The 61,958-nt window shown below is 41.1% G+C and overlaps 7 protein-coding genes and 1 non-coding gene across 10 annotated transcripts in view; 5 read left to right on the top strand and 3 right to left on the bottom strand.

The window, feature by feature from the left end:
- Positions 1-8,184: 8,184 nt before the first annotated feature.
- rpn1 (ribophorin I) lies at positions 8,185-13,568 on the bottom strand. The gene is made up of 10 exons (XM_008409603.2): positions 13,209-13,568; positions 12,132-12,196; positions 11,152-11,458; positions 10,850-11,059; positions 10,442-10,634; positions 10,256-10,355; positions 10,010-10,148; positions 9,594-9,713; positions 9,182-9,427; positions 8,185-9,083 (listed from the first exon to the last, which is right to left on the bottom strand). The coding sequence occupies exons 1-10, from the start codon at positions 13,446-13,448 to the stop codon at positions 8,901-8,903; spliced, it is 1,803 nt and encodes a 600-aa protein (XP_008407825.1). The 5' UTR covers positions 13,449-13,568; the 3' UTR covers positions 8,185-8,900.
- Positions 13,569-13,774: 206 nt separating this feature from the next.
- trnaf-gaa (transfer RNA phenylalanine (anticodon GAA)) lies at positions 13,775-13,847 on the top strand. Its single transcript has one exon. It is a non-coding gene; the product is annotated as a tRNA-Phe (tRNA).
- Positions 13,848-15,561: 1,714 nt separating this feature from the next.
- On the top strand, positions 15,562-23,799 carry rab7a (RAB7a, member RAS oncogene family). The gene is made up of 6 exons (XM_008409604.2): positions 15,562-15,666; positions 18,996-19,058; positions 19,212-19,338; positions 19,418-19,636; positions 21,978-22,106; positions 22,205-23,799. Exons 2-6 carry the CDS (start codon positions 19,006-19,008, stop codon positions 22,298-22,300), a joined length of 624 nt encoding a protein of 207 aa, XP_008407826.1. The 5' UTR covers positions 15,562-15,666; positions 18,996-19,005; the 3' UTR covers positions 22,301-23,799.
- Positions 22,772-27,673, bottom strand: hmces (5-hydroxymethylcytosine binding, ES cell specific). Its single transcript, XM_008409606.2, has 7 exons — positions 27,498-27,673; positions 27,193-27,413; positions 26,327-26,470; positions 26,024-26,239; positions 25,741-25,895; positions 24,798-24,990; positions 22,772-24,128 (listed from the first exon to the last, which is right to left on the bottom strand). Exons 2-7 carry the CDS (start codon positions 27,379-27,381, stop codon positions 23,937-23,939), a joined length of 1,089 nt encoding a protein of 362 aa, XP_008407828.1. The 5' UTR covers positions 27,382-27,413; positions 27,498-27,673; the 3' UTR covers positions 22,772-23,936.
- A 1,193-nt stretch (positions 27,674-28,866) lies between these two features.
- On the top strand, positions 28,867-36,060 carry ttll3 (tubulin tyrosine ligase-like family, member 3). Of its 2 annotated transcripts, none has more exons than XM_008409607.1 (14): positions 28,867-28,974; positions 29,448-29,611; positions 30,442-30,527; positions 30,606-30,747; positions 30,822-30,877; positions 30,982-31,110; positions 31,227-31,341; positions 31,444-31,548; positions 31,956-32,142; positions 32,245-32,393; positions 32,472-32,715; positions 34,078-34,337; positions 35,299-35,474; positions 35,556-36,060. In XM_008409607.1, exons 2-14 carry the CDS (start codon positions 29,524-29,526, stop codon positions 35,976-35,978), a joined length of 2,160 nt encoding a protein of 719 aa, XP_008407829.1. In that variant the 5' UTR covers positions 28,867-28,974; positions 29,448-29,523; the 3' UTR covers positions 35,979-36,060. The 2 variants fall into 2 exon arrangements, with proteins under 2 accessions (XP_008407829.1, XP_008407830.1); XM_008409608.2 differs by having other exon boundaries at positions 28,886-28,974; positions 29,417-29,611.
- A 501-nt stretch (positions 36,061-36,561) lies between these two features.
- Positions 36,562-45,333, top strand: uqcrc1 (ubiquinol-cytochrome c reductase core protein 1). The gene is made up of 13 exons (XM_008409609.1): positions 36,562-36,670; positions 38,180-38,320; positions 38,430-38,516; positions 40,913-41,042; positions 41,150-41,348; positions 42,333-42,412; positions 42,494-42,609; positions 42,975-43,118; positions 43,431-43,591; positions 43,707-43,792; positions 44,548-44,636; positions 44,740-44,815; positions 44,904-45,333. The coding sequence occupies exons 1-13, from the start codon at positions 36,608-36,610 to the stop codon at positions 44,966-44,968; spliced, it is 1,437 nt and encodes a 478-aa protein (XP_008407831.1). The 5' UTR covers positions 36,562-36,607; the 3' UTR covers positions 44,969-45,333.
- A 5,730-nt stretch (positions 45,334-51,063) lies between these two features.
- On the bottom strand, positions 51,064-55,445 carry LOC103465067 (tubulin beta-4B chain-like). The gene is made up of 7 exons (XM_008409611.2): positions 55,257-55,445; positions 54,818-54,926; positions 54,195-54,305; positions 53,739-53,983; positions 52,724-53,046; positions 52,291-52,635; positions 51,064-51,697 (listed from the first exon to the last, which is right to left on the bottom strand). The coding sequence occupies exons 1-7, from the start codon at positions 55,311-55,313 to the stop codon at positions 51,553-51,555; spliced, it is 1,335 nt and encodes a 444-aa protein (XP_008407833.1). The 5' UTR covers positions 55,314-55,445; the 3' UTR covers positions 51,064-51,552.
- Positions 55,446-58,516: 3,071 nt separating this feature from the next.
- cidec (cell death inducing DFFA like effector c) overlaps positions 58,517-61,958 on the top strand; it is a 6,179-nt gene continuing 2,737 nt past the window's right edge. The window contains exons 1-5 of one of the 2 annotated variants that reach the window (XM_008409613.1): positions 58,517-58,621; positions 60,049-60,117; positions 60,209-60,362; positions 60,864-61,013; positions 61,356-61,546. In XM_008409613.1, the coding sequence (XP_008407835.1) occupies positions 60,065-60,117; positions 60,209-60,362; positions 60,864-61,013; positions 61,356-61,546 (548 nt within the window). In that variant the 5' untranslated portion in view covers positions 58,517-58,621; positions 60,049-60,064. Of the gene's footprint in view, positions 58,622-59,708; positions 59,882-60,048; positions 60,118-60,208; positions 60,363-60,863; positions 61,014-61,355; positions 61,547-61,958 lie in introns of those variants that run through there. The other variant, XM_008409612.2, reaches the window with a different exon arrangement.

The following is a 61,958-nucleotide window of genomic DNA, read 5'->3' as shown; positions in this document are numbered from 1 at the left end:
TTTTATGCACACAGCATTATGGATGCCGGGGCCCTTCTCCTTCTGATTATTACCAGGGGTAATATTTCATCGGCACCACGCAATCTTTGTTCTCCGTGAAGATAATAAATGGCCTAATCGTTATCAGCAAACTGCTGGGGGTGTCAGCGCCGACCGAGGCTGGAAGCAGGGTCCAAAGTGCTGCTGAATAAATTGGTGTTCCTTATCTCTCCCTCCCAGATTATCGCCGCCTTTTCAAACTCGCACAACAAATACATTCAATGCATCTAATGCATCATTTGGTGGAGGGGGCTGGCGGGGTTGGGGGGGAAGGAGAGATGCCGCAGGTTGATACAGACAGATAGGCGTGTAAGGAAAGAGACATATTTGCACGTTTTGTTTTTTTCCCCCTTTTTTTTTTTTTTACACCAATAGACTCTACTTGGCGTCACACGGGGAGCTTATTGGCCAGACGCACTTTGCACATCAATACAATATTAACCGCGCGTCACTATAATGCGAAGCCTATCTGCCTGATTGATCTTATTTAGGTTAGATGAAGTTCTTTGATTTCTTCAGGTCACCTTTTGGGATGCTTATTGTGTTGCTAGGCAATATATGACGACGCCTTGTTAATTTGGCCTGTAATGATTTATAAACTTTTCATTTATCCAACACCGAGGTGTGGCGGCGGGGGGGACAGATAACATGATAAGACCTAATTTCCTAGTTGATTCCTTACTAATAAACACATCTAATTATGATAGCACCACCTTCACCTCCACAACAGGACGGAGGCGTTATTAACAAGCACCATTGGTTTTTACCAGCCCTGTTATCTGCAGGCCAAATGAACCTGACTTTTTTTTTTTCTTTTTCTCTCTATTTCTTTCTCTCTATTTCTTTCTTTCTTTCTTTCTTTCTTTCTTTCTTTCTTTCTTTCTTTCTTTCTTTCTTTCTTTCTTTCTTTCTTGGTGTCTTTCTAGCAAACTGCAGTGGCATTTTGTGCCAATTTCAGCTCCCATTTCAATCATATCAGACCTTTTAAAAAATTATAATTGATGTCAGGTGAGTGAGTTTTCATTTTTTAAAGGAATAATGACAAAACCCCATTGACCTATGGGCGCTGCGAACCTTTTTCTTTGCTATTCTGAATTTAAAACTAAAGAAACAAAAATGAGGGGATAAAATAAGCATTTCCGGGTTTATAAGATGTGATTCAGCACATTTGAGCGAGACTTTTAGAAGGAAAAAAAGAAGGGGGGAAATAAAACACGAAAATATTTTTCCAAGAGAGACACACGCACACACACACACACACACACACACACACANCACACACACACACACACACACACACACACACACACACACACACACACACACACACACACACACACACACACACACACACACACACACACACGCTTCTCTTTTAATACCGCCGCATCTCCACCGGCTCCGGTGCTCTGATGGTCTCCTAGACAACCGAGATAACGGGCCTGCAGTTTTCCATATCGGTCCCGGAGTCTATTATAGCTCGGGATTAGCTCTCTTTCCGAAAAGGTCATACGCAAAGTCACCAAACCTGCTCTTTCCCTCCGCCATATGGGGCCCCCGGTGTCAGGGCGCATTCATAAGCATGCCTGTGCCATTTTCATTTCATGCCATTAGACTAATAGCCCCGAAAACATTTCCCCGCTTTCACACAAAGTCGTGCACGTAGAAATGAGGAGGCTGCAAAGCTCGGAAAGGTAGGAACCTTTGGGATTGAAGCTGCGAGACTCGAGTTTCAGGGGGAAGGGAATGCGCTGTTATGTAGCGACCCCTGGCGAGAAAGACATGAACTTCAGCAGCGGGGCTCGGTCAGGAGAGGTTACTACGTGAATGAACTGACTGACTCGTTTTTCGAGATATGGTACGTAGAAAAATATTTGTACACAAACCTTTTGTTGGGACTCGATATGGTGGACCAACACAAGTAGTAATCCTGCAGTGAAAGGAAAGGGATTCATAATTTTCGAAGTATTTTATGAATACATTTCTGAAAAGTTTGCTGAGTTGACTATACATTGTAGATTACAGCTGCCACCAACTTTGCACATCAGAATTCTGAAATGCTTGTTCAGTCTTCATTTCACATCAGCTCCAGCTGGACCGTTTGGATGGAAATTATCTGTGATATTTGAATTCAAAGTCTTGTCAGATTTTGAATTGTATTTAAGTCTGGACTTTGACTAGGTCATTCTAAGATGTTGACGTGCTTCGATCTAAACTGGAGAATTGTAGCTTTGGCGTTATGTTTGGATTTGTTGTCTTGCTGAAAGGTGAACCTCCACTCTGTTTTCAAGCCGTTTGCATCTCCATCCGCCCTGCTGAACAGAAAACCTGCTGCATCTGCCGCCATCATGTGTGAGATGGTGTTTTCAGGGTGTGGTGCTGCTTTAACCTTTATTCACGTTTAAATGAAGACCAACAACATTTGTCTCATCTGACAGGACGGCCGTCTGCCAGATGTTTTCTGTGGCCCACTGCAAACAGGACTTCTGACTTCTTTGAACAGCAGCGTTCTCTTCCCTCCACTTTCCCATAAAGGCCAGATTTCTGGAGTGCACAACCTTTAAAGATAGTTCAGGAACATTTTACTAAAGTGTGACTTCTGTGAATTCTTAAGGATTTTTTTCCTTTACACCGTTTGAACTCTGTGCTTTAAGGACAGTCATACTCTGATTATTCTCAGAGATTATTAATAAAGCTGTCTCCACATGTCCCCATACAACTGCCATTGGTACTTCCTCAATTTCACTGTTCTTCATCTTTTTTAAAGTTTTTTTTTTTGGCTATAGTGGCCTTTATTGGAAAGTGCTAAGACAGGAAAGTGGTAAAAAAGAGAGAGAGTGTAGACATGCGGCAAAGGTCACCAGGCCAGGAGTCGAACCTTCAACGACCGTGGAGAGGAATAAAGCCTCCTTATGTGGGTTGTGCTTAACCACCACAGCACCCCCCAATGTTTGCCATATTTTTTGCTGATCAACCAGGTTCCATAACTGTTTCATCCATCGTGCCATGAGACTGCTAAACTCCCACTAATCTTTTTTTATTGTATATAGTTATATTTACTTTTATCATTTGCATGTGAAATGTCGTATGTATTGTTCATATTATGGAATAAATAAGAGATCATCATTTTGGCACAGATGGTAGTAGCACTGCTGCCTTGCAGCAAAAAGGTCCAGGGTTTGAATCCCAATCTTTCTGCAGAGTTTGCATTGTCACCAGGTACTCCCACTTTCTCCCACAGTCCAAAAACATAACTGTTAGATTATATGGCCTCTCTAAATTGTCCTTGTGGGTGTAGTTTGCCTCTCATCAAATTACCCTGAAGATAGGCAACACCTGCGAGGATTAGCGGGTATTGACAACGGATGGATAGAATAAGACTAGCTATAAAGGCTACTGTTTTTCCTCAGCTAGAAAAGGCAGTTTTGTAAAAAAAAACACTTTTGTGTTGATAGCTGATTTCACTTTTCTGATTCTGTCTTACCACTCGGATTCACATTACCTGGTTCTATTCACAGATTCAGGTCTTTCTATTGCTGACTTGCTCTGCTTCTATTCCTACCCAAACTTTCTCTGTTTGTTTTATTCTCCCTTGGAATGTAATTTTTTTCTTGTCTTCTTTTGCTTGTTTAACCCTCCAGACTGCAGATGTAAAAATTGCCAATGGGAGATTTGAGTTTTTCACCTTGATTTCTTCCTGCTTAATAATAAATGTGAGTGGATATCTCCAATGAACTCTGTAACAAAGAAACTGGATGAAGAGGGAGGGGGAGAGGGGGTCAGGAGCGGCGCACAGCTGGAATGTTCCAGCTGGGATTCCCGGTGGCTGGACAGGAAGTTTGAGGAGTCCTGACAGGAAGTGTGTTCTCATGGAGCGCCAGCTTCGGGTGGAGGGAGAAAGGGAGAGATGTTTCCTGTTCACCCCCACCTACCCACCCAGATATGTTCAGAAGCCTCTCTAAGCGTGACCCAATCTTTAATCCATGCTTGTTTTACTTCACATCCAACAAGACCATGGCACTGTTCTGCATGCGGCAGGATTGCAAATGTATCTCATCAAGGAATGCTATCAGTGGACGGTGGTTAGCCAACAGAGTAAATCATGCACAGGGGGTAGGATTTTGTCACAGGATGCAGATGTCACCACATGAAGTGAAACTTCCTGCCCATCAAAGTAGTCAGTGCCTGTTTAATGGACTCACCATCTGCAGCCCGCAACAGAAAGTGGCTACAGCTTCATAGAAATACGCCCAGAAAGTCTAAGAAGGAGAGATGGTGGAGGGAAAGAGGAAAAGGCAAGTGAAGAGGGGAGTGGGGGGTATTGTAGGCAGAGATGTGATGGAGCGATATGTGGATTGCAGGAGGAAAAATCTCTTTGTCTCTCCTGAGCTGAGTGGACAATCAAAGTTTCCTATCAGCTCTGGAGTAGGGGAAATTGGCTGCCCTGGAAAGGAGAGGGCCACTCTCACAGCCAATGGGAAGTGGCCCTGTCACTCTAATCAGGTCCGATAGAGAAAGTAGGAAGCGAGCATGGGCGTGTGTCTGTTTTAACACAGAGCAGCCTTGTTTCACTCCGTCTTCACATGATCCAGGATGATACAAAGTCTGGCGTGGCGTTAGAGACCTTCATCTGTGGTTTATCCTCCGCGCCGAGGGACCGTGTGCGAGCCACTCGGCGCATGTTTGGCAAAACGCGCTCTGAGAGGCATGACCATCAATGCTTTGATGGGGCTCCATGTGGCAGAGATCAGTGGGCCTTAGTGGGAGCTGTGGACAGTTTCACACAAGGGCAGCTAGGGGAGAGGATTACTGTCTCATCAATACAAATCCATACAGAGAGAGTGGTTGACATCAGTATGCACACTGACAGAGACAAGAGGCTTTGAGGGGAAAGTGCATGGCGCAGTAACATCCGCACAGGAGGAATACGTCCGTAGACTTGGGCTTGGTTCACCCAAGCCTTACTTTTGACCCCCCACCCATTCATGTCCCTACCTACTCCGTGCCAGACAAGAATGTGTCTCTCTACACCCACAAACCCAATCCTCCGTTTGAAGTTCCATCTCCATCTCCGCGCTCACCGGGGCCATCCTCTCCCCTTCCTCTCTCCTGTCAGACCGTCTCGTCTGTCAGCCCCTGCTCCTCCCCTCCTCCTGCAGCTGCGCCGAGGGTCACAGACGCCTTCATTGTCCTCCTCTTCCTCGCCCTCGCGCTTCTGCACCCGGCCGCATCACACCTGCCACCTGCACAAGCCTGCCGAGCCGCGGAGGCTTTCATCCACTCCTCACCCTCGCCCTTCAGAGCCTCTCATCCCCCTCGTCCCGGCACCCTGTCACTGAGGAATGGCCGGTTGCAGAAGGCCGCGGTGGGTTCGGGGCACACAGGGCCGCCGTTGTGATGGTGTGCACTTTGAGCGTAGCCAGAGGGAATCAGTGCAGGTGAGGAAGGTTTTTGTGTGTGTGTGTGTGTGTGTGTTCAGATTGAACTCGTATTTCTTCTTTTTTTTCATGACATGCGTTCATGGCAGAGGAGTAGGATTGGGGGAATTGAATGAATTTATATAGTGAAGAATGCAGACCTGAGAGTGGGCGCATAATAACATGCTGACAGTCAGGGTGGTGGCTCTGTCTCAGTGATTTATGAGAGTGTGCTGTGAAGGGTCTTCTAAGCAGGATATTGTTCCCTGACTGGTGACTTCTGCCTCTCTCTTTGTGTGTGTCGGTGTGTGATTGTGTGTGTCTACCATAGAGCAAGAAAGATTAAGAGGAAGAGCATCGCAGGTGAGCCCCGAATGTAATCAATCACCACCGCGTCACTGGGCCCAGAAGTTGTACGGCACACACTCACCTGATGTCTAGTTTAAACCCTGTCCATATTTCCTTTTTCATTTTGCATATTCATGATTTTTGGAAGATAAAAGCCAAAACACAGGCTGCATCAACACCATGTTTCAGGAAAGGAAGATAATAATCAAGCCCGTGCCTGAGGGGGATCATGAGCAGCTCAACCACATGGCCCAAACCAGTCCCAAACACGCCCTGCACAAACCCCAGCATCCACCTCAGACTCGCACACACGCTCGGTTGGCCACATCAGGATACAGTGCTGCACACGAATTCCGGTTTAAACTGTATTCTGCTCAGTTTACAGCAACAGATAAACCGCAGTGCTTGTGCGACCGGTAATCATATCCTGGGCTAAGAACTGAAAGGACTGCAAGGCCTCCAGTCAGCCACAACATGCCAGTGGCCTGTCAGGGATGCAGGGAGCCATCTGAGGTGGCTTCAGCAAAGTAGCACAACCCCGAAATACCCCCCGACATTCAGCTGGGTCTCTTTATGGTGCAGGTGCTTTTCATTTTCCATTTTTATTAACCCCCATTAACTCTGATGTCCTTAAATATGACCTAGTGAGTATTTGCCTTCATATGTTACCTGATTGTTCACTCCCTTTACTCTCAGTATAAATGTAGAGATTTATCAGTGAACATTAGCGAACAAACAGCATCATGAACACCAAGGAACACAGGAGACATGTCAGGGAGAAGGTTGAGGGAATGTATCAAGCAGAATTATGTTACAAAACAATATCCCAAGATTTAAACAGCTTTTCTATCCGTCAGTTGTCTAGGGTCACAAAGAAGCTGGTACCCATCTCCAGTGGTCACTGGGTAGGAGGTTGGGTACACCCTAGACCAGTCGCCAGTCCATCACAGACTACACAGGACAAACAACATGGGACAGTCATGTTCCGGGCAAAAAGAGCCCAGGCTGGTATCAAAGCCAGGACCTTAAGGAAACAGTGCTACCCACTGAGCCACCATGCAGCTACTTTCTGTTGGTTTGTCTTATAGAATTGCATTAGAATGAATTAGTTTGTGGTTGTAATATGACAATAGAGCTTTTAAGGCTATGCATACTTATAAGATTGCTTCCATCTTCCCCACAGTCCATTCTTCAAAAAACAGGCCTAACAAAAGCAGCTGGTTTAGAATAAAAATGTTGAAGTCCAGGATTCTGGCACATTTACGTGTACGCAATCATTTCTTTTAGCATTATGTTAAAAAAAAATCCCATTCACCAAAAGGAAAAACACACAACCCAACAAACATATAACACTGGAGTTACCTGGTTAGTGGTTGGCTTGTTTCTAGCCATGTACTATTCTGCTCTATTACAGATTCTTTGAAGTTGTTTTATGTTCATTTTAGATGTTTTGACTTTGGTCGATCTCAGTCCATTTTCATTTTGCATCTCATTTAACTTGTTTTTTTTGTGTGTGTGTATTTTCTTTTGGTTGTTTCACATTTGTCTTGGTTAAATTACTTCAGACGGGTCCGTTTCTATTGTTTTTTTGCAGGGCTTTTTAGTACCGTTATGCATCATGGTGGTCTTGTTACAGTATAAATGGTCCGCCTACTCATGGGGCACCATTTCCATGTCTGCAACCTTTAAGGAAGTTGGAGACATGGAATGTAAATGTGGCGAGTTGTCATTCTCTCTCTGACCTGAACTTTCTTAATAAATTGACCGATCCATTTGACATTTGATTATGTCATGCTAGAGTAGAGCAGATGTGATCCAAACAGCTTGTGAAAGTAGAAGTCATCTCTGACTCAGAGAAAGCTCCACTCAAGTCCAAAGACACAAACAAAAATGCCATTGTGTGACCTTTTACCACCACTAAGCGTCTGTGTTGACGGACATTGTCTGTGGTTTCTCACCGCCGTGTTTTGAGAATGATTATTGTACGGCACACACAATGCGTGAGCGCCATCATTGTGAGAGAAGCCGGGCTGTTATTATGGAGCAGGAAATGACCTGTCGGGACCCCGGTGACCTTGGAGGGAAAGCTTTGACCTTCAGCTGACCCTCTTTGCACTTGTTCTCACCCCAGACTTTTTTACCAAAGTATTTGGTGGGGTTGGAGTTAGAAAGTTGCAGGGACTTCACCATGAGAGCCAGAAGTCGCCACGAAAATGTGGATTCATCTTTTCTGAAGCTGTTAAAGAAAAAAAAAATGAAACTGACATTTTTAAAGACGGTTTTTAGCTTTTCAAAAAGGTGGTTCTTTGCACCAGTATGCCCTCTTGTGGTGAATGAAGGGTACTGCGTTTCTAGAAAGAATAAAAAAAGCAGACAAAGATGAGTTTCTCCAAACTTTATTTCCAAATTTAACCGAGATCCATATCAATGCCCCCTTCCCAAAACAAAAGCTTCCATGTCTCGTCTTCCACACAATCTAATCTCCTTTAGTCTTTAATCTCAGAGTCAAAAAAAAAAAAAAAAAAGTAAATCATACAAAATGTAGAAAATATGAGTCGGGAACATCAAAAACAAGCGCTGGCCTTGATGCAGATTCAGAGCTTCAAATTTTAAAACATCAGTCCGGGGGCAAAAAACTGCAGCTGAGGTCAGCATAGAACAAAAAGCATCCTCTTCAACAACGCTTACAATCTTTAGTTTCAGAATACAGTATGAGTGAGTAAAGATGTGAGGCCATTTCAAAAACCTTAAACCATGCAATGCTTCAGAGGGAATGACCAGAACAGGAAATCTGAGGCAAGTGAAACAGAGATTAAGGGCTAGCTCAAAAAAAAAAAAAAAAAAAAAAAAAAAAGGATCAGAAACAAACATTGTTATGTAGCTGCTCCGAACCCAAGCAAACAGTGAACCACAAGTTTATCACCAGGCACAGAGGTACATGTCCAGATAAACTCATCACTTGCATAAAATGAGATGTTGATAGTCCATGTCTGGATGCAATGACGGTAAAAAAAAAAAAACGTGTAAAACGTGTCACATTTCATGTCATTTTCATACCAATACTTGATGAAAGCAGCATGTTGGTGGGTGTGAAGCTTAGAGGGCGTCGAGCAGGCTGTCGACGCGGCTGATGAGCTCTTGTCTCCTGCCGGTCAGACTCTTCTCGCTCTCAATGTAAGTCTCCTTCTTGACCTTACCACCCACCAGCCGCTCCGCCTCCGAGCAGGAGCGGCACACCAGCTCCTTCACCTGGCCGTCCAGCTTCTGAATCTCTCCGACCTGATAAAAAAAAGAAAAAGAAAAAAAAAAGAACACAGTCTGGTGAGCGACGCGGTGGTTTGACGGTCTTCCCAATTGTCAACAGCCGGCCCGCGCACCTTCTCGGCCAGGTCGGAGCCCTCCGTCTTGAGGCGGGCCTGCAGCGAGCTGATTTCGCTGGTCAGGGTGCGGTGGTTGGCCTCCAGGGTCTTGCGGCCGCTGTTGAGCGCGCCCGTGTCGCGGGACTGTTTGTAGCGGTTCACCACCTCGTCCATGTGGCGGTACAGACCCAGACGCCTGTTGACCAGAGTGAGCACCTGCTCCGTGATGGAGGCCACCTTCATCCGCACCTCGGCTGCTGGATCCTGAACAAAGGACAGACACCGCTGGAATGATGGGGCTTTTTATTCAGCTGGTAGGAACGCCAAGGCACCATATGGCGATGCCTCGAGTCTTCAGAAGAGTAAAATGAACGAAGCGAACGAAGAAATTACACAAACATAACTCGTAATGGCATTCGGTCTTTTATACCTTTGTGATGGCGAAGTCCAGCCGAACGTAGATGATCACAGTGAAGAAGAGTATGTAGAAGGCCCCGACCACCAACAGAGGCTCCTGCAGCATCAGGATTTTGTTGAAGGTATAATGAACCTGCAGATGATAAGAGGGAACGGCGAGTTAATCAGACTGGTGGATAACCATGTTTTTGAAAGTGAATAATTACACGTTCAAAAGGGTAAGGTTAGGATTAGGGTACAACCACTCACATCTTAGTCTAGTTTTGTTAAACACTACAGCTACTTTAACATTCCTTTATCTCAGGGTTGTTACATGCATCAAGTCAAGGTGCAGCTAAAGATGGTAGGTTTTCGTCTACAACAGAAAAAAATGAAAACAACTAATGCTTCATAACTAGATCACTAAATCAGTTGTGTCCATCATCTTACCACAAAGTCCTGAATATGCTGCTCCACCAGGTTGTTCTTAGTTGCTACCAACACCGGTCTGCCGAACGTGTCCAGGTACGTGTAGTGCAGCTGGTTTGGCATGCGGTCGATTTTGTAAGGTGTGTCCACGTGGATGTTTCTGATTGGTACAAAAGAGAAAAAAAAACCATATTAACGTCGGCCAAAGTTTCATTTTCATATCATCGACCTACCGGACAGATTTGACTGGGGGTGGGGGGGACCTACTTTGCGCCTTCTGGCAGTATGATCTTCACAGTCATGTAGTCGATGACCTGGTCATCATAGACATGGTCAACTAGTCTCATTTTCAGTGCATACTGGTCGCCTAGAATGGAAAATAATGCAAATAAATAAATAAAGTTAGCATCTCAGTTTTATGCAGTACAGCGACCAAGTATTTCCAGAACTCACCGAGGGTGTAGAGATATTCGTAGCTGGGCAGATTGTAGCCTATGATGTAGTGAGTCTTCCAGCCTCCAAACAGGGGGAACCGCGGTCTGACCTCCACTTCCACAGAGTCATCCAGTACCTGCAGGTGGGAGGTGGAGATGTTGCCAATCTCGTCCCGGTAGTAGACGTCTTGAGCCGAGGCAGGAAGGATGGTCTGTGTGGGAGAAAAGACGGGAGTCACCGTATGTCATCAGCAAACCAGAGAAAACAAGAGAAACAGAGAATTGGATCAGATGGTTTTCAATCTAAGAAATAATAATCACCAGACCAGAACTACATTGTTTTGACTTTATGTCTAGTAGAAAGGCCTGAGCTTTTCACATGTTGATGTTTGAAGGATTTTCTTTGCTTGCATGTTGGCATTTATACCTTGAAGGACTTGACGGAGGAGATGCCGCTGTCCGATTGACGCTGGTAGTCGTAACGCGAGAAAGGGCCCTTCAAAATGGCCCCTGTGTGCCTCAGATCGATGGTTTCCTCAACGGCGATGTTCCCCCAGTGAGACACCTCAATGGTGCGAGTGATGCTGGTGATGGTGAGGAAGGGTGTGTTGTTTTCATAATGGATCTTCAACGCATCCTGACGGGTTGAGAAAACAAAAACCAAACCTAAGTCGCCGGCATTGCTGGCACCTTTTTAGGCGAGCTGACCAAACGTGGGCGGAGCCATACCTCGCTGAATGGAGCGACGTCGCGGAACGGTCCGTACTCGATGATCTCGTCGGTCTTGCTGGGGTTGCCCAGCTTGGTGTAGCTCTCCACCGTCTTCGAGGCCAGACGGACGCGGGTGCTCTGGCTGCGGGTGGGATACGGGGAGTACAGATAGTGGTTGCCCTGGAAAACCACCAGCTGACGCTCGGCCTGCGTGATCTGTGTAGGGAACGGCTTCAGGACGTGGCTAAACATCATCTCGGTCTTCACTTTCAGCTGAGCACCGGCAGCCAGAGTGGAGGGCAGCAGCACTTTGTAGAACTCCCCTCTGACACGGGACAGAAGAAGAAAAATTTGGATTAGTTACCAGACAGAAGCTTGCTTTCAGTCATCATGAATTTCAATCTTTTTTTTCTTTTTTTTTTTTACTGATGTGGAAGTTTGAATTTACTGTGAATTTTCTCCAATCTGCAGATAGGTAAAGTTACACACACAGGCTCAAATATATTGATGCAACCCCCACTAAAAAAATTCTTTAAAATATCTATAACCAAGCTGCACCTCAAAAACGTGCATTTTGCACCCATCAAACATTTGGAACCATTTTAACAGCATCTTACGGACCAATTTGACCTTTTTCTAAAACAAAAAGCTCATTGAAATTTGTTGTTTCCTTCCATAATCCACATATTTTCATTAAGCTTGAGGTTGGGGCCAGTGAACAACCGAAATGCCTTCTGGAGAAGAGCTTTATACTCAACCTAAAAAGAAAAAAAAACTGTTGTTTGGTCAAAATGACAGGAGCGATGTTTAGAGGAGTCAAGGTAAGGTTTTCATATTTAAAAACACTGTCAAGCATAGTGATAGGAACATCTGATTCTGTTTTTATTCAAAATATTTGAAATTAATAATCCATTCTTTTTGATTAGGAGTGTGTGTAAACAGTTGACATGGTATTTTAATTACAACGGAAAACAATGGATTTCAGGAGATCAAATTACCTTTGTCCCTGGATTGATGTCTGTTGAAGTTCGAGTGTGCCATCCTCCTCTTCATCGCCCTTCACCTGTAATAAAATTTAAGATACAAAACGTGAGAGAACGTCCAGCTTGATGTCACGGTGTCCAGTCAGAAAACAGCCTTGCAACTAAGCCTGTCAAAATAAACAATCAATTAATCGCATGATTAACTAAATCAAGATCAATAAATTCCATATTCATGATTTATTGTTTTTCCTCTTTCTGCCAAAAACTGGATGACAAAGATCTTCAGTCTGCTTCAGTGCTTTGGTCTCAACTGTTTGCAGAGACTTTATAATTCATTTCTGTTTCTGTTGTTTTGCTTATATATTTTGGATAGTAAAATGTCTTAGAGCTCCGGTGTTAAATGTTTATTTAAAATTCATTGATTTTTGATAATTTGGTCTTGCATTATTATACCATTACCATTAAATTACTTGAAAATGGTCTCAAAATAACAGTATTATCGTTCACCGCAATAACTTCTGGCGCAATATATCGTCCATCAAAATTAGTTATTGTGACAGTCATCCACAGGAAAAGGCATGGGAAAAGGGCAGTGCGGAGTCACACACGGAAGTGACCTGCCCAGCGTATACGTGTCATTCAGCCACTGACAGAGCGCGGAGCCCTGCGGAAGTTAGAGGGTATCTGCTAGCATTGTTAGCCTCTTCAGCTTCCATTGATTCTCTTGGGGTTTAGTTATCACACCACAGCGTGTGAACTGATGTAAATGTCATGCATTTATTAATACACAACTGTTAACATTTGCAACCACTCGCCATTTATGGTGAACTGACTTCCTAGCTTGCAGAATAATAACCAAACAGGGTCGTCTTTTTTGCTTTGCTTTCATGCCTACTATAAAAAAACACACTTCCATGATATGAGCGCATACTTGTGTAGTTGAAACCTAAATAATAAAACGGTTGCGACCTGCTTTTTGTGGCGTTTTTTGATGCCAGTGATCTGCGCTTACAAAAGATCACAAGCTAACGCTAGCTAGCAGGTGACATGATGCGGTGTCGGTACTGTTTCTTTAACAAACGCTGGACTCACCGAAGCTCCAATATATGCCATGTGAGGTGCCAGGTCTGCATCTACGGCCAATATAAAGCTCTGGACGGAGGACTGCCCATGGTTGGACAGCACAATCTCCGCGGTGATCTTAGCCAGATGAGTGCTCAGGTCCACCGTCCTCTTCACATCCTCATTCACCAAACCGTCCGCTGAAACCTCCGAGCTCAAAGCGGCCACAAACAGCAAGCACACAGCGACGAACGCCAACCTTCGTGTCATTGTTAATGGGGAAATAAGAACTAAAATGCTGAAGCTGGAGTAGAGGGTTTGCAGTGGAAAACGGAGCGCAGCTGAAAAAAGGCCGCCGCGCCGTTCTCTACATCAGAAAGGATGACGCTTCATTCAGTCGAACGTGATGGCGTCACTGCGCACTCAACGGCGTGCTGGGAGTTAAGAGTAAATAAACCAGATAACAAACCAGATAAGCCAACTATATCGCCAGAGAGTCATATCAGGCGTATTTTATAATATGAAAAAACATTTGCGCCACATAGACGTCTTTTTGTTTTATGAAAAGTGCTGTGTGTGAGCATAATATTATTCGCGCCGAAATAGCTCAGTTGGGAGAGCGTTAGACTGAAGATCTAAAGGTCCCTGGTTCGATCCCGGGTTTCGGCAGTGAATGGTGAATGAAATTTTTCCCGATGAAAGTTCAGTTAAATCCAATAACATATGGCGTATTCATATAGAATGCGCCCTATGGTCTAAATTAGCGGTTCTCAACGTTGCGCTCAGAAGACTGCAGGGGGCGCTGGCGGAAATTTTTACAAAAACTATTAATCTATAAATCTATAGACAGGTCTATATAAAGATAAAATCCATGATTTTGTCTCATATTTGTATGGCATTAAAAGAACCTGGAACTTTTGTTTTTCCACTGAAAGCTCTGGTTTGCACAATAAATGCCATGTGGGTGAAATTTTATGTATGATACTCTGATGTCCCATTCTCCTGAAGGCAGCACAGAGCTGCACCACCAGAAACTCACAGAAACACTGAAGAGAAGAAGAGTTATGATTAATGTAGTAGTTACAGTTCTATCCATGTTTTAATGCTGCAGAGCTCAGTCGTTTGCAAATAGATCAAAGTTTAAACTGGCATGTTGAACATCTTTTATCTGGTTCTTTTGTGTAATATTTAACAACTAGAAAATGGCAAAGAACAAGACATTTTTTTCCACTCTGATTGGCTGCTGTTAGGTCTACCAATTTTAACTTGAATGTTCATTGCATTTTTTGTAGACACCTGTGAAAGTAATTTCTATTCCCATGGCTTTTTTGTTCTCTGAGAAATTATTTTTGATGATAAACACAGAAACAAGCATAAAAATCAAAACATCGTGATAGTAATATTAATAATAAAATAATAATCAGTGCAAAGTAGCCTACAAATTATTTGGTGGGGGGCAGTGAGGGACCTGGATAAAGGCTAGGGGGGCGCTGGCCCAAAAAAGGTTGAAAAACACTGGTCTAAATAATACAACACTGCTTTTGCTTTCAACTTATTACTATGTTTATATACCACAAGTTGCAATCTACAGTTGGAACTGTCACAGTTGGAAGTGACAGTTATTAACGAAGTAACAGTTCTTAACGTCAGAGTTAATAACAGTCAAGTTATTAACTTGACACCAAGTTAATAACTGTGTTATTAACATAACTGTGTTATTCACTGCCCGGACTGAGGAGCAGTGAAGGTTATTTCTATTCTATTCTATTCTTGACACTAAACGTACCACTATTGTTTCTTTAAATTTGTTTTTCTTGTCATTATATTGGAAAGTATGGGTTTAAAAAAACCACAACCAGTCCCATAGATTGGTAGTGATAGACATAAAAACTTTTGCAAAAGATGTATGTGTCTCTTAGAAACATGAATAAAATAGTAGGTCTTCAAAAATGTCACCAAGTTTTCTACATGAGATATGTTTTTCAAAATTATGAGTGATCTTTTCTCTAAAATGTTATGTAACATTTCCGGCTCTGAGCAAGTTTTATTTAGGCTGTAAAGGTTTTAGACGGTACCTTGGACTATACAGTTTACACCAACGTTCTAGATACATTAAAACATTTTTATATTATGTTCTAGTTTTTCTTCAAATGTTTAGAGATTTGTTTAACTTGCTGATAATTAATAGGTTTACATGCCCACGCTTTTTTTTATTTTATTTCTTTCTTGTTTTATTTTTAGGAAAATATGGACCTTTTTGTATCTGGAATAAATATATGATTGATTGATTGATTGATTGTTTGACTGACTTATTGAGTCTGGGTTGCTCGCTATGTGATTTGCTCGCAACATGTGTGTATTCTATTGGCTCTTGTGCAACAAGGCGTGACCAGCGCGCGACGTCAGACCTCACGAGCGCAGCTTGTTTTGGAGGAAGTGAAGAGAGCTACGTTCAGCTAGCAGCTAGCCGCTTAGCCTGACAGAAAAAGTGAGTACCTAAATCGCCCGTCATATTTAGTCTTTTTACTCCGACATTGACAGTACTGGTTTTCACATATGGGCTTAGTGGAGAGCCTAACTTTCGGACAGCTGTCGTCGCTCTAAACGTGTTGTTTTGTGTCATATTTGTCGGAGCTGTTAGCCGTCCTGCGCGTTAAGCTAGGTCTTCCATCACAGGCGAAACAAAAAGTCTACCTTTGATTTTTGTAAAAAAAAAAAAAAAAAAATGTAATCTTTTAATCTGACGTCTCGTCGCCTAGGTTGGTTTGTAGTGACTCAGTCTGTTTATTACTGACAATATATCATTGCTGTCGTTTTGTAATTATCATAAATATTAACATTCCCCTGCTTTAGCCAGCGGTATGTTACCTAATTGTTTACTAGATGGTTATGTCGTGTTGTAAAATCGACCATGAAACACTTTCAAGCAGATTTCTTTACGTATATGTAATAGAGCCGATTAGAAGTTGTCTCTGGTGTTTCTCTTTCTGGTCATCTGCTTACCATAGTCATTTGCAGTGTAGCTTTGTCAGTTGTTTACAATGCTAACTATCTGAAAGTGTGTTGCAAGTCTTACGTTCCCGTGTTTATAGCCCTTAGATACATTATACAGTGGATCATCATATGAAAAACATATAGAACCAAATAGGTCAGTTGTGAATGAAGCCGGTTGTAACCCATTATGTTCCAGTTAACAGCAACACTTGTGCTAACGCAGCCTGCCAAGTCATGGTTCCGTTAGTCGTTGTGTTTAAAGCCATGTGATCAGTTCCTGACACTGTGTCATGGGGTTCAGATTATGCGAGCTGCAAAGATAGCTCTCTCTTTTGCCTTTCGGCTGTACTCGGACAACCGTTAGTATGTCAAAGTTTAGGACACGGGTTGTTGGGAATCCATGATTCCTCTCAGTTTGGGCTTGTTAAATGCGTCACCTGATAGCAGTGATAGCTTTAACCCCACTATAATAATAGAGTAATGGAGTTTGGACTTTGAGAATTACAGCTTTATGAGGAGGTTAGTATTGCGCAACAGGACTAGACTGAAGTCAGAAGTCTAATGCAATAATGCAATGTCTCCCTGAGACTCGTTGCTTTGCTACCAAAGCAGCTCCTCTGCCATGGTTGGAAGATTTGTTTACTATAAAATTTAGACGCATTGTAAGTTGGGGAGCTTTATGTATTTAACATTTTAAAATGAAACATTGAACGTAGCTTTGGGTTGCATTTGATTTACTGGACTTACTAAAACAAATCATCTTGCTCTAGGAGCTTTCTAATTTTAATCATACAAAATGTGTATATATTTTACTGTGTTTGGCATGAGCCACTGTGTTTGTATAAGTAGGTGTGATTACAGTTAGATCAGAATAAGACTTTTAAGACTTAAATCTTAAGTCTATAAGTTAGTTCATTTTTTTAACTTGGGATGGATAGAGAGACAGTTGTTGTCGTGAGACTCTAGCTGACTAAAAATCACATTAGCATGTAAAATGCAAGTTCATAACACTTGAAATAGATCAGCCCAGCAATTACTGCACTCCAGTTTGGTCCTTGAACAATGAAGGATCCGTCTCATTCATTTATTTATTTATTTGAAAAATAAATGAATAGAAAAAAGAGAAATATGTGCTTTGATAAGTGTGGATTATCTTGTTATTCTTACTTTTTCTGGTTGATTGAAAACTTTTTTTTATGTGTTATTGTTAGGAGAACAATCTGAATCTGCAGGTGAAATCCCAAAGAAAGCCATCTGATACATGAATCTTTGGCTGGGGAAGACATCTCAGTGCATTTATTATTACAATATATTAGTGTTATTACACTAAAATGCTGAAAAATTCGCTTAAAATCTGAGTTGCTTTGTGTTCCTGTTGTTTCCCGTTCTATTCATGTCTTTGCTATTTGTCAAAAGTGTCCAACACACAATCAGAATAACCATCAACATCATATTGTAAGGGCTGCACAGTGGCACAGTTGGTAGAGCTGTTGCCTTGCAGCAGGTTCTGGGTTTGATTCCCGGCCCCGGTCTTTCTGCATGGAGTTTGCATGTTCTCCCTGTGCATGCGTGGGTTTTCTCCGGGTACTCCGGTTTCCTCCCACAGTCCAAAAACATGACTGTCAGGTTAACTGGCGTCTCCAAATTGTCCCTAGGTGTGAGTGTGTGTGTGCATGGTTGTGTGTCCTGTGTGTCTCTGTGTTGCCCTGCGACAGACTGGCGACCTGTCCAGGGTGAACCCTGCATCTCGCCCGGAACGTTAGCCGGAGATGGGCACCAGCACCCCTCCCGACCCCACTGAGGGACAAGGGTGTAAAGAAAATGGATGGATGGATCATATTCTAATTATTTATACCTTTATTATTACTAAAGGTTATGAGTTATAACTGGAAAACAACATGACTGAAATACATGTAATCTTCACAGCAAGGATTTGTTGTGCTTTTTAGAGATGCCAGTTTCTGGTTTCTTTGAGGTCGAACCTGCTGATTCAGAGTTTTTTTTTTTTTTCTAAGGACTAAACATAGAAAGAAATCAGCTTTGATTTTTTTTGACAGAGTTCATTTTTGATTACTTCGCAAAGTGGAAGAATAGTTTACTAAATTAATCCCATTAATGCGCCTTGGTATCTGTTCTCATCTTTAACCTTAAAGTCTCTTGCGGTTGTTTTTCCTGGAGTAGAGCTGAAGAGGCCTGAGACGGATCCTTCATTGTTCAAGGACCAGAGTTTTGTAGAGTTATAAATTGTTTTAGGGGTCACTTTTAGTTTTTTTCTAAAAAAAAAACTAAAAGTCTGTATGAACCTTCATATATGATCACGTGTCGTTTCAGTGTTTCCAGTTAAAGCTTTCTTTGCATTTCCAGTCCAATCAGTTGCTCGGATATTTTTAGCATCACGTTAGTAACTCAGCTAAAGTATGTTTGTTTACTTCTGTTTGTATTTGAAGACATTTTTTTTTTAAAGAAGAGGTACAGTGTTTGGCCCAAATCCAAACACTGACTGCCTGTGTTCAAGTTTGGGCAGCATAGTATATGACGATTGCGTAACATTACTGATCAAGATCCAAACTGGAGTGCAGTAATTGCTGGGCGGATCTATTTCAAGTGTTATGAACTTGGATTTTACGTGCTAATGTGATGTTTAGTCAGCTAGAGTCTCACGACAACAACTGTCTCTCTATCCATCCCAAGTTAAAAAAATGAACTAACTTATAGACTTAAGATTTAAGACTTAAAAGTCAAAACTTTGTCAAGGAGAACATATAGGAACTGTAGTTACTTCTCTTGTTTTTAGTTTTCCTCTAATTTTTTTTGTCTTCACAGCTGTGAAATCATGACATCAAGGAAGAAAGTTCTACTCAAAGTCATCATCCTTGGAGACTCTGGGTAAGCAGTTGTTGCAGATTCACGTTGGTTCTAAAAACGACTCTTCCTAGCAGCTGAAAAGCCACTTCCTGGTTTCAGCAATCCTGGCGTTATGGTGACTTTTCTTTTCCTAATGTTTTTAATATGGGCTTCATATTTGTTTTGTTGTTGTAGAGTTGGGAAGACTTCTCTAATGAACCAGTATGTGAATAAGAAGTTCAGCAACCAGTACAAAGCCACGATTGGCGCCGATTTCCTGACGAAAGAAGTCATGGTGGATGACAGACTTGTCACAATGCAGGTACTGAAGCTACTTCTGGCTCTCTACATCTATTTGGTGCATACAAGCTTTAAGAAACCGTAACTGTTCTGCCTTTCAGATTTGGGACACAGCAGGTCAGGAGAGGTTCCAGTCTTTGGGTGTAGCTTTCTACCGTGGAGCAGACTGCTGTGTGCTGGTGTTCGATGTGACCGCACCCAACACCTTCAAGACCCTAGACAGCTGGAGAGACGAGTTCTTGATCCAGGCCAGCCCACGAGACCCAGAGAATTTCCCTTTTGTGGTGCTGGGCAACAAGATTGACCTGGAGAACAGACAGGTAAAATTATGTTTTCACTATAGAAATATTTCTAGGCTACAAAATTTGATTAAAATTAGTTCTTTAAAAGTGCAATGGGGTAAGTTGGAAAAGTCCGCCCATGACTAGAAGAGCACCTGTCAAAGATTTGTAGCCTTTAATTGGCACGGAAAAATTTCCAAATCCAGCATGTTCCATGATAGGACGGAGAAAGTTGGGTATTTGTTTGTCTAGCTGGACTTTTCTGTTAGATTCTTTATTGCTCTCTGTGACTTGAGGTGGTTGAAGCTATCGGTAACTCACGGCTAATACAGGTCCTTCTCAAAAAATTAGCATATTGTGATGAAGTTTATTATTTTCCATAATGTAATGATACAAATTAAACTGTCATATATTTTAGATTCATTGCACAACAACTGAAATATTTCAGGTCTTTTATTGTTTTAATACTGATGATTTTGGCATACAGCTCATGAAAACCCAAAATTCCTATCTAAAAAAATTATCATATCATGAAAAGGTTCTCTGAACGAGCAATTCAGAAACAAACAAAACATTTTATCTTTTTGTTTTTAAACTGTAAGAGTTTTTTTTATTTTTTTTTTAGTTCTTTTATTTATTTATTTTTTTTAATATTGTTATGTTGTGTTTTACTGTACAGCACTTTGTATCAGCTGTGGTTGTTTTAAAGTGCTTTATAAATAAAGTTGGATTGGATTGGATTGGAATTAACCTGATCATCTGAATCAACAAAGTAACTCTAAACACCTGCAAAAGATTCCTGAGGCTTTTAAAAACTCCCAGCCTGGTTCATTACTCAAAAMCGCAATCATGGGTAAGACTGCTGACCTGACTGCTGTCAGGAAGGCCATCATTGACACCCTAAAGCAAGAGGGTAAGACACAGAAAGAAATTTCTGAATGAATAGGCTGTTCGCAGAGTGTTGTATCAAGGCACCTCAGTGGACAGTCTGTGGGAAGGAAAATGTGTGGCAGAAAACGCTGCACAACGAGAAGACGTGACCTGACCCAGAGGAAGATTGTGGAGAAGGACCGATTCCAGACCTTGGGGGACCTGCAGAAGCAGTGGACTGAGTCTGGAGTAGAAACATCCAGAGCCACCGTTCACAGGCGTGTACAGGAAATGGGCTACAGGTGCCGCATTCCCCAGGTCAAGCCACTGTTGAACCAGAAACAGTGGCAGAAGCGCCTGACCTGGGCTACAGAGAAGCAGCACTGGACTGTTGCTCAGTGGTCCAAAGTACTTTTTTCAGATGAAAGCAAATTTTGCATGTCATTCGGAAATCAAGGTGCCAGAGTCTGGAGGAAGACTGGGGAGAAGGAAATGCCAAAATGCCAGAAGTCCAGTGTCAAGTACCCACAGTCAGTGATGGTCTGGGGGGCCATGTCAGCTGCTGGTGTTGGTCCACTGTGTTTTATCAAGGGCAGGGTCAATGCAGCAGCTATCAGGAGGTTTTGGAGCACTTCATGCTTYCATCTGCTGAAAAGCTTTATGGAGATGAAGATTAAATTTTTCAGCACAACCTGGCACCTGCTCACAGTGCCAAAACCGCTGGTATTACTGACCATGGTATTGCTGTGCTCAATTGGCCTGCCAACTCTCCTGGCCTGAACCCCATAGAGAATCTGTGGGATATTGTGAAGAGAAAGTTGAGAGACGCAAGACCAAAACACTCTGGATGAGCTTAAGGCTATCGAAGCATCTTGGGCCTCCATAACACCTCAGCAGTGCCACAAGCTGATTGCCTCCATGCCACGCTGCATTGAAGGCTGCAAAAGGATTCCTGACCAAGTATTGAGTGCATAACTGAACATAATTATTTTTTGGTATTAAAACACATTTCTTTTATTGGTCGGATGAAATATGCAAATTTTTTTAGATAGGAATTTTGGGTTTTCATGAGCTGTATGCCAAAATCATCAGTATTAAAACGATAAAAGACCTGAAATATTTCAGTTGGTTTGCAATGAATGTAAAATGTATGACAGTTTAATTTTTATCATTACATTATGGAAAATAATGGACTTTATCACAATATGCTTATTTTTTTGAGAAGGACCTGTATACCCTTGCTATCTAGGTAGCTTTTTTTGCGAGTATCGCCAGTTGGATGGAGAACATTTCTGTGAAGATAGTTGTCGTAAATCCCATTCATAATGGTTTAAAAGTCTTAAATTTGAGTTGATGAAACCTGCAGAAACCCTGATTGTAGCTTGTGTGGCCTGGAGTAGTGTCTTCACTGATCACATGAAGATCCGATTTTTGGCGTTCAAATAGATCGACCACCACCCTATTTTATTTATTTATTTGGCCAATAATATTAGCTGCTGTTGCGTTTCAGGTACCAACCAAGCGGGCACAGCTTTGGTGTCAGAGCAAGAACAACATCCCGTATTTCGAGACCAGCGCCAAGGAGGCAATCAACGTGGAGCAGGCCTTCCAGACTATCGCACGCAATGCTCTTAAACAGGTAACACAGGATGGTGACCGTCATTGTGAAGCATCAGCTTTTTTGTGTTGTTGAAGTTTAATTAATGTTCCCTCCACTCATTGTGGCTCTAATCTCAGGAAACCGAAGTGGAGTTGTACAATGAGTTCCCCGAGCCAATAAAGCTGGACAGGAACGAGCGAGCCAGGCCTTCAGCAGAGACCTGCAGCTGCTGAGGCCTCTGCTCTGAGGATCATCAGGGGCTCGTCATCGCCCGCATCACCCTGTCTTGCCTTGTCTATTTATCCCCTCCCCGTGGCCCCGCTGTGTTACGCCCTGACGTCCAACATACAAGCAGCGTTCCCGCTCATGAGAGTATATTACTACACACAAACATGCTGCACCCACCTCCTTATATAAATATATATATACAAAATACATTTTCTATAAAATAGTCTTTTAGTCCAAAGAACACTTTAAGGAAAGAATTAGGTGTCTATTTGTTTGAAGCTTGTTTCCTCCCCAGTCTTTGCCCCTCTTACTTGTCCTTGGTGGTTTGGGGCTGAATTTCCTTCCATTTCATGTATTTCCTGCTTTCACTCCCAGTGTGCTCCCAACTGCTTGTATTTTGATACTTAAAGTGGGAAATCAAAGCATTACTTCTGTATGTATTTTGAATTTCTGACTTGGACAAATATTGTTTTGTGTTTTTTTTTTCTTCTTTTTTTTTAATAATCAAAATGTCTGTAATTGTGGTGGTTATTTTCTCGGTCCACCACTGCTGCACGAACAGAGGAAACACTGCTGCTCCATATTTTCCCTAATACTTGTTACAGTGATATATATATATACTGCTCAAAAAAATAAAGGGAACATTTAAGTGTTCACTTAAGTGTTTAACTGTTCCCTTTATTTTTTTGAGCAGTGTATATACAGCCTGGACCGCATAAAAGAAATCCCTACTTCAGCAGGGCTTTTGTGTGAAACTAAACAAGTGAATTAGATGAAAATAATGGTGGCTGACTCTTAAAAAATTGGCATATAATTGAGAATCAAGTGGGTGGGGGGGAAAGTCAATCTGACAAATATGTAGTTATTTATCCTCACTTTGCAACCATGCTGTCATACCCAGTAGCTTAAATTTATGGAGACGACTCATTTCGAGCCACACAATAAATGTGATTGTAGCTTAGGTTGGGACTTTTGATCTAAGCGCTGCTCCTCTGTTGGGAAAATGAAGGTTCATCTTGTAATCTTTTACTGTTCTCACATCATTTCACATGGGAACCAGCTGCATCAATACAGCATGCCAGATAAACCGGGAGGAGAGCTGTTTTTTTTTTTTCTTTCTGAAATAACTCCTATTATTAAATATGTTTCTTTTACAAGACTTTGTGTATAATTGCGAATTTCTCAATCATGGTTTAGGGAAGGCAAAGAAAGCTGTTGTAAATCTCCATATCCGACTGCCAACTCGCCTGTGGCGGCAAACAGTTCAAGTACTTCTCATCTTATTTTAACTGATTGGATCTTTAACTGTTGGTTTGTATTATACTGAGAGCTAGAAATTCATCGTAGAGTCTAAAATAGCACACATACTGTAACTGACTCTTAAAAAGACACATGGAAGTCTTTGGCATTCATCATTATTAGAATATGGTAGTGCACAACATCTACATTGTTTCAAAATGTCTGCGTTTCAAGTAATATGGATAATAAAAAAATCTTGACTTAAGCGTAAAGAGTTCTTGGTATTTATTATTAAATCTTGGGCAGTCAAAACATAAATGGCATCAACATAAGAAATACACAAACATTTTCATCTACAAAAATGAAGACTGAAATTATATCCAACAGCTACATTTCTTGTGTTTATTTTGTTCTCGGTTTCTTATTGACTCCCTGAAGCCACAGCTGAAGTCCTCCGGCGGGCTTGCATCGACTCTTAGCTTTGCTGTCTTGCTCTCCTTTGGTCTCGTTCGTGTCGGGCTCCTTTCTTTTAGCCGGGCTGCCGCTCGACAGCCAGCTCATCATCATCTTACTGCTAGCTGTGGCTTTGATCTCCTGAAAAGCCAGGAGGCAAATCAGTCTGATGGGGAAGAAACTCTCGAAATTCAAATTTCTATAAATGTTTTACAAGACATAAAAAGTGATACAAACATGTCAGCCAGGAAAGATGGTCTATGTTCCTTCTTTTTTTTATTTGGTGAGACTAAAAAGAAGTGTCACACTACTCCCTGTGGTATTGTTTGAAAAACTTTCTGCAAAAGTCACAAGATTTATTCACATCCAGTGTTGCATTAATTTCACTCCATTCATGTTCTTGTTTTGCATGAATTTCTGCACCAAAGAGGCGTGGCGTGGATGGAAAAAGTGCATGACAGACGAAGTGTCAGAAGCCCAGATTGCTCCAATGACACCCTACAGTTTGTCTGCACTCTTGGGTCTGATCAGCCGTCTCCCCATGATTACGTTAGCTAAAACATCATGTTTCAATTTTAAAAATACTTTTATCTAACAGGTGTTATTTGCTAGTAAAACCGCATGCCATAATCAGCAAAAATAAGCATATATATATATATCAGATTATGTTGCTCATCCATATAATACATATGTTTCACTTTGAATTGAACAACTGAGATTAATTCACTTTTTAATAGTTTCATTTACTGAGATGCTCTTGTCTGACTGAATGGCTGTTATTCAAAGACAGTCACTTGTTGGTCTTGCTACCTTTTTGCTGCTGAGATCCACCGGTTGCAGGCACTCTGGGGAGTTGTTGCGCGAGTTGTTGACAAAAGACGAGACGGGGTGAAAAGTCAAAACGTCTTTGGACTGAAGCAGGTTGATGGCGTCCAGGGACTTCACCTCCCCAAAATCGAGCCATCTTCTCACTTCGTCTTCTCCGTCCAGGATGGCTGGCATCCTGACAAAAAAAATGTAAAAAATTAAACACGTAGTTGTTTAAATTTTATTATCCGGGTTATACAATTAAAATGTCCATTTTCCATTAACATATTTATTTTCTTGATGAATTGATTAGAATATGTAAAAAAAAAAATTACTAACATTGGCCGATACCGATGTTGACGCCGATATATCATACATCTCGAACAATAAGTGATTTTGATCAGAATTTTCAATATATTTGTAAAATCAAAAAAGAGATTGTTTTGTGTGAAAAAACTGATGTATAGCGATGGGAATAGAAAGGTCCGTGTTTTTAACCAGGTATAAAATCCAATGGGAGAGGGTGCATCTTTAAATATGATGATGAAGAAAACTTAACTCCTTATCTGTAATTTTGAATGCTTATTTTTTAATAATACCAACTTATCAAGCATTAATGAATATATGATTTGATTCTTTAGTTAAAGTGCATTTCTAACTACATTTTAAAATTTCTTAAATTGAATTTAAGTTTGTTTTAGGCGAAAACATTGATGTGTACTGAAAACAAGTATCTTATTTCTTTTATAGAAATCCAAATCTTCCATCTTTTTTAAATAAAACGGAGAAGACTTTGAAACCCGAATGATTTTCTATCCTCTATCTATTCTATCATTTTTGCTCCTCAAAACACACACACACAAAAAAACTTTTACTTTTCCAGACAGTGTAGGAACCTTCTTTTTGTTGCATACAAAAACAGAGAAAAACTGCAGCCACTACTAACCTGTCGTGAATGCTTTGGAGATTCGGGGAAGCGTTCACAGTGATGACACTGTAGGTGTAAAGAGCTTCTCCACCGCCTGGTGGTGTCCAGCAGTCAAACACTCCGGCCATCGTCAGCAACCTCCACCCAGTCCACTCAGCAGGAGCTTCACTTTCCTTTCAAATTACATTTTGTTTCCAATATGAACACCTATCTGCCTATGATTTCCAACGATTTCTGCAATTTTGTTCTAGACGAATAAATAATTTGAAGTACTTTTATTCCATCAGAAGATAATGCAAACCTCTGCCAGGTCATGCGAGATTTCCCCTTTCTCTGACACGACTGTATTGCGAGTTGAAGACGTGACGTCCTGCTGCTGGTCCTCTTTCCGCTCCTGGCTCGGGCCGTTTTTCTGAGGAAAGTAGATGAAGAAAGGCTGCTTCTCCTTTTCCACCCTCCGCCACTCATAAAATCCGTCAGCCATGATGACGCAGCGCTGTCCCTTCAACAGGGGGTCCTGTAAAAAGAGGTCAGGATGACAAGCTCAAAGAAATTAAAAGGATGACAAAGCCCAGGAAAGAAGGACTTCCACTGAAGTGCACACCTTGTAGGACTTTTTCTCGAGAATGTTTTCGCTGCGGCAGTTGCTGGTGCTGTACTGCATCTTGCTGGGGTCACTCTCCTTGAACCAGGCAGGTATAAGACCCCAACGCATTGAGGCCAAAACACATTCATCCACAGGAGCAGCCTAGGGACGACATAAATGAGCAACTTCTAGTAGGACAGCCCTCACTATAGGGATGGCTTAGCATATTCAAAGCGTAGAAAAGAAATGTTTGAATAGATACTGACAGAGCATGAGCTAATTTGTAAAGAGGAATGGTTATAAAAATACATATATCTCTAGATGTATTCAACTTAAGTGAGTTGAATGCATGTCACTTTTTTTTCTTTTAGTTTTAACATTTAAAAAATGATATATATATCCTTCATATTTTCCAATTATCCACCACTTTGTGATGGTGTACCACATAAAATCCAAATAAAACACAACAAAGTACTCAAAAATCAAATCTAAAGGACAGTGATATTTCTGGACACATTACATCTAAAACTAAAACTTTCAAGAAAAAGTTCCTTCAGATGCACTACTTATTCAAATATGCTTTGGAAAAAGCTCAGAAACTATTTATATACAACTTGATTAGAATTTGTACTGAATTTTGCAAACAATAAATTGTCACAAAACGCAGTCTATTCAACCTTTAAAGAAAAACTAAAATAAAGTGAGATACACAGCACAGGCTCGGAATCATTTAAAGGCGGGAACCAAAAGTTATCTGGCTCGGCACCGTTCAGCTGAGGGAAACAATGGACCAGCTTGTTAGAAGAAGTCCGTGTAACGTTTAGCGCAAGTGTAAACGTTACACGAATATCCACTTTCACTACTTTCACTAAAGCTGAAGTCACCTTGTCGAAATGTCTGTGCGACACCAGAACCGGACTCATGGACTGGGGACTCTTGTTGTAGGAGGGTCTGTATTTGTCCGCGTCTCCATCCCTCCAGTGGGGCTGTCTCCGCTGTCCGCCCCGGTTTCTGTACGAGCAGGCTCGGCTCACCTCGTCCGGAGCTAGAGTGCACGCAGTTCTTCCACACATCTCAGAAAGCTAAAACTGGCTTTGCTTCCAAGCTAAAAACAAACAAAAAAAAACTAGTGACTTTTTTAAACAAAAGGTCTTTCTCGCGGCCTATTAAGACCCTTAAAAAAACGTACCAGTTTTTCCAGTATTGACGTATAATGCTAAATGTCAAACTCAAGGTGCTGGGAGTTACTGTGTATTTAGAAATAGTGCGCGGATTTTGTCTGGGTAGGACACTGAAGCTGTCAGAGCAATTCTCCCCGCCCCGGATCCAATATGGCGGCTGTTTGCCACATCAGGGTTTCGTAAACCCTCCGCTGCTGGTTGCTATGGTAATTTATGAGCCTGTCTAATGTACAGCACTATAACCCGCTGTAATCTATGGCGGTCCTCCATATATATAACGACTTCGGGATAATTATCATTAAATGACGCTTAAATTATGCACTTTGAAGAAAAACTGCTACAATAAAAATACGGTGTTAAGCAGAAAATATAAATACAATATCAGAAAATATAAATATATCAGAAACAATTTATAATGTCAGATTATAATATGCGTCTTCTTCTGCTAACTTCCATAATATATTTATTTATTATAGTATAATATATTCAAAATTATAATATGATATAATATTATAATATAGAATATAATATCAGAAACAAGATACCAGTAATTAGCTGGTATTTGCTGGCTTTGCTTCTAAGATAAAAACAAATAAAAGAACGAGTGACTTTTTTAAAACAAAAGGTTAACTCACAATTGAATATATTTCTTTTATGTTTATAATAATAAAAATAAATAAATAATACATAAACCTGAAAACATTGTTTGAACCCATAAAAACAGATTTTAAAGGTATGACAAAAAAAAATTTTTTACGCCAGAAGTTTTTTTTTTGTCATACCTTTAATCAAATCCCTTCACCTGTTCTTTAGCACCACAGCAGGGGGAATTATCAGAACAGATATTAAGCATTTATAAACTGTAAACTGCAAATTAATTACACTCACGATTGTCATAAAACGGGGTAGAAAGTTGAATTGAACAATTGTTTCCAATGCGAGTACTGAATGTATAAAATGTGTTGTATTTTGTATTAAATTAATGAAAAATAAACTTTTTAGTGATATTGTAAATTATTGAACCTGAATACGAAAAATTTATTTTATATGTATAAATTGATAGGTAGAAGGAATTAATCATATAGGTGTTAATATTTCTGTGTATACATGTTGTAGGAAGAAACAGTACTAGGAATAGGCATTCGCTTCCTTCACTCTTTTTTCCAACAGGAAATGGCTGAATTTTGGTATTTTATTTTTATTTATTTATTTATTTCATTATATTCCTATGATGGTTTTTAAAAAAAAAAATATATATATATATATATATATATATATTGCTTTAAATAGCTATTTCGTCTAATCAGAAATAATTAGTTCCGTTTAATGTTTTACGGCCTTTTTTCCCTTTTTAACAATGGACAGCTCTTCGTCGTCATGTCTAGCAACTAACTGTAAGGAGGTTGCCATAGTAACAGTAAACAAGTTAACACCGGCGCATCGGGGATTCCTGTGGTGAAACTCGGTACAAGGTTAATAGAGCAGGTGAGAAGAACATCTCTGAACTAATAGTGTTTGGTAAACACCACGGAACATCCTGCTGACAGCGGCAGGTGGAGTTTGTAACAGTTTTTACAGAAAAGGTTTAGAAGCGGCTCAGCATGTGCTCTGTTTTAACAGACAATTTAGGGAAGCCCTGGCGGTTTCATAGCTTATATAAAAAACATAAATAAATACACACATAACAAAAGTCTCATAAACACACAGGTAATTAGGTTTGCTTTCCTTTTATTGCCGTAGCTTAATGAAAGTTTCACACAATTGAAATCTTCTGGGTGGAGCCAAGCTGTCAACAAAGCAGTTTGACCCACTTAATGCTGCACGAGCATATAAGGAGGGGCTTATCATCTTCACCGGCTGTGAGAGAGAGAGAGCTTAAAACGTACAAATATGTGTTATTGTATTTGCGGAAACGTTTTATCTTCAGGTGGTGTTCACCTTTATGCTGTCTGGTTCAGTCCCAAAGCTGCAAGACAGTGGGAGCTAATGAAACACATGAAATGGTTTCCCTGAGCAAGAAGAGTTGATGTCAACATGAAGGCCACCGACTCTGCCAAGGCTGTAATCCTGAGCCTAGAGAAACTGCAGGATGGCAAGGAACACAGTCTACCGTATCCATGCAGTAAGTGGACAACCGAAATGTCAAGCAAGCAAAAATGATCGACATTTAATCTTTTTGTGACTGACATTCAGAATGCAAAACTGCAAAATAAAAATATTTGTATACATTGTTCACATTCTTTAATGTATTTAAAAGGGATTTAATAAACCAATGCAAAAGTAATGCCTCAATGTGAAGTGGCAGAAAAGTGATACATGGATTTCAGCAAATTTCAAAGAGCAAAATTGCCAATAAATAAATAAATAAGTAAACAAAAGATCTAAATCCAATTGGGCATGTATGGCAAAATTAAAACTCAAGTGTTCAGTGGTTAGTATGCACCAAAAGACTTACTGTAGTAATAAGGTACACACACACTCAGAGGTCCTGAATCCAAATGTATGCTACACTTTTCAGATTTTATTCCTGGAAAAAAAAAAAACACCATTCACCTTAAAATGATAAATTACTTTGGTCTGGTTTATGGTACTACAAGGACCTTTTTCAACTTGAAACATTAGATTTTAAATTACTGGGTTTTTACACCTCCAAGCAACAGATTATGGATCAACAGTTCTGAATTAATCATATGGTCATGAGCAGTACTTGGAGTCAAATGTTTGAACGTAGAAGCTGTGAATTAATAATTCATCTTTTTTTTTTTTTTTGGTCCAGGCCTTTAGAAATATTATCCAACATGAACACATTTTCTATCGCCGAAATTACTTATGGAGATTTCTTCCATTTAACTAGCAAAACTGTCTGTATTTTCTAGCTGGCTTTGCACCATTAGATCTTTGTCCAAAATTCTACAAAAAAATAAGTGCGTACATGTGTTTGTGTGTCAACAGATCCTCCTGAGATCAAAGTGGGATTACCCGACATCAACCCAGGCAGAGTGAAGTTAGCCAAGAGTTTGGTGGAGAAGGCAGTTAAGGTCAGCCGCGACTTCTTCGAGACCAAAACTCTCATTGCTCCGAGAAGGAAACCATAACTTTTGATCCCGCTGTTTCAGATGCACAAGATATTCACCATCCAAGGCCCGTATCCTGTCATCAGGGCAGCTTTGAAGGCCAGAGGCTGGATTGAACAACGCATGCCGCAGCAGGTCCAGCAGCGTCTGAACAGTGACAGCAGATCGAATGATGCGGAAGAAGGTGAGCCGAAAGCATCTGATCGAAACATCCTTTTGTGGTGAATCGTTGTTTGAAATGTTGAGCCTTCTCCTTAGACAACTCAGAGGAAACTGAAAAAGAAAAGGAGCCAGATAGACTGCACAGTCTCATGGTAAATGCAGAATTGGTCGCTAAAAGTGTCAGAACTTACTTTAGTGGTTCAAGCCATCCCTCTTTCTTTTATTTTTTATTTTTAGTATTTTCTTTTTTTTTCAGTCTCGCCTTGTGCGGAACGAGATGGTTTATTTCTACTGGACGAACCGTAGAGACGCAATCAGCACAAACAACTTGCAGAAAGAACAGATTGTCAATCATTTTGCTAAGGCAGGCAGTTTCACCACAAAGGTAGATTTACAACACATTTTTTTTCATGTTCTTTTTACTTGAGTACATTATTTTTGTACTCTTTCCACCTCTGCCCTTCACGCTCACCTTCATCACCAACCTTTTTACTCCAACAGGCAGGGTTGTGTGTGAACTTAAGGAACCTCCACTGGTTTGACACGGCTGACCCAGACAGCTTCTTCCCCCGCTGTTACAAACTCGCAGCCCGGGATGAGAAGCAAGCTTTCATTGGTCAGATCTGGTTTTGCATTCGAGCTAACAATAATTGCAGCAATTGTTTATTTGTTTGCAATTTGTTCATGTAGTCTTGTCTTTCTGTGTTGTTCTCTGCAGAGGACTACAGGCGGACTGCGTGCACCAGTCTACTGAAATATGTCGTGGAAAAGGACCAGAACATTCAGTGGAACGAAATATATCAGAACTTTCAGGATGTTCAGTGTATGATCCGTTGATAACTGTGAACACTTTTACATTTTGTCACATTACAACTACAAGCTTCAATGTATTTTGTTGGGATTTTATGCTGTACAAGATAGCATATGATAGTGAATTAGCAGAAAACTACCTTTTTATTGCAACTATAGGTGAAATCTATCTATGAAATCTAACACGATTATGTGTTGATCTAAACCAATCTAAGGTTGTTTTGAAAACTGTGCAGCCTTGTCCTTCCACTGCAAGATAATGTACAACTTTGTGTTGATGTTCCACGTACAGTCTCAATCATACACAGGTTTGGGTGTTGTAAAGTGACATTTTGAAAAGGTTTAAGGGTTAAGCTCACATTTTGCGAGGCACTGACCTAATCTTCTTCCTGAAGATTCAGTTTCTCCCTCCACATTCAGGGCTGAAGAAACAGAACAAACTCCGCTGTAAACGACTGGTCCCTTCCGAAACGGTTACTACTGCGCTCAAAGTATGCCAGGAATACCTGGAGAGTCTGGAACACGGAGACATCGACAAAAGCCTGGAAGCACTACTGACACAGGAGCAGTGGGAAGGGTTTCTTAACAGTTATTATCTTGTTGCTCAGTGAGTGTTCATCAAGCTTGAGAGATTTATTTTGATTTTTGTCTGGAAAACGTGCTCTTCAGGATCTCTATAGTGCTTTGTTTTTCTCTGCTTCCTCCACAGTGGTGGAGCGCATATCGAGAAAAGAGAAAATTTCGTTAGCTCCTGCAAGGCCATGCTGCAGAAACTTGAGAAGGTTAGCCCACAGCTGGGCATAGATGGCACACAAAACATCTGGATCATCAAACCCGGGGCAAAGTCCAGGGGCAGAGGTAGGACACCGGAGGCCGTCAGACACACACACATCATATTTGAAACGTCCCGTCTGATCTGTTGAATTTGTCTTCAAGGTATCAAATGTGAAAAGCGTCTTGATCAGATCCTCAGGCTAGTGAACATAGACCCAACCCTTATCAAGGAGAGCAAGTGGGTGGTGCAAAAGTACATCGAGAAACCCTTTCTGATCCATGACACCAAGTTTGACGTGCGCCAGTGGTTTCTGGTCACTGACTGGAACCCTCTGACTGTGTGGTTCTACAAAAAGTGCTATTTGCGCTTTTCCACCCAGCCGTACTCATTAGACACACTGGACAGGTAAGACAGTAAATTCAATAATGGGGGAAACCATCTATGCGTCAGTGATAAATTTTGAAATAGAGAAACAGGAAGTGAAATTCAGAAAAAAGACATGTCTCCTTTGCCTATCACTGTTGGAGGGAGATTTGCGTAGCATCTGTGTGTAACCTGAAGCTATTTCACCAAATGGCATATTTAAGGGTGGGTTATTATTATCTATGACATCTGCAGCAGCAAAATTCAAATTGGACTAAAAGCAACTTCTGAAACTTTAACCTAATCATGTTTGAATTTTCATGGATTCCACAGGGAGCAGAGAAAGCTGCTCATGTGTAGAGTGTTAGAAAGCGACACATCGTCAGAAATCAGAAATAGTGGTGTTGTAGTTAGTTTGTGTTTTCTTTTTGGAATTTTCTTTTAACCTTTTTGTAATAGATCAACACAATTTATCACAAAGGAATCACATTTAAAACTATTTCTAAATAGAAGGTTTTACACCATTCAGCAGATTGACAGTCAAATCATTAATCCCTCTGATTTTCTTCAAAATAAAAATCATTGGAGTTCCATAATGTCTCACACTGTGCGTGGATGTAGTCTAAATAATTATGATTAGCAAGAATTTGTGACACATTTTTAGAATACAAAGATCAGCTTGTCTCTTGTTATCTATTCTTATGTCCTATTATATTTCTGAAATGGTATAAGTATTTTTCATTGAGTCTAAGAGTAAGGCATAGTCCACATGTAGACACATATCTAGGAAAATAGATACACTTTATACGTTTTGGCATTTCGCCCACATAAAACTGTTTAATATCGCAAATGGAAAAAAACTCTGACCTTTATAAAATTGTGAGAAAACTTCATATTTGTGTTTGCGTGTGTACGTACGTGGGAAGACGGATATTTAAGTCCCACACATTACAATCTGCGACAAGTAATGCACCAATATATTCACATACTTCATAAAAACATTGCTGTGTGTTTTATCAACTTGTAATACTAATAAGCTATTTAAACGTAGTTCAACCTATGTATCTATCCACACAAATGAGCCTCCTAACTTTTGAAGCAATCTGATTGGCTGTCATAGGTTTTAGCTTTGCCCTACACTGCCCCCTGTGGACGTGGAATGTTTAGAACAACACTGAGGAGAGATTTTTGTGCTAAAAACTTTTGTAAAACCGATCCTGTATGTACAATATTATTTTTTTTAAACAATTCGGGAAAAACATTTGTTTTTTTTAAAAACCCGGCTACATTTGTACAAGGCCTTGAGTGGTTTACAAACCCTGGCGTAGCTTTGTGTGCTTGCCACTGTTTAGATTCATTTTGTCCCCAACCCCTTTTCATCTGATTTCTCTTTTCTTTCTTCAGCTCGGTGCACTTGTGCAATAACTCCATCCAGAAGCACCTGAGGCCCTCTCATCAACGCCATCACTGCATTCCACCACACAACATGTGGTTGGATGACCAGTTCAAGGCCTTTCTGGCCAGCCAGGGCAAGGATGCTCTTTGGGAGACTGTTGTAGTCCCAGGAATGAAGACAACTGTGATCCACGCACTGCAGACAGCACAGGATCTGATAGAGTCGCGCAAGAACACATTTGAGCTTTATGGCGCTGATTTTATGTTAGGTATGATGCACTCGATTTATGTATTACAGATGACAAGACAGCAAGGCAGAATTTCTCCTGAAACACAAACTTGATTCTGCTCCTTTTGGGAGTTACAAAGTTGTTTTTGTGTAAAGAATCAAAGCAGCTTACTCAGCTTTGATGTTTTGATGGGACAATAGTGGTGACAATGGTAAGAGTTCGTCCCGCAGTTGTTGGTCTGTCCGCTTCTGTCACTGTGTCCTTGGTAAAGACACTTCAGGTGGTCACAGAGTCCAGTGGAACCTCACTCCTGTCAGACTCCTCCAGACTACAGTCCAGTAGCTTGCCACTATCAGCTTGTGAATAGGTGAATGATTGAATGTAGGAGCACTTTGGGGTCTTCTAGATTTGATAAAGTGCTGTACAAGTACAGACCATTTACCATTTCTGTTAAATGGCACAGCAGTAACAAAAAAGCTATGGATTCAACACTTTAGAATGACATACAACTTTTTATGAACTGTGCGATGTTGTGAGCTGCATATAGTCCGAAACCCCCTCAACCCCAAAAACAACCCATCATCCTCCTACTACTTCCTGTCATCTTCTTTGTCATTTTTGCCAGTAGTAACATCGGCTGTTGATCACATGACTCTTTTGATGTGACGAAAGCGCTTTGATATGGCTGACAAAAAAAACATGTGTTTGTAGCGCACAAAGTTTAGTGCAATGGTCTGATCCAACAGGTGAGCTACTGTAGCTCAAACTGCTGATGAGGTGGTGCACATGTTGACCCTTGACATCTTCGGGCTAGATATTACAGCACAACTTTGGAGATGTAGTAGAATCTCCACAATTCGAGGCTATTTTGGTAGCAGCCACAATTTATAGCATGTGGCCATAATATAATGGTTGTTTCGTGTCCAACTATGTTTGCATGCCACACAATACCTATTAAAATTTGCATCCCAAGAAACAGTTTTGCTTGTGTTTTGACCAGACCTCAGCCTGCACCCATGGTTAATAGAAATCAACGCTAGCCCCACAATGGCACCCTCAACCTGTGTGACCGCCCAGCTCTGCACTGCTGTGCAGGAGGACACATTACGAGTGGTTCTGGACCGCAGAGTGGACCGCTCCGCAAACACTGGGGACTTTCAGCTCATATATAGGCAGGTAAGGTTGAGGTCAAAGCATAATATGTGTTATCTGTTTGTGTGTGTCAGCAGTCTTTCAGATGTCATTCCTCATCCCCAGGCGGCGGTAGAAGTCCCACAGTACTTAGGGATCAACCTGGTTGTTGAGGGCGTTGCTGTTAAAAACCCATGTGTTCTTCCTCCACTGAAATCTTCCCAATTGTCATCTTCAAAACGGTGGGGTGCAGTCAAAGAAAAGGAATCTGCACCAGAGAAGGTTCAGCCTCTGCCAAAGGTTATCCAAAAGGCACAAGAGAACAAGACCAGCAGCGAAGCATCTCCTGCTCTTCCTCCTGAACCATCAATCTCCAGAGTCGCAATTCATCTGCCAGTGACAGTTCTGTCAGTTGATGGAGGCTCTAACTTTGAGCATTTCTCAAAGAAACATGCAGAGGTATTAAAAGTTCAGCCAACAACAGCAACAGAGAAAAAGCAAGCTTCTTTGCGCCTGGTGATGTTCAATCCAAACAGCCCAGTAAAATAGCCAGCAGCCCCATAAGTGCCTAAAATATCTTCCATTAAGGGATTTTATTTCCCTTAAAATAAAATCTGGTATTTGGCATTCATTATGTGTTTTATTTAAATGCTTCTAACTTGAATCTCTCCTACAGTGACTAAGCCGGTTATCCGCCTCCTGCCAGGAAAAATATTAAAGATAAATTCATAATATTTTCAGTGTTATGTAACTGAAAGGAGGCAATCACTTTAAATAATTTATTTTACTGAGAGATTTGATAAAACTGACAGTAAGTGAATTACATAAAAGTTCACAGTACAGTTCACAGTTAAGATTTCTCCCTCATCCTCATCCTCCATATTTTGTCAGTACAGATAAAGTATACTGTAAAAAGTGAAAGAGCTCAGGGGTTTAATGAAACCACGTTGATATTTTTGTGTAGGGAATTTTAATAAATTGTAACTTTTTGGAGCAGAATGATCTCAGTATCAGCGCTAAAAGAATTGCAATTTTAAGGAATATTACATTTTTTTAGGTTCAGTACACACACTGGACATGTGGTGGCAGTACCATCGAAAAGTTGAAGATCACTTTCTTTCAGCCGGAAGAAGAAGAAGAAGAGCGAAGTGGCGACAGCCTTCTCACCGAGTTTAGAAATGGCGGCGTCCGTGTGCCGAGTAGGGAGCACCGTGGGGCGAGTCCTCGCCAAAACCCGCAGTGTGAGTGTTTCGACAGACTTTTAATTAGTAGATGTTTTAGCTGAGCAGTGTTGCTATTGCTGAACTAAATAACCGGAAGTGTAACGGCCAGACCGGTGTGGTGGTCGAGCTAGCTGTGCCGAGTTGCTAACCGGTTAGCATCGTTTAGCTAACAGTGAATGCAAGGTCAATTACCAAATGGAGCTACACGACTTTTAACTTCTTATTATAACGCAATGTCCAGTTTATTTAATAGGGATACCGGTTGTTTTCGTTGTTTGTTGTCCTCCACGAAGTCAGTTATTGTAATAACTTCTGTTTGTCCTCCCCTGTCCTCAGCTTCCTGGGTGGCAGCGTTAGCATTGTGACTTGTAAAAGGCAAATTCTAACTCTTTGCTCTGTATGTTTTGTTTGGACAGTAACTTTGAAAAAAAAAAGAACAAAATGACTGAGAATGTTATTGAATCCCACTCATGTTTACGCCGAAACTAGTGGAGCAGCGTCTACTTTTGATGCACGGTTACATTTCTGTAATTAAAATAGGTGACTGTACTTGCATGGCAAAGGCAGAACATGAAATCGAGATCGAAAACCGCAGAGATTGAAAATATGTTTTCTACTTTGGACTGTTTTTTGTGAATAGTAATTGGTTAGATCGTGCCTTGTCAACACATCCATATGATCATACCTTTAGGTTAACTATTATTTCCTGGGGGGGGGGGGTTATGTCCCTCATTTACATTGAAAACCGAAAGGTTTTAACCCGTAATCATAACAATTTTCTTAAGGTAATACTATGGTATTAACTTAAGAAAATTGTTAAGGTAATTTTCGGTAATTTTCTTAAGGTAATACTAAGGTATTACCTTAAGAAAATTGTTATGATTACGGGTTAAAATCATAACAATTTTATAATTGTTAAAAATTGTGGCACTTTCTTGGTGTGGCACCACCAAGAAAGTGCCACCACTTTCTTGGCGGCAAGGATAAATGTCCCTTAATTGTTGTATAATTGTTTAGTCCGCCATAAGGAAACAGTCAGTGCTTTTAAATATGCTGTTTTAATAATTGAAAATAGCAACTAGAAATACTGATGGATATTTAGCCTGTAGACAAAAATATATCATTCCAACATTGTTAAATCTAAATTTTAGGTATTAATGTGTGTTTTTGTCATGCTTTTGATGGAATATGGATTTGAGCTGGTTAATCAGATCTATACTCGCACATCTAATCAGTTGATATTCAGTAGATAAATGGTTAAAAACAAAATTTGGTTTGTTTTAGGTTGTCTTCATCTATAAGTAAATAAAGTAAGTTAAAATAAAATTTTCAAAAAATTACTGTCATCTATTTCCCTAACTAGAATGAAAAAAATATGCTCATAATATTCTGGGTATGTTTATGTTTTCATTGGGGTATTTCTAAACTGCAACCAGTAACACCCAGAAAAGAGATGAGTCGAAAATATAATTTTGAACCTAATTCAAAAATACAATTAAAAGTTTTAAATTTTTTTGCAAACTGTAGCCCATCCTGCTGTCTTTGAGACGTGGACAGGCGTCGGTCAGCTATGCCCAGAGCCTGGCAGGAGCCCCTGAAACCCACGTCTCTGTTCTGGACAACGGTCTGAGAATTGCATCTGAGGATACAGGACATTCAACTTGCACCGTAAGAGCATATTCATTTGTCCTTTTAGTCCCCTGTCCCAGCCGAGACAGTGTTAACGTACATAATGGACATCAACAACCTAACCTCTGACCTCATCTCACCTTCACAGGTTGGAGTTTGGATCAGCGCTGGCAGCCGCTATGAGAGCGAGAAGAACAACGGAGTGGGCTTTTTCCTGGAGCACATGGCTTTCAAGGTGGAGTCATCACTCAATGTTTAAAATAAGACTTTTTGGCCAGATTAAGTAAAATATATGTTTGTTGCATGTCAATATACTGTATGTATTTATTCATTTGACTCCTTTTAATGACATTTTGTTGTCTGAAACAGCCCTGCAACAGCAGTAAAGTTGGATATGAGGTCAAAACATCACAATTTACATTTCCTTGACTGCATTTATGCTGCAGTTTAAAAAATAAATGTGTAAACTTGGATCAGAATAGGAAATAAGAGAATAAGATTTTAGTGACCTGTTAAATTTGTTCTGATTTCTGGGTAAGAAAAGTAAAATGACAAGCTATAAGAGCAGCATTCAGAATATTTTTAAGTAGTTGTTACTGTCATGAGCATGATATGAGTGTATGTGAGACCTGTTGCTGTAAAATGTCGTCTTAATATTCTAAAACAAAGAGAAAATGATCATGGAATTAACAGTTTTTGGCATCTGTTAGTGATTAGCATGGTTAGCATCATATACTCTCAAGAGCAGTGTTTCTCAACCTTATTTGGGCCAGCAACCCCCTAGCCTTTATCCAGGTCCCTCACTGCCCCCCACCAAAGAATTTGTAGGCTACTTTGCACTGATTATGTTATTATTCATATTACTATCACTATTGTAGATGTTTTGATTTGTATGCTTGTTTCTGTATTTATCATCAAAAATAATTTCTCAGAGAACAAAAAAGCCATGGGAATAGAAATTATTTTCACAGGTGTCTACAAAAAATGCAATGAACATTCAAGTTAAAATTGGTAGACCTAACAGCAGCCAATCAGAGTGGGAAAAATATTCTTATTCTTTGCCATTTTCTAGTTGTTAAATATTCCACAAAATGACCTGATAAAAGATGTACAAACAATGCCAGTTTAAACTTTGATCTATTTGCAAAACGACTGAGCTCTGCAACATTAAAACATGGATAGAACTGTAACTACAGTGACCTGTAGTTACAGTAGTGACCTGTAACTCTTCTTCTCTTCAGTGTTTCTGTCGGTTTCTGGTGGTGCAGCTCTGTGCTGCCTTCAGGAGAATGGGACATCAGTGTATCCTACATAAAATTTCACCCACATGGCATTTATTGTGCAAACCAGAGCTTTCAGTGGAAACACAAAAGTTACAAGTCCTTTTAATGTCATACAAATATGAGACAGAAACATTGATTAAAAATGAACGCTCTCTATCGTGGTATCACCCATGGAGGGATTTCTTTATTTAAATGGGTTCGTTTTTCAGAGGGATACAAAGTGAGGGTTGATTTTTGTGATTTTTAGTAATTACATGTTTATAAGAGCGATTTTCTGTTAGCCTTCCATGGAAGCGTGCAACCTTCAAACGGAAATACAACGCTTTTTAATATAAGTTGCTGCTTTGACATGAATCACAGTAACACCATCAGCCGGTGTAACGCTGAACTGATTCGGTGAAGCTACCAGTAGCAGGAGAGGAGCTGCGCCAAGAAGCTACAAACACTGAATAGAAGGAGAACTGCCATCAATAACGTTGCAGCCAAGCATGTTTTAATGTTACGCAATACAGTCTTAGAAAGTTGCTCAAAGTCTAACCTGGCATTGTTGTGCTTATAAAGTGTAAAGTTTACCTTCGACCAAACGCCCCCCAAAGGAATACCAGCACCCCCTTTTGTAAAAATGTCCGCCAGCGCCCCCTGCCGTCCTCTGAACGCCCCCTGGGGGGCGGTACCGCCCACGTTGAGAACCGCTACTCTAGAGAATGAGAATGATTCTTAGTTTACCTCTAAGATGCCTAAAAGGCTGCCAACTTTTCCAAATCCAGCTAAAAAGTGTGAACTTCCCGCAATACATTAAGCTGAAGCTGTCCCACTCTCTTACATCAGCAGTGAACTACTGGCATGTGTTGACACGTCATGGAAATTACAGTTCTGATCTGACTTCATTTTTAAATGACTTATCAATTCTGAAAGTTACTTAGATTTATTTATTTATTTATTTATTTATTCTTTTTACTCAGTCACACTTTCCACAAGGAAGAGTCTCTTTATTGCTGAGGTTTAGTGTGTTCAGTGTCCAATTAATGAAATTCTGCTACATATTTTTTTTTCCGTTTTTCACTTGGGCCATATTGTATATCAGAAAAAAAAGAAGACGTTACATTTTCCTCTATTAAAGTCATCAGAAAACATAGTCCTATTCTTGCTGGGTCATGTACTTGCACCTCCTCTAGATTTTGATGGCTTCTCCTGATTCTTTTAGGCTCCATCAGTTCCCATCCACAAGGTTCAGAGATTTCCTTTAGCCTGTGATGTTAAACTCAGTGACAGTAGGGGGAGCCAAAGACCAAGCATCGGCCAGGATGCAGCGATCCCAACTAAAAGTGTACAAATCGATTTTCTGCAGGGAACAAAGAAGCACCCCCAAACCGCCCTGGAGCAGCAGGTGGAGTCTATGGGTGCTCACCTGAGTGCCTACACCTCCAGGGAGCACACTGCTTTCTACATGAAGACCTTCACCAAAGACCTTCCTATAGGTGAGAAAACAAACCTCCTAGAAGCCATGAAATGTTTTAGCAATTTGGAACGATCACATTAAATCATCGCCTCAAATCCCGACCACTAACTGACCCTTGGTCTCCAGCTCTGGAGCTGCTGTCAGACGTGGTGCAGAGCTGCACGCTGAACGAGGCGGACATCGAGCAGCAGAGGGGCGTGGTGCTGCGGGAGATGGAGGAGGTGGAGGGCAACCTGCAGGAAGTCTGTCTGGACCTGCTGCACGCCACAGCCTTCCAGGGGACGCCGCTAGGACAGAGCGTGCTGGGGCCGTCCAGCAACGCCAGGTAGGAGGGACGGGGCGCTTTCTGCTCACGTAGTCGGGGTTTACAGAGTTATGGCTGGAAATCCCTAAAAACGCTTGAATTTCATTTAGGTTTTTTTCAAGGTTTGGAAAGTGCTTGAATTCTGTATAAAGTCCTTGATATTCAAACTGCACAGTTTTAATATCAAGCTTTTAATCAATCTAAAAGCCTAAAGCTGATTACAGTTACAGACAAAGCCAGATTTCTTTTCCACTTAATAGAAAGACACTTTTTTTTTTTCTCAGTCTGAAGTTAAATCAAACTTAACTTTTTGTGCTTTAGGTTTGTTAGGATGAACTCAATTATTTCTATCTGCTAAATGTTTGAAAACTTTGTGAGAAGGTTTAGCGTTTTTTTTGTAACTTTGAATATTATTAGTATTTAATTTGAACAAAAAGGTCATTTACCTTAACACAGTTTGCTTAGATTGTTTCAATGTCATTCACATGTATTATTCCTAATGATTTATTGATTGTTATATTTTGTACCTTATACAACGTTATTGAAATTGGGAGATTTTTTAAGTCAGTATTGTGTTCATGTGCCTACAGGATGAGTGAGAGAAACATTGCAAACAGAAAACTATATTTTAGTTTACCTTGTTCCTGCTGTAGAACGTAGAATACTACCGTAAAACATTTTTAATAATGGTAATAAATGTCATATAATGGTGAAATTATTATTATAATTTTTTACTTCACCTGTATTGTTTATATCTCCAAATCGTGGTGCTGGAAACGTTTGAAAACACCGTAAATGTTTTACGGTGTGAAAAGTGTTCAAACCCTGGTATTAAATATTCTTTCCACTAGAATAACGGCGCCACTGAAGCTGCTCTGTTTGTGGACGTAGCTCATTATTGAGTCCAGCTGCTACATTATTCATCGTAACATAGCTAAAGACACTGATGACAGAGACAACATGGCTGCCAAAATGAACACTGCTTCTTGTGTTGATCGCTGTAAGGAACCTGACCCGTCAGGACTTGGTGGATTACGTCAGCAGCCATTACAAAGGCCCCCGGATGGTGCTGGCGGCCGCAGGAGGTGGGTCCGCAGCTCCCGTCTCCTGTTTGATGGCGGTGGGACCCAGAGTTTTAATGTTTTTAACATACGCCTCATCTACAGGTGTGAAACACGACGAGCTGGTGGGCATGGCCAAGTCTCATTTTAGTGGACTTTCCTTTCAGTATGAGGGAGACGCCGTCCCCGTCTTGTCTCCCTGCCGGTTCACTGGCAGCGAGGTGAGACACCGAAAATAAACATCCCCCAAAAATCCTCAAGTATATTCAGTTAGACAATTATAATAATACTAAGCACAGAATTATTCATATCTGTGAGATATTTGGGTTAATCTTTCAGTCTGACCAGCATGTTTCATCTGACTGAATTATTAGATTATTTCCACATTAGAGTTTTTGGTTGTAGCGAAGGCATGATGTATAAATGTTCAGTGGGTGTGAATACTTTCGCAGGGCGCCGTCACAGACTGACAGCAGCTGTGTGGCTCTTTGCTTGTCAGACTTTGATGAGAAATATTGGTGACGCTTTAGTACCTTTGCATCCTTATTGACTGGAACGTTTACAGTAAAATCTTTGTCTTGTTCAGATCCGCATGCGGGATGACGGTCTTCCCCTGGCGCACATCGCCATCGCCGTGGAGGGCGCCAGTGTTTCCAGCCCCGACATCGTTCCCCTTATGGTCGCCAACGCCATCGTTGGCAGCTATGACCTCACCTACGGGGGTGGAAAGGTGGGTGAACATCTGTTTTCTTTCTGTCTTTCCTCTGGGTAGTGAGAACAGTAACATCTCATGACTTGGTGGGGAAAAAGAAAATCCCCTTTAAGCTTTGCCCACTCGGGACTCTCCATGTCCTGAGTGGCCATTATGGAGGGGTAAAGCATTGCCTGTCTAAAAACCTGAGTCAGGGGTCTTCCCTCTGCCTCCGGACCTGTCGGGAGGAACACACCTGCTGAGCATCGTTTACGTCATGGATTGTTGGGTGTCATCAATTTCTTTGCATGTCTTTGGTCTGACATGCGTCTCTCTCTCTCTCTCTCTCAGCACCTGAGCAGCCGTCTGGCTCGCCTGGCGGTGGAGGACAACCTGTGCCACAGCTTCCAGGCCTTCCACTCTGCCTACAGCGACACCGGCCTACTGGGCATCCACTTTGTTACCGACAAGCACCACATCGACGACATGATGCACTGGACCCAGAACGCCTGGTGAAGAACCGATCCGAGATCGTTTAATCCAGAGTCGGAGAGGTGGATTAATCCTGCTGGTTATACGAGGAGTGCTTGTACTTCATGTGGTTCCTGCCTTGTTTTGTCTCTGCAGGATGAACCTTTGCACCACGGTCACAGACAGTGATGTCATTAGAGCCCAAAACGCTCTGAAGGCCAGTCTGATTGCACAGCTCAATGGTACCGTGGTCTCTCTCCTGCTGCCTTTACTATCTAGACAATGATTTTTGTTTCACTTACTGTTAAATAAATAGTCTTGAGCTGCGAAACCTTCATGAATCTTCAAAAAGATTAGATAAAACTAACTTACAAGTAACTTTATAGTAAAATATGTGAGTTTGTAAATAATTCCTTAATATTAATGAAACTGTATTATAAGATTAATAATCTGCCAGTGGAACAAGAGATTTTAACTTATTATGTGGGGAAAATGTCCTGTTTAACTGGCAGATTATTTATCGTGTAGCTAGTACATTTTCATTAACATTAAGGAATTATTGACTTAAAACAAGCTTCTTCATCCTGCTAATTGTTTACTTGTTAGTTTTTGTCTAATTTCAAGTATACTAGGATATTTGCAGTAGAAACTAGACCACATATACTTGGTAGGATGTTTTATTTCAGCAAATGTATTGACTTCCATTCTTACCCTAACGATTAGCAGCATATTCCAAACTTTAGCCAAAGGTTAGTTCACACCAAACCTCCAATCCTAATCCATAGCCTTATAGAAGGAGGTTCACCACATTAGAGCAGAGCTTTGACCCTCATAAGGCCTGTTAGTAATAAGAATATGCTAGAGAAATCTTAAATAGAAAGCTAAACTCACACACACTAAATGTGGCCCCAGAGCTACAGGTTTGCTATCGTGGATGTCTACAATTCAGTCTACACGCCGCACATCAATCTAAGCTAACAACCACTCCATCTCGTAGGCACAACACCGATTTGTGACGACATCGGCAGACACGTCCTGAACTACGGACGTCGTATTCCTCTAGCAGAGTGGGACGCCCGGATCGATGTGAGCCGTCTTTCCACAGCACGCTGCGGTGCCTTTTTTTTTTTTTTTACAACTCAAAACTTTCCAGTCTGAAGAGTTTTCTCTTCCTCTTCTCGTCTTCCAGGCTGTAACTCCCAGGATGGTGCGCGACATCTGCTCCAAATACATCTACGATAAGTGTCCTGCCGTGGCTGCTGTCGGTGAGCTCTCCACCCTTCCTGTTCTTGTAGGATCAGAACCGGGTACCGCTGTACGCGCTCTAACCTGTCCCGTCCTCGTCTCCACCAGGTCCCATCGAGCAGCTACCGGACTACAACAGGATGCGCAGCGCCATGTACTGGCTCCGGTTCTAGGAAAACATCCGCTTCTCTTCATTTCGTCCTAACTACCTTTTCTTCTGTCACCCGAGGGTCCTCCTCTCATCTCACCCATTCTGTATCTTAGTTACCCGTCGGGGAAGCAGCCGGTCGGAGTCTCTCAAATATTCTCCGTGTGTTGATTGTACTTTTCAGGCACTTGCCATCTGAAACATTGTTGAGAAACTTGCAGCGAGGACAAACGTAAATTCTTGATTATTAACTTCGTAATTCAATTCAGCCAGTATCCAAGTTGGGATAACGAGAGAATATTTATACATTCTGTAAACATTTGTTTTCTGTCCACTATTGTACATACCAGAAGTTGTCGTTAAGACACAAATAAAAACAATACAGCTTTAGTGAATTGTTTTATTCCTTGACCTCAATTCAAAAATGGCAAACTCAACCGGTGTGCAGCTGGAGGATTTTATTTTTCTTTACTTTGGACAATAATGTGTTTTTATTTGGGGGGAGGGTTTTTTACCACTGGGAGCATCTGATTAACATCTCAAAAGTTCAGGTGACACCTGGTACTTCCCAGATCAGCCTGGCTTTCTAACCACGGCCGACAGATTTAAAGATGAAGCGGATCAGCAGAACTCGACAGCAACTGACTGTGTCCTGCTAGAGACGTCGAACTGGAATATTGTCTCTACTGCCTGGAAATTGAGCTGTTAGCATGTAGCTAACCATCACTCTAGCAGTCTTCCCATATATATATTCCCATATATATATATTGCATGGAGGAATTTTAATTTACAGGTTAATGTCATATTGTGTGACTAATCACGGCCAATCGTTCTGATGCACAGGAGACGGGCGGGGAAATTATATATACATATATGTATATATATATATATATTATTTTTGAATTGTCACTGGAGGTTATTTTGACACTAGAGGATTCATCACTGCTAGTTTTTGCTCTTACGTCCTGGTGTTCTCTCTTGGTATTTTTTTAATTTCATTTTCATTAATGCTGGTAGATTGAGCAGGGAGGTTATTTTTACTTTTCTATAGTTCAAGCTAGTCTTGAATTAGAAAAGATCATTGCTATTTCCTAAACAGATTAAAGTGGATCTTCTGTAGCGTAAAAATGTTAGAAGCGGTTATAAAATAAAGCTGAATAACTTTCATTCACATTCTCTCCCACTAAAAGAACAGTTATTAGAATACAGTCACTCAGAGCAATAATTAACATTAAAATCTCACGATAAAACCCGGTGCTCCAAACTTTATCCTTCACACTGATGGTGGAGTTTCCTCAGGTTCTGATGGATCGATGGCAGACATGTTGCTGGTCCGACCCACTGCGTTAATTCACCGCACTGATGTTACTGAGATCATCGCCCGGCGCTGCGGGGTTTGGATTTTGTTACCGTTCTGTGTCGTTAGTGAGATGAGGAGAAGGCCTTTGATGGGGTAGAGGTGAGGTGACTCGAGACGCGCTGGGTTTCTTTTCTGGGCCTGCAGCCTCTTCCTTCTCCTTGTTCTCGTCGGGAGTTGAGTCTCTGATGCTGCATTACAACGTCACATTTTGTTGACGTTGTAATTACGCACTAATGTATTTCATCGCGTTGTTTGGGACGCAATAAACAGCACAAAACAATAAAAGTAGTGCGTTTTTTTTTCTTTTTTAACTTGAAAAGTGAGGCATGCAGCTGCAAGTCTGTTCTGGTATACCAATTTTACATATCTATAGCTAAATCTATAATCAGCATTTATTACGTTTTGCTAAAGATAAACATTTGGATTGAGGTCTAGACCTTGACTAGGCCATTCTGCCCCAGACTGGATTGAAAAGATTCTGTGACGCTGATCACCGCATTTAAAGATGCTTTGAACTGCAGCTCTTCTCTCGTGGTATTTTTTTTTTCTTTTTTTAATTTCACTAATATTTTCTCCGGTTTGTATAGTTGCAAATGCTGGTAATGTTCTCTGAGCCTCAAACAGGATAGAGATGAGGTCACTTCCAGAAGCAATTAAGATTATTGTTGTTATATTATTTAAGTGTATCACTGTAAGAAGGGGGGGAATACAAACGCTTTTCTGATTTTTAACAGAAAATTCCAGCAAAAAAACATGAAAAAAATGTGCAAAAAGTTTAACTTTTGTTATTAATGTTGGGACACTCGCATGCTGCAATTCCCCACATTCATCTATAAGAATGCCCAAAGTGATTAGATACATATTTATTTCAAATCTGCTTCTCCACACCCTTTTCCCTGCGGTTATATAACCCACAACAGAAATCACACCCTCGCTGCATCTCTCAGCTGTCAAATCAACATCTCGCACGAAACATGTGCAACCTGACGTGGCTGTGCGCTCTGCCTCCAAACCGGAGCAGATATCCAACTAATTAAAAGCAAAGCCACTCTGCGATTAGCATCATGTTTATTTTTAGAAAGAGAAAGACGGCGATTGGAGTGCAGAGGAAGTGAAAAGAGGGGCGGGCGCCCGGGTGTGAGAGATAAACAGGGAGGGGATGGACGGACCGGATCAGAGGAAGACCGGAGAGGCTGAGGACGAGCAAGTGGAGAGGAAGATCTGACAGGCCGGAAGAAGAAGGAGGAGGACGCTGCAGATTCACTGGGAGGTGATCTGATCACCGCAAGAGGAGCAACAGGTGCCTCCTGGTTATACGCCGTCAGCTTTTCCCTCCTGAGTGAGTGCCGAGTGTCCTCTGCTTTCGTGACCTTTGTGGATGTGAAGTTGGATAAGAGTTGAAGATGGTTTTGCATTTTTCGAACGTTTTCTGAACCTGGAAGATCCAGCATCCTGCTCTCATTCGACACGCAAACTAAAAGCTTGTCGTAGAAAAAAAAATATGTATCTACATATGTGGGTTTTTTTTTTATGAATTGGATCATTTAAAAGTATCAATAACTTTTAAGAAGTGTTAACCTTTTATATTGCAGTTCTGTCAAACCAAAAACAACAACAAAAGTGTTTTTTCCCCCTGCTATATCTCATAGAAACTATTTTTTCTAAAACTTTGGAGAAACACTGATTCCAGGAGTTGTTTTTTGTTTTTGTGTGTGTGCAAATTCATTAAAAACTGTCAGGTAGTGGAATTTATTTTCTTTGTAATGTATAAAACTTGGCACATTTACGGTATGTAGAAAAAAATGGGAAAAGAAAGCAAAAATTATTATTTATATAAAAAGCTCTTGCTTTTTATATCAAATTAGATTCTATCAGTACAGTACATTTAATTTTGTTTTTTTTTTTTTAAATTGGAGTCACTTGCACAAAAAGCACAGTAGGGACGGAGCTGCTGCTGCGCTTATAGAAGACTTGAAAGAGCAAAGTTCTGGTCAAATTTTACAAAATTTGAAACCGCCTCTATGTGTGTGTCTCTCTCTCTGTCTCTCTGTGTGTCTCTCTCTCTCTGTCTCTCTCTCTGTGTCTCTCTGTCTCTCTGTGTGTCTCTCTCTCTCTGTCTCTCTGTGTGTGTCTCTCTCTCTGTCTCTCTCTGTCTCTCTGTGTGTCTCTCTCTCTCTGTCTCTCTGTGTGTCTCTCTCTGTGTCTCTCTCTGTGTGTGTGTGTGTGTCTCTCTCTCTTCTTGCAGACGTGTTCACCATGAGGAGAGTGTGTGTGTGTCTCTGCCTGGCTCTGCTGCTGCCCTGCTGCGTTCAGGGCCAGGTGAGCCGCCCGGCCCTCGCCCGGCTCGATGAGGACACGCAAAGAGACGTCCTGGCCGTCGACTTCCTGAACCGCGACGGCGTGTTGAACTCACTGCTCCGTTCGGAGCATCACCTGGTGCTGCGGCAGGCCAGAGCCCCGCGCCCCGTGTCCCGGGTGCCGAAGAGAGCCCAGCAGGGCTCCCGCTTCGCCCTGTCCCTGGATGTCCCCACCAGCATCCTCAGTGTCCTCATAGACCTCGCCAAGAACCAGGACATGAGGACCAAGGCAGCGGCCAACGCGGAACTCATGGCGAGGATTGGCAAGAGGAAATGAAAGGAGCCGGAGGGACGGAAACCCAGAGCCGGCCCGAGGCACAAGCGAAGCAAGGCGCAGCTCAGGCTTCGAAACCACAAAAGGAATGCGTCAGTTTTAAAGATTAGATCTTTTAGTACTTAGAATTACTGTGTTGCGAATGTTTAAAATAAAATGTAAACACATTTTAAGTTTAAAACACAAATTGGAATTTCCAGAGCAATAAAACTTTTAAAAATTCAATTGTTTTGTTTGAAAATAATTAGGAAATGTTCAAGTTCAGAACAAGCCAGAATAATCAAGTTCAATGTATCGGCATGTACAAAAATGTTGTTTGTTTGTTTTTTCTAAATTTGTGAGAATATTTATTTATTTCAAACAGACAAAAAGGTAAAAAAATTAAAAAATAAGCAAAACAATTTTTATTGTAAAATAAGAGCAAAAAAAACCCAGCATTTAAAAAAACAAACAGAAGTTATTGGTGTCGTAAACATTTTCCATTTCAAAAAGACCTTAACATGTCTTTTTGAAGGTGGGTTTGACAGGAAGCTTGGCCCCCAAATCACATTCTACTCAAGGCCTCATTCAACCTTGGACCAGCTCTGGGAAAAAATCACTAAAACGAGACTTTGTAACATAAATCTTTGTTTCAAACTAACTCAGCTTGGGGTGAATCCTGTTGCTACGATCCGTGTTTTGTTCTGTGCAACTTTTTCTACTTATGCTAAATAACTTAAACTTCACCACATTTACTGACTTTGGAGTCCAAATAACCAGAGTGACGTGCGTGTGCCCTGCACGTACCCGCTCGATGCTGTGAACATTGGTGGCTGGCGTTTTGTTTGCACTGTGGTGTGAAACGACGTCTCTCGTGTTTGCATGTGTGATCTTAAATTGAAAGAAAAACAAAAACAAAAAAAAACTTGTTCAATTAAATCCAATGTGATGATCAGGCTTCCTCCTCATTTCAGTGCTGATATCAGCCGTGCTCAGCGTAATTACAAGCATCAGCAGCCCGTAAAAAGCCCGGCTGAGTGAGTCTGCGTCACCCGACGGCGGTATCTGATTGTGCGACAGCGGCACAAAGGCCCGGGCAGGATATTGACCTCTGAGGGAAGAACAGATCCTTTCTGCGGACCCTTTGTTCACTTAATACTTAATAAATTTGGCTAACATGCCGCAGCTATTTTAAGTTAGATGCATTATCTGCTCTTGATTAGGCGAATATCTGCGCGGATGAGTCATCTGCGCTCCTGCTCCGAGAGGAAGATCTGAAGCAGCGGGGGGGAAACGAGCTGCTCGCCTGATTTACGTTCAGCTTGTTCTGTTTTGCGCTGAGCACGGAACTGGATTATTTCATGTCAGAGTACTGTAGCTTTAATTAATTATGGAGAAACAGGACGTAAATGTAATGGATTATACATGCAGGGAGATTTGTAGATTATGCAACTAATAGTAAAAGGGGGGCTGGATATAAATGCACGCCACACTTCTCAGATGTTTATATCTATTTATATTTAATTATGTAACATTTTACTTTCACTATGGAGTTAGGAGCTACTTCTTGGCGGTCTGTCCACAGAGAAAATGAATCCTGAGTGCACAATTAGGTGCTGTGATGATTTTGGGCAACAAAAGAAAGAAAGAAATCTCAAATGGAAATATTTTTGTTGTACTTTGTCAATATAGCAAAGCAAGAACGTACTGTAGTTTTTATTTGGAGTATGGTACCTATATGCAATATGACTTTACATAATATTTCAGTAGCTCCGATTAAGTGAAAATACAGAGCCAAAAATAGTTTTAAGAGCATGTCCCCATCTCCTCAGTTCTGCAGATCATCACTAACTTCAGCTGTTGCATGTTTGATGGACCTGAAAATATTCTAAGTTTAGTTTTATTATTGTTTCAGATCATTACATCATGTTACTGCGCATGTGCTGGACTTTAATTCCATATGGCTCAAAAGTTCCCTCCGATTAAATACAATGCTGCCATTTGGCCAGCAGATGTCGCCCCTTTATACACAGGCTCCGTAAAGTCCAGATTTATTTCCTTCATTTTCAACATGAAAGCGTTGAAATCCCCTCGAATTGCTAAAGTATTTATTCATATGTCTTCAACTGACAAAATCACTAATCCACAGCTTAGTACCACGGTAAAAACCTTTATTTAAAACTCTATGAACATACCATCAAGTTATTAATGTAGTGATATCAATGAAACCACAACAGCTTTACAGAAATGTACTGTGAGCGGTCAATGTGGAGGTCAGACTGGAGGAGTTACAACGTTCAGAAAAACACTCATCATCACAATCCAATAAAAAAAAAAAAAAGAGTGACCACATAAAAACAAACCGCTCACAGATTAAAGCTTCAATGTACAAAACAACCAAAATGCTACAGGACAGAATTACAGGTTAATACATTTATTTTCCAGAAAAAAAAATTCTAATGTAATATTTAACATGTTTTCTGCAAGGCCTGAAAGGAATCCTAAAACTTTTAGAACAAGCAAAACTGGTGACATTTATCACACCTTAAGTGTCATTGGTTCGACACTTTGAACAAAGAAAGAAAGAAAGGCTGAAATCTAACAATGTTGCCCAGGAGCAAAACCACCACATTAGCTGCTTAGGCCATGTCTTCTTCCTCCTCTTCAAACTCGCCCTCCTCCTCGGCCGTGGCGTCCTGGTACTGCTGGTACTCAGACACCAGGTCGTTCATGTTGCTCTCCGCCTCGGTGAACTCCATCTCATCCATGCCCTCGCCGGTGTACCTGTGACGAGACAACATTAGCATCTATGCCTTGCACTAGAACGCCACTGTTTTAGTACACCTGATAAACTCGGTTAAATTGAGGATCAAAGTTGCAACATTTTTTCCATTTTCAGATGGTGCGGTTCACTTTCACACTGCACTGTGTCAAAGACCAAACCTGTTGAAAAACCTGTTTCTCTCCTTGGATCAAGGAGGGGAAAAAAACTACTGAAGGAAACTTGAGAAGTAGACACGATACTTTCTTCTTAATGAAAAGTAAACAAATGGAGTGACGTCAGGTTTTAGTGGATGTAGAATTTCGCTTCTGTCTTTGACCATGAGCCATTTCTTCTGCTAATGCATTTGTTTTGGATGCATTTACCCAGAATGCCCTGTGTTAAAGTTGGCTTCCTGCTTTTGGAGACGTCTCTGGGATGCTTGCATTCACATATGAATTTGAACAGCATCAGAGTTCATTCAACCAAATTGAGACCTAGGTTTTTCGGAGGACCAGTTTGCTTTATTGGTCCACATCAGTTGGATAGCACATTCACACCTCCCCAAACAAACTCTCTAGGCAAACAGACTAGCGTTTGATTAACCCTAACTCACCAGTGAAGGAAGGCCTTGCGGCGGAACATGGCGGTGAACTGCTCTGAGATGCGCTTGAACAGCTCCTGGATGGCTGTGCTGTTTCCGATGAAGGTGGCGGACATTTTGAGGCCGCGCGGCGGGATGTCGCAGACGGCCGTCTTCACGTTGTTGGGGATCCACTCGACGAAGTAGCTGCTGTTCTTGTTCTGAACGTTCAGCATCTGCTCGTCCACCTCCTTCATGGACATGCGGCCGCGAAAGATGGCTGCCACTGTCAGGTAGCGGCCATGGCGTGGGTCGCAGGCCGCCATCATGTTCTTGGCGTCGAACATCTGCATGGTGAGTTCAGGGACGGTCAGGGCCCTTGGAAAAGAGAAGACATTCAGTTGGAATTAAGTATGTAAAGAAGTGGGGGATAATCCTAATCTAAGGGTGGACTGAGCGTCTTCACCGGTACTGCTGGCTACCGCGGCTAGTCAGAGGCGCGAAGCCTGGCATGAAGAAGTGCAGTCTGGGGAACGGCACCATGTTGACGGCCAGCTTCCTCAGGTCAGCGTTCAGCTGGCCTGGGAAGCGCAGGCAGGTGGTGACGCCGCTCATGGTGGCCGACACCAGGTGGTTCAGATCGCCGTAGGTGGGCGTGGTGAGCTTCAACGTACGGAAGCAGATGTCGTACAGCGCTTCGTTGTCAATGCAGAAGGTCTCGTCAGTGTTCTCCACCAGCTGGTGGACGGACAGGGTGGCGTTGTAGGGCTCCACCACGGTGTCCGACACCTGCCAGCAGAGGAATACAGACAGAACAATGGAACCTAGTTTAAGGCTGGGAGGAGGACTTCTGAAAATTTCCCCAACCCAAATATAAGACTTTTTAAGATGACTATAAATGAAATTTAAGACCCATATCACAACAGAAATGTACAAAAGAAATTTGTAGCTTTGTGCTTCTCGTACTACAAACTGCTGACTACAGTCTTTTTTGTACCCAGCACACAGAATCTTATGGGTTGGCAACATAAGATGAATATCGTCCACCCAAATGGCGACAAATTTACACTTACCCACCAAAGACATAAAAAAAAAAAGTTAGCAAGCAAGGGAACCGGTAAGCTTAACTCCCACAAGTCAATATATTTTTGCTATTTTAGGTGAATTTAGGACATTTCAAAGCCTTACATTGAGACACATGAATTTAAATCTGAAGTATGTGTTGACACCTTGAGGAAGCAGAGCATCATCACCTCCCTAAATTTATGACCTAAATAAATTTATTTATTTATTTTTTTTTACAAAAATGATCTTGGCAAAAACATAAATAAATAAATAAAATAATAAGAAATAAAATAAAACATCACCACCTCTTTACTGCAAATAAGATGAGTAAAGCAACATAAAGAAATAAATAAAACCATTTTGGGACAGGAGGGGACCCGTTTGGGCCATTATTTAAGGAAGGTGACGATATAAACCTTAGGTGATGGCACCACGCTGAACGTGTTCATGATGCGGTCTGGGTACTCCTCTCGGATCTTACTGATGAGGAGCGTGCCCATCCCGGAGCCGGTGCCTCCTCCCAGGGAGTGGGTGAGCTGGAAGCCCTGCAGACAGTCGCAGCCCTCTGCCTCCTTTCTCACCACATCCAGGACTGAGTCCACCAGCTCAGCTCCTTCGGTGTAGTGGCCCTTAGCCCAGTTATTACCAGCACCGCTCTGACCTGTTACAGATAAAAGTATTTAATTTTTTTATTTTTAAAAAGTCAGCTTACTATAAAAATCCTGACAAACTAAATATCCAGTTTCATTTATTTATATGGGAAAACATTCGAGAAAGTAAACCATTAACACTCCAGTTTTGTTAGGCACCCCAATATATGTTAGTTTCATTTTTTAAAAATCAAAACTAAATTCTTACAGAAATATACATACCAAAAACAAAATTATCAGGTCTAAACACTTGGCCAAAAGGTCCAGACCTCACAGAGTCCATGGTGCCTGGCTCCAAGTCGACCAGCACAGCACGAGGGACATATTTCCCCCCTAGTAGAAGAGAGGGGAGACAATATTCACACAAAAACATTAACATCATTAACTGGGTGACAAATAAAATCGGGATAACATTTTTATTGAATGGGTCAAAAATGATTTGTGGAAAATATGAAGTATAAACTGTTTGAAGCAGAATCGTCAGAAACCTATATACACTCATAATTCGTTTTTACCAGTTCGGGAAAAATGGTAGCAACTGGTAGCTTTTTTTTTTAATTGTGTGTTCATTCATTTGGGATTGACCAGGCAGGAGGGCGACAGGGGGGGAGGACATGGGGCAGGGGTCATCGGGCGGGACTCGGACCCTTGACGGGCCACCTCCAGAACTGAGGCCTCCTTGTATTTGGTCGCGCGCTCTACCCCTTCGCCACGGCAACGCCTCATAGTTTGGACTTGTGTGCATCACTGAAAAATCTAATTAGGCGATGTAACGGCCCACCTGTGGTAAAGGTGCTAAAGCGCTTCCTCCACTAACTGCACTGTGAAGCAAAGTGTGAACAAACCTGATGCCTCGTTGTAATAAACGTTGATCCGGTCGAGCTGCAGGTCGCTGTCTCCGTGGTATACCCCGGTTGGGTCAATGCCATGTTCATCACTTATTACCTCCCAGAACTACAACCAAAGAGAGAAGATTAGTAACGGGTTGAGCGGGAAAGTAATGGAAACCAACGGCTGGCGGTTATGTTAACTTTCTTTTGGCCTCAACCTAAATGTAAATTTTCAGACGGTGTTAAACAATGTAAAATGGATTTATGACATGCTATTTCATTTTGCATGGCTATATATTGTCATTTAGCTAGTACTTACCTATACTCTTTTTCTTTTCTTTTTTGCTAAGCTAGCTAACGCTAATTTAGAAGCCCGCCCAAACTAAATGTAACTTTTCAGTTGTGGGGTCCCAACGAATTTAGGTATCATTTTTAAAAATGAATGTTTACTTACTTTCGCACCAATCTGGTTGCCACATTGACCAGCTTGAAGATGGAGAATTTCCCTCATTTTTATCGAAATACAGCTTTCTAATAATCCAACGAGTAAAGTTGAGTCTGATGCACCAATCCGTTAATAATGGAGAGAACTCTTTCTTCTTCTTCTTCTTCGCTTTTTGACGGGTGAAAGTGTTGTGCGGATTGATACTGGAATATCTATTCGTCCGATATCAGACCTTTAAGCTTTAAAATCGATTCTCAAAGTCAAGTATAAATACTTTCAATACTTCAGTGACTTTAGATAATGTATCTTAACGAGTGCACCTTAGAAAGAAACTAAATTAATGTGATTTTTTAAAAAGACGGATTTGATGGGAACTACTTTTTACTCCGCCTGCATGCGTGTAAGTACGGAGCCCTCCAGGGGACATGGGGAATTTTTGTTTTTTTTGCGTCCCCTCGCAAAAGGTTTTGCGTTCGCTCGCAATGATCTACTGATCAGTTCATGCGGCATAATTGAATACTGTAAGCCATTTTTATGGTGGCCGCCGTACTTTCTGCTTTAATACAAGCTTATAAGGTTTTTCCATGGACTGAGTTATTATTGCGGGGTAAATCGTCATCTGATTGTGTCTATTTGTCATGATCCGTGTTTCTATGTGTTTATTTTTGAGTTTCTGTGTGATCCTGTTCCCTGTTAGTCCTGTCTCTGCGTCTTTCCCCGTTGATTGTCTCCCAGGTGTGTCTCGTTCCCTTGATTGCCCCGTGTGTATTTAGTCTCCCCTGTTGTCTGTGTTCTTCGTCGGGTCCTTGTCAATTGCTTGTCGATAGTTGTAGTCCTCGTCGATTCCTGGTCAAGAGTTTGTTTATGGTCCCTGTTGATTGTCTGTTTATTTCCTCCGTCTCCGTGCTGCCAGTTTCCCTCGTGTTGTTCCCCGTTGTTCCTGTTTTTTCAATAAATACTTATATTTCCCGCTACATCCTGGGTCCTGCCTGCGTCTCTCCTCACCGGAAACCACCGCCTCATGACACTATTGTGTTTGTCTGAATGGTTTAAAGGGCTGCTTTTCAGAGCCGTTCCATCTTAGCCTTAACAGACATAAACATGTAGTCAATGAATCGATTTTCAATCAGTTTTTTTTGCACCAAAGCGTTAATAATAACAATCACGTTTTATTATAAAACACAGCAAACTAATGGTGGTAGAGGGGCTCACTGGGTTAACTCGGGGATTCTCATCTGTCCGTGTATCAATCAACTCCAAACCTCTTCTTTGTTCTGTCATAATTATCGATTTATTAAATTTTAATTATGCTCCAAACTTTGCGAGGACTGACCACCTCGCTCACCCGCTTCCTCAAACACACAGAGCCAGCAGCCAGTCACCTTCCCATTCATACTTCATGACAGTCACGCCCACATCGACACACCCACCACCAGGTGTCAAAGCCGCTGCTTCTGTCATATCAATAATTATTTAATTCATATGGCTCCTATAGAGCCTCAGTGAAAACGTGTTTATTATTATTAACTCTTTGGTGCAGAAAACTGATTGAAAATCGATTTATTTACTGCATGTTTATGTCTGTAAAGGCTCAGATGGAACGGCACTGAAAGCAGCTCTTTAAACCATTCAGACGAACACAATAGACACAATCAAATGACTTATTACCCCGTGATAATAACTCAATAGTCCATGGAAAAACCGCACATAAGCTTGTATTAAAGCAGAAATTACGGCGGCCACCGTAAGAAAGGCTCAGTATTCAATTATGCCGCATGAACTGATGAATAGATCATTGCGAGGGAACGCAAAACCTTTTGCGAGGGAACGCAAAAGAAAAAACAAAATCCCCATGTCCCCTGGAGGGCTCCGTGTGTAAGGACTAATGCGCAGGCGCGAAAGAAAAACTAAGTCACGCGTTGAGCTATTCCAGCTTTCACTTTATAGTTCTTAATTAAACAAGGATTTATTTCAGTAGGGTAACCTACGACAAACATATTAGGGTCATTGTAGAAAAAAGGAGGCGTAAACATCCGCCAAAAAACTTGTGAACAAAACTTCCTCATTAAATCCTAAATGTACTATTTATTTTTTACATTTTTTTTCTCTGTTGAATGTATTAAAGAAAATTTAATAGCATTGTAATTTTCAATAAATGACTTACAGTTTAGATCTATGATCTGTATTACAATTCAACCATTTATAGGGGCCCCTGAATGCCTGAAGGACCCTAACAGCACAGAGTTTTCTTTGCCTTGATATCGCTGTCTTACAGTTCTAGATCTCTGAGGTGCTAACATCAAGAAATTATGTAGTTAACCTGTCTGAGCTTTTTTGTTCTTTAAAGCAGGCGCAGCCAAGTTGTTAGAGGTTAAACAGAAGTAGGGCTTATTTAGCAAAATAGCATAACATTTGCTTATTTCATAACCAGCAAACTTTTCTCTTATGGTCTGTTTAACAACAGTCTCAGATCTACTCAGCCCTCCAGCTCTGTCAGCAGCAGAAACAGCAGCATTATGCCTGTCGGGGAAACTAGTCTACATTTGCTTTGCATTGTCCCCACATGATGACTATGATGTAGTATGATCCGATTAAATATTAGATTCTTGATAAATATAGAATGTTGCTATGTTGTTGTACGGTGTTTTAAGATCTTTTCCAGTGTGCCCCTTTTTAACTTTGAGCCCCCGCCCTTCCAAAGGTCTCTGCACGGCACTGCTTTAAAATGTATTTTTGCTTTAAAATGCATTTGTATTAAAATCTATTTCATACATTTTATGTATAAAATGCACTTTATACATAAGCACAAACCCTATGTTTTAATACGTAACTTAAAAAAACATAATAATCTGCGAAAAACGGCAGACTGGAAACATATCCTTTAATTGATGCTATCCAGGTGTTAATCAGACATCAGGTCCGCTCCTACGTCTGAGTCCCGACACAGAAACCAGCCGTAAGAGGTGAAGGCGGTTCCAGAGGGAGATGGTGTTGAAACGGAGAGGACGTCTCAGAGCAAATAAGAAATATTGTGTCCTCACTTGCCAATAAAAAAGTGCAACCCCAAAAATAGCATGAAATAAACAGATACATATGGCTGAATGGCTACAAGCTAAAAATACTCGAGAGCTTTCAAATCTTTCTTTACTTTTTTTTTTCTTCTTCTTTTTGCGGAGCATAGGCTATTGTTTTTGCAACCTTAACTTGGCGGATGCTGGCGGTTTGCGCTATTTGTCAGGCAGCTGATGTGCCAATTTAAGAGGGACTGCCGACTCCTCCTACTTCCTCTGCCGCAAAGCTGCGCCGGCGTGTAAATGGTGCGGACCTAGACGCAGGCTTGTTTGGAAGAACTTCGCGTGAGCAACACAAGGAAAGTAAGTTTGTGTTTTTCCGACCTTTTAAAGGTATTTCTTTATAACATTCTATTGAAGTTTCTGGATTCTCTTATGGTCAAATCTACTTCTTGCTTTCCCCATTATCCTGCTCTGCCTAAATGTTTTATTTATCATGTCAAATACCCATAATTTGTGATTCGTTTGTCAATATCTCGGCAGAGTACCGTTTACGTACACCCATGTTTCTTTTAAAAATAATTATCCACTCTTTCCAGGTGAACCATGATAATTAACCACGTGTTCTGAACACACCTTGTCTGATTTTATAATAGCTGACACAGCGGCGGTGTGTTGGCTGGCATGTACTGTACACTAACCATGACCTAATGCGGGGAATTGATCCGTCCCATCATAATCACTGTTAAAGTCAGCGTGACCTCTGACACAGTAAATAATCAGCACCATAAATCTCAAGTTGAAGTCCATCAGCGAAAAATGACTACAGGTTGCTTAGCTACCTCATTATTTGAACGGAAGTAAAACGGGGAACTGCTTGCTTAATTTGTTGATCCCAAGTTTTAAAATCAGAGTTTCTAAATGAATTTAGACCCGACTCTAGCGTTGTTTCAGTGAATCAGCATGAGATCAGTGAAACTGTGAACAGTATCGGATTTGTACAGCACTTGCATTTTAGTCAGAGACTAGAGGTTTAAATTAAATCATGTGAGCATTCACTAAACGCTAAGAGTATAAAATGATGACTGGACTTTTTTTCTTCTTCTTCTGTTGCTATAAACCCACTTTTTTCCATTTGCCTTTTTCTGGGCTTTAGGATCTTAAATAGTTAAAAGTCCACCAAAGCTACCAAGTGTTTGAATGCCCCTGAAATGTGATAGCTTGCAATGTTAATTTATTTCAGGATTAAATTAAAATATAGTATTGAACTCTTATGAATGTATTTTTGAAAAAATTAAAATTGAAGTATGTAGTTTTCTGTCTGGGTGGCCAGTAAACTCTGCAGTTTGTGCCACTGGGTCAAAGTGTGGTCCAAAGTCAGTGGGAGTGTCCGTGGAGAGTTTCTCAATAAAGCTGACGACTCGCCACCAGCTCAGCAGTCATCAGCACAAAGTTCAGTGACCGAGTGTTGCAAGAAGAAGAGACAAGAGAACAGGGAGAGCATCTGTGTTGGTGTTTGAGGAGTCTAACTGAGCTTGGATCGGTATTGGAGGAAGAAAGTGAGGATATCCCTTGAGAGAAAACTGAGGACAGCTGCTGGGGATTAGTCACGTTTTTCAAAATGTAAGACTGTTTTAACTTACTGTTTTGGGCTTCACGGTCAAACATTGTTCTGAACTGAGGAATAGATTCCGTTTTGCTTGGGTTTTACTTGAAGTACAAAGTTACCAAGTTGAGCTGTCGCCATTGGCTTATAGAAAGATGTCAACCAACGCTGTTTGTAATTGCAGGTCTGCATCCGCTCACATGGATTATGCCATGAAGTCTCTCAGCCTTCTGACTCCATCCTCCCTGTCAAAGTAAGGCCTGTCCTCCATTAGCCTGCACAATCAAGGCATTGCTAAGTTGAAGCAGCAGGTTTCCACTCAAACCATTTTGTTTTTTCTTCAGGGTTGTGACGTCCAGCGTCTCGGCCAGCGCCTCCATGACCTCCCAGCTGCTTTCTGGTCGAACCCTTCGATCAAAACCCTTCAGGGTAACGAATGTGGACCGCAGTGTGAAGAAAGGAATCATGGCAGAGACCCTTCTAGACCTGATGAATAAGGTGAGAAGATGGAAAAGCTAAATATAAGCTGAAGCCTTGGCAGTGGATAACCTGGTGCTGAGTTAATGGTAGTCCATGGGGGATTTGTTTGGTCATGTGATGGTGATTCAGATCAAGACTGTTGGGTGTTTAACTGAAACGGAGAATCAATGTCAGTCATGTGGTTGTATTTTCATGGTATCAGGGTCGAAATCTTTACAGTATATTGATTATCGGCATTTAAATGGCAATACTAATATCGGATATCTGCCCAAATCTTTCAAATTGTTCCATTTCTATCCTAAACCCTTCCACTGTACCTCTGGTTTAAGCGTCTGTCTTGATAGGTTTGTCAGATTCTCTCTCAAAGAAGACCACCTGGATTTTAATATCCTGTGATGCATCTAAATTCAGTTTTTCTGTACATTTTTAGCATATTTATAAAGTCTATAATCATATGTATATCTATATATATATTTTTTAACTGTGCTGACTATCTTTGCTTTTCTTTGCTGGCTCCAGGTCAGTGACTCTTTCAGTCTGCAGTGCGTCAGCGCCTTGGTTCTGGATGAGGATGGCACCGGCGTGGAAACCGAGGAGTTCTTCCAAACGCTTCCGGAGAACACGGTCCTGATGGTTCTAGAGAAGGAACAAAAGTGGAGTCTACATCCTGTAAGAGTCTTGTTCACTGTAACGGCCACTAGATGGCACTCTTCAGTAGTCTGTCCATGCCTCAAAATGCCAGTTGTTTATTTGGTAGGGAAATGTCAGGCGTTGCAATCCAGCTGCATGCATGTTAGATATCTAACCTAAAGAATAAAAACAATTTTAATTATGTGGTTTGCCCTTTTAAACTGAAAAAATCAACATAAGGTGTCTTCATAATATAAAATAATTAAAGGGAAAGGTTGAATTCCTCCTTATGAATGTTTACTGGGGTTTCCATTCCAGAAATGCCAACAAAATGTTCTTCCAACCAAACGATGTCTCTTCTGTCTCCCTTCCTCCTCACAGAACTGCCCCTCCAGACTTCAGACCATCGAGCGCCTACAGAAGCCCCGCACAGATGTGGCCAAACTGACTTTGGACCTATACAAAAACAACCCCAAGGATTTCATTGGCTGCCTTAATGTGAAAGCGACATTCTACGGCGCTTACACTGTGTCCTACGACCTGCGATGCTACGCAGCCAAAAAGATGCTCAAGTGAGTCTTAAACGTATAGCAGAGATTTTACTTTATTTGAATAATGCAGGTAAAAAACCAGGATTTCTGATAGACAAACTATCTGTAGTTCCTTTATAAGCAAGCATGGAGTTCAGTTCGTGTGACACATGGGTGATGCCAGGTGATTGGCTGACGAGGGTTTTATTAGGAGTTCCTAGTCAGTCCCTCTAGGATGTTGCCATGTCTCTTTGTGATTGTTGCAGCATAAAATTACTGATGACTGCAGCAGCACTTTTTTTTTCTTCCAAAAAAGTCAGTTTTAAAAAAAAATATTTTTGTTTAAAGTTTAGGTTTTCTATAACAACCCTTTTTAAAAAAAAATAAAATAAAATCTGTGATTTTACAAAAACGTTGAAATTGCTCTATGTAATCTTCTCCAAAACAGGATTTT

Source organism: Poecilia reticulata, linkage group LG5 (assembly GCF_000633615.1).
Source record: "Poecilia reticulata strain Guanapo linkage group LG5, Guppy_female_1.0+MT, whole genome shotgun sequence".
NCBI classification, from domain to species: Eukaryota; Metazoa; Chordata; class Actinopteri; order Cyprinodontiformes; family Poeciliidae; genus Poecilia; species Poecilia reticulata.
The sequence above is the reverse complement of the archived record's forward strand: the minus strand, read 5'-3'. Positions and strand labels throughout refer to the sequence as shown.

Coding starts and splice junctions, on each gene's coding strand:
- LOC103465067 (XM_008409611.2), bottom strand. CDS start 55,313: ATGAGGGAAATTCTCCATCTTCAAGCTGGTCAATGTGGCAACCAGATT. Junction 54,306..54,817: donor TTATTACAACGAGGCATCAG/GTTTGTTCACAC, acceptor CTCTTCTACTAG/GGGGGAAATATGTCCCTCGT. Junction 53,047..53,738: donor GCGTGGTGCCATCACCTAAG/GTTTATATCGTC, acceptor CTCTGCTGGCAG/GTGTCGGACACCGTGGTGGA.
- ttll3 (XM_008409607.1), top strand. CDS start 29,524: ATGAAGGCCACCGACTCTGCCAAGGCTGTAATCCTGAGCCTAGAGAAA. Junction 30,528..30,605: donor TGGTGGAGAAGGCAGTTAAG/GTCAGCCGCGAC, acceptor CCGCTGTTTCAG/ATGCACAAGATATTCACCAT. Junction 31,111..31,226: donor CAGGCAGTTTCACCACAAAG/GTAGATTTACAA, acceptor TTACTCCAACAG/GCAGGGTTGTGTGTGAACTT.
- uqcrc1 (XM_008409609.1), top strand. CDS start 36,608: ATGGCGGCGTCCGTGTGCCGAGTAGGGAGCACCGTGGGGCGAGTCCTC. Junction 38,321..38,429: donor CAGGACATTCAACTTGCACC/GTAAGAGCATAT, acceptor TCACCTTCACAG/GTTGGAGTTTGGATCAGCGC. Junction 41,349..42,332: donor GGGCCGTCCAGCAACGCCAG/GTAGGAGGGACG, acceptor GATCGCTGTAAG/GAACCTGACCCGTCAGGACT.
- rpn1 (XM_008409603.2), bottom strand. CDS start 13,448: ATGACACGAAGGTTGGCGTTCGTCGCTGTGTGCTTGCTGTTTGTGGCC. Junction 10,149..10,255: donor ATACTGCCAGAAGGCGCAAA/GTAGGTCCCCCC, acceptor TGTACCAATCAG/AAACATCCACGTGGACACAC. Junction 9,714..10,009: donor AGCATATTCAGGACTTTGTG/GTAAGATGATGG, acceptor TATCATCTGCAG/GTTCATTATACCTTCAACAA.
- rab7a (XM_008409604.2), top strand. CDS start 19,006: ATGACATCAAGGAAGAAAGTTCTACTCAAAGTCATCATCCTTGGAGAC. Junction 19,339..19,417: donor ACAGACTTGTCACAATGCAG/GTACTGAAGCTA, acceptor TCTGCCTTTCAG/ATTTGGGACACAGCAGGTCA. Junction 19,637..21,977: donor TTGACCTGGAGAACAGACAG/GTAAAATTATGT, acceptor GTTGCGTTTCAG/GTACCAACCAAGCGGGCACA.
- hmces (XM_008409606.2), bottom strand. CDS start 27,381: ATGTGTGGAAGAACTGCGTGCACTCTAGCTCCGGACGAGGTGAGCCGA. Junction 26,240..26,326: donor TCGAGAAAAAGTCCTACAAG/GTGTGCACTTCA, acceptor CTCTTTTTACAG/GACCCCCTGTTGAAGGGACA. Junction 24,129..24,797: donor TGGATCTCAGCAGCAAAAAG/GTAGCAAGACCA, acceptor CTGGCTTTTCAG/GAGATCAAAGCCACAGCTAG.